This window comes from Aphidius gifuensis, linkage group LG2 (genome assembly GCF_014905175.1).
Source record: "Aphidius gifuensis isolate YNYX2018 linkage group LG2, ASM1490517v1, whole genome shotgun sequence".
Taxonomy (NCBI): domain Eukaryota; kingdom Metazoa; phylum Arthropoda; class Insecta; order Hymenoptera; family Braconidae; genus Aphidius; species Aphidius gifuensis.
The window spans coordinates 7,673,775-7,745,863 of NC_057789.1; the positions used below are offsets into that span (position 1 = coordinate 7,673,775).

At 23.3% G+C, this 72,089-nt stretch overlaps 4 protein-coding genes across 8 annotated transcripts in view; 2 read left to right on the forward strand and 2 right to left on the reverse strand.

Annotated features, from left to right (window-relative positions):
* The first annotated feature begins 1,681 nt into the window (after positions 1-1,681).
* On the forward strand, positions 1,682-40,680 carry LOC122848884 (alkaline phosphatase, tissue-nonspecific isozyme-like). The gene is made up of 9 exons (XM_044147284.1): positions 1,682-3,523; positions 6,963-7,204; positions 29,863-30,037; positions 30,624-30,802; positions 30,873-31,074; positions 31,480-31,620; positions 33,344-33,538; positions 38,076-38,197; positions 39,675-40,680. The coding sequence occupies exons 1-9, from the start codon at positions 3,379-3,381 to the stop codon at positions 40,071-40,073; spliced, it is 1,800 nt and encodes a 599-aa protein (XP_044003219.1). The 5' UTR covers positions 1,682-3,378; the 3' UTR covers positions 40,074-40,680.
* Positions 40,681-45,410: 4,730 nt separating this feature from the next.
* Positions 45,411-62,621, reverse strand: LOC122848885 (calcium-transporting ATPase sarcoplasmic/endoplasmic reticulum type). Of its 5 annotated transcripts, none has more exons than XM_044147287.1 (9): positions 62,254-62,547; positions 58,668-58,873; positions 55,564-55,581; positions 54,315-54,397; positions 52,136-54,237; positions 51,631-52,053; positions 51,440-51,557; positions 51,234-51,351; positions 45,411-46,140 (listed from the first exon to the last, which is right to left on the reverse strand). In XM_044147287.1, the coding sequence occupies exons 2-9, from the start codon at positions 58,783-58,785 to the stop codon at positions 46,112-46,114; spliced, it is 3,009 nt and encodes a 1,002-aa protein (XP_044003222.1). In that variant the 5' UTR covers positions 58,786-58,873; positions 62,254-62,547; the 3' UTR covers positions 45,411-46,111. The 5 variants fall into 5 exon arrangements, with proteins under 5 accessions (XP_044003222.1, XP_044003224.1, XP_044003223.1 ...); XM_044147289.1 differs by having other exon boundaries at positions 45,543-47,072; positions 62,254-62,621; XM_044147288.1 differs by lacking the exon at positions 62,254-62,547 and adding an exon at positions 59,328-61,073 and having other exon boundaries at positions 45,543-47,072.
* A 3,253-nt stretch (positions 62,622-65,874) lies between these two features.
* On the reverse strand, positions 65,875-71,339 carry LOC122848888 (pre-piRNA 3'-exonuclease trimmer-like). Its single transcript, XM_044147294.1, has 10 exons — positions 71,118-71,339; positions 70,822-71,059; positions 70,157-70,745; positions 69,972-70,085; positions 69,803-69,899; positions 69,618-69,717; positions 69,442-69,528; positions 69,255-69,343; positions 67,690-67,788; positions 65,875-67,392 (listed from the first exon to the last, which is right to left on the reverse strand). Exons 1-10 carry the CDS (start codon positions 71,246-71,248, stop codon positions 67,317-67,319), a joined length of 1,620 nt encoding a protein of 539 aa, XP_044003229.1. The 5' UTR covers positions 71,249-71,339; the 3' UTR covers positions 65,875-67,316.
* Positions 71,340-71,350: 11 nt separating this feature from the next.
* LOC122848886 (ATP-dependent RNA helicase DDX24-like) overlaps positions 71,351-72,089 on the forward strand; it is a 2,691-nt gene continuing 1,952 nt past the window's right edge. The window contains exons 1-2 of the mRNA XM_044147290.1: positions 71,351-71,753; positions 71,823-72,089. The exon at positions 71,823-72,089 is cut by the window's right edge and continues 1,952 nt beyond it. Coding sequence (XP_044003225.1) covers positions 71,598-71,753; positions 71,823-72,089 — 423 coding nt within the window. The 5' untranslated portion in view covers positions 71,351-71,597. The remainder of the gene's footprint in view (positions 71,754-71,822) is intronic.

Sequence of the window (72,089 nt, forward strand, 5' to 3'; positions counted from 1 at the left end):
TTTTCTTAATTATATATAGTTTATAAAAATTTTTATAATTTAATCTAACACTTTTTTTAAGTATACATGCAATATTGACATTAAGTATACTGTAACACGACACCTGTCGTGAATATTTAAAAATTAATGAGATTATAAAATATCCTAGTTTCTTAATAAAAAAAAATATAAATAGAATGAAAAGAGGAAAAACATTATGCATATTTTTGATAATAATAATTAGGTTATTAATATAAAATAACAATGTTGATATCATGTATAACTGATGCATGTTTTGTCTGACATGTTTGCCGGTGAAATAAACATGATAAAATGCCCATGGCCATTTAAATTTTACATGCCAATAATTTATCTTTGAATAATAACTAATATATTTTTTTTTTTGTTTTATAAATAAAGTTGATAAATATTTAAAATAATATTTGATTAAATGTAAATCAAAAATTATTATATTAAATATTTAATAAAAAATGAAAAATATAAAATAAAAAGAGGGTAAGAATAAAAATAAAATAAAAAAATGGAATAAATGAATATATAAATTATTAAATTTACATTCACTTGTGGGGGAAGTCACTTGTGTAATCTGGTGTACATTGGGAGAAAAATCTTCAATAATCTCTTGAAATCATACAAAAATGATTACGGAAAAATCTTGTAATCGATGTAATCTAAAGTACTCTTGCTATCATTTGTAATCATCAATAATCTTTAAAAATTTTATGTAATCACCAGTAATCTTACGTCGTATATCTGCAATCTGCAAAAATTTCTTGTAATCTTGATATGCTTACAGAAAATCTCAGTAATCTTCCCTTCTCTGTTTTCAGATCGCGCATGCGCGTGTATACATGCACATGTATAGTATACTAATTTTTTTTTTCTTTATTCGTTTTTCATTAATTTTTTTTTTCTTCTTTGAATTTTAAGTGTAATCATAAAAGATTACAGGGAATCTTTGTGATTACCAAAAAAAAAAGTAATCTTGTGTAATCATTAGGAATATTGCATGATTACAGGTAATCTGTAATCTGGTGTAATCTTCAATAATCTTCAATAATCTCGTGTAATCTTTTTGAAATCTTTGAATTTTAAGTGTAATCATAAATAATTACTGGGATTCTTTGTGATTACAAAAAAAGTAATCTTGTGTAATCAATGGAAAGATTACATGATTACCGGTAATCTGTAATCTGGTGTACACTAAATTTTGGAGTGACTTCCCCCTCGTTTAAAAATAATAAAAATTAATTTATAAAACTTTTTAATATTAATTTATAAATTTAAATGTTTTTTGATAATTTTTACAAACATATATAATGTATCAAAACAAGATGAAATAATTTTTTTTCATATGTAAATAATAATTATAAATTTATAAAATATATTAATTCAAATTTAATATTATTTTATTTATTTATTTTTTTTTTTGACGAATAATATGTATATAATTAAATTGACCTAGTCAAGTATGTACAACCACGTGGTATAGTAACATAAACATAAATTCATACTTTGTCCTTTGAAGGAACCAAACGCTGTTGCGGTTTATATATTGCAGAAAATTTACTGGTGTTACGCGCATACTCGAGTAAACCAACGAGAGAAAGAGAGACAAATATTCGGAAAGTTGCACATCTGGTAGTGGACTCATCATCGTTGAATACTCAAAACAGTACGGGCGTCGGTTCCGTCACAGACACTTCTATAAATTAGTGATATCTATTTAAATTATTCAACTAATTAAATCAACGTCAAATGTCAATAAAAAAAATCCCATTTTTAAAACAAAAAAAAAGCTTCGAAATACTATACAAATTTTAATTTTGCTTGTAGAAATTTTTCGAATGTGTTACTATAGTGTAAATTTATTTTCGTGAATTTTTTTTAATTAAAAAAAAATTGGATTGACATTTTTGAATTTATGCACCTGTAGCTTGATACAATAAACTAGTGAAATTGAATTTTTTTTTTTTTTCACATGCAATGTTTAACAAGGCATTTAATAATTTGAATAAAAATTTAATTGAAAAATTAAATAGTTAAATTAAAAAAAATATAAAATCACTAATCTTGATATTTTAAATACTGTTAATATTTATTTGTTTCGATTATTATTTAAAATTTAATAAACAATTGAAAATTAGTTTAAAAAAACAAATCGAGTTATTAATTTTTTTATATTTTTTTTTCTATTGAATTAATTAGTTTTGTGACTTAGTTCAGGTGGCTCTTGGATCGAAGAATTTTTCATAATTTTTTCAAGAAATTTATCTGTTCAATTAAAAAAAAATAAAGGAGTAAAAAAACTTTAGTAATTTTGAGATTAATGTTCTTTGATGAAAAATAAAAGTTTGTTATAGAAAAGAGCAATCATCGCTTTGACCATAAAAGTGCATCTGGAAATTAACGATGAACTAAAATCATAAGACGTAAAAAAGATAAAAAAAAAAAAAAGTTTATTAGTTAATAAAAAATAATAATAAATATTATATTTTATTAAATTTTATTATTTATTTTTTTAGTGACTATATTGTGTTGTATAAAATACGATAATTTGTTATCGTTAAAATTTTCCATCTATAAAAAAAGCTCTTGATAAATTCTAGTAAAAATAAACAAATAAAAAAAAATAAACTAACAAAACACAAATCTATATGTTTGTGGTGGCTTTGAGGATTTATTTCGATTGAATTCACAGATGAAGTGTGTAAAGTACTAAAAACTACTTCAAGAGAAAAGTCGAGATTATTTTGTAAACTTAAATAACGCTTTTTTTTTTTTAAACAAAAAATACTAATTTTTTTTTTATTTTTTTCAACTATAAAGTTGAGTTTGAACGTGGCTCAAGTAAAAAAAAAAGGCTAGCTCTTTTTAAAAAAGTTAAAAAGGGTCCTGCAAAAAAAAAAAATAAATAAAAAACCAATAAAACTGAAAGAAGTGAAACGAAAGGATGAGCACGTGAAGAAAATAAAAAAGAAATAAAATTATCCAACAAAGTACTCAACTGTGAAAATTAAAAAAATCAAAATTGTCTTTCTGAAAAAAATAGCGTGATGTGAATTCGTCAATTTGTAGAGTGTCAAATAAAATTCAAAAAAAAAAAAAAGCCAATTAAACAATAGTAATAATAAAAAGTGAAAAAAAGCTCAGTGTTCTTGTTGACTTTACAACAGTCCAGTGTACTGTCATGACAAATTAACAAACATAAAAGTACACTTGGTGGTTGTGTTCAGCAAAAATTTCAAGTGTATGTGTTTGTGTATGTGTTTTTGTTAAGCTTGTGAAGTGGTAATGAAGTGGGAAAGTGTCACATAGAATTACATGAAATAGTGAGGGGCCAGGCAAACTGGCCTGAGCCGAATTTAATATTCGGAAATGCGGCAACATTACCACCACCACCATCATCATCGTCATCATCATCGTCATCATCATCGAGATTATTACAGACGTAGTATACTTAGCCCCGCCCTTATACTCCTAACAATTCAGACTTTTGTTCAAGTATTTGCTGGTGACCAAGGTAAATTGAAAAAAAGAGCTTTTTTTCATTAAAATTTTTCTAACGAAAAAAAACGAACAATTCAATTTTTTGCTGCTTCTTTTCAGCAGATTTTTTTTAAAATTTATTTTATGAAAAATGATAAAAATTGTATGGACTATTATTAAAATAATTGTGATGGTTTTGATAAGTTATCTTTTTTTTTTTTTTTTAATAATACGAAGATAAGATGAATTCAATTAATTTTAGTGAAAGGTTTTCTGGGGTTATTAACATTTTGAACATGATCAATGAAAGCTTCGTTCTCGTTTTAATCGATGACAATCACGAATCACTTAACCCTGTTGATTGACCATTCAACGGATCATCGGTTTTCATTATTATGTAATCACTTTGATGCTATCATCAATGATCTTGGTACTATCAATTTAAACCAGGAGTCAAGTGGTCATTATTATTTTTCATTTATTCTGTGTGAGCTTTCAATTTCTTCTTTGATAAATTTAAAAAAAAAAATCATCAGCTTTTTAAATTGACGAGAATAGCATGTTGATATATTTTTTAATCATTTTATTGATTAAACAAAACTTAGTTAAGCTTTTTTTGTTTTAATACTGAAAAATAATTTTAATATTATTTTTAAAATATCGTGCTTTCTTTGAGGCAAATGTCAAGTAGTAAAACAAAATTAAAAAAAAATAAAATAAATAATCTCAATTTATTTAATTAATTTTTTAGATATTTTTATCACAAAAAAAAATACATTGATATATTTTCTGTATTTTAAATATATAAAAGAAAATTTGAAAAAAAAAAAAAATTTTAATATCCATTTTTAAAATGATAATTAAAAAAAAAATTGAAAAATTTTTAGTTTTTTTTTAAAGCTTACACTGAGTCATAATAATTTAAAAACTTTCATGTTTCCCACTTCATAAATTAAAGTGTTTTCACATGAACATTTAAAATATAAAATCGAAAAAAAAAAAAAAAAAAGTAAAAATACAATGAAAATAATACGAAAACAGCTGAAGAACTAAATTCGTTCTGTTGTATAAATATTGATGTTTCTATAAAAGCCTTAAAAATATACACATAATATATATTTGCGTATTAATCGACAGAAATATACACAAGATATGTGTATTTTAGTTTGATAAATAAATACTTCACAAATATCTTTAATAAAAAATATTTTAATATGAAAGATATAAATGGAATTTCACTATTTGATTTAAATAAATATAAAAAATATATTTAAAAAACTTTATGAAATAATTTTTTCCTAGTGTTATTATTATTAAACATCGATTTTCTAAAACAAAAAAAAAGGGCGTTATGCGCGACATAATAGTAGTCGTTTTACTATGTAGAAAAAGTGTGTTAGAAATAAATAAAAAAAAAAAAAAAATAAACGATTATAGTGGTAAATTAAAGGGTCCATATGAATCGGCACAATGACGAGACAGTTATAAAGAATCCTCAATTGTTTTTTTATCCCTCTGAGGGTGCGAGAATGTAGAGGGAAAAAAAAAAAAAAAAAATCTACTTTTGGCAAAGAGTATACGATATATGTAACTAATAACACCGAGGGGAGCCCAAGCATATCACACACCACAAAAAAAAAAAAAATAAATAAAGTTCACAAGGGTCTAGTTTTTTTTATTGTTGTCAGATGAGACCTTTTTCACCCTCTTACATTTGGTTACTTTAGTTATACTACCTTGCGTCCGCAAAAACTACCAAATTTACAACGAAATCAAACGAAATATTATCCTCTTCTGTAAATAATCCTAAAACGTTGCTTATTGAATGGCAACTATATATTTTTTTTTTTTTATATAAGAAAAAACACTTAGATAATATTTTAAGGGATTGAGAAAATGTATCTTTCAATTTACGACACTTCATCTTGTCAATTAAATTTTATAAATGAAAAAAAAAAAAAGATAATGTGTTTTGAAATTTATGATTATTTATTGATTTTAAGTTGGTAATAATTTAGTAATAAATATAAAAATATCTTATAAATATGAAGAGGATATCAAATGATAAATAGCTTTATTTTTTATTTATATTAATTTTCTGCTTGTAAGGGATATGTAATTAATTTTACATGGAGATGTTTGTTGAATTCACTGTGTAATTCTAGTGAATGAATACAAATATTTGATTAATTATTAATTAAACATGGGGATTAAATACTATCATCATTCAAGATTGAAATGTAAAAAAAAAATTTGAATAAATACACTTGGAATAATTATAAACTTTTATTTTAATTATAATATTTTTAGAATATAAATAAATAAAAAAAAATTATATATAATGAAATACTTTTAATGTAAAAATATGAAAAAAATATATTTTTTTATTTAATTACTTTAATGGCTTTAAAAATGGCAAAAAAAATATTTATTTTATGATTTTTTTTAGTTGGTAAAATTGTTAATGAAAAAACATTTTTTTTTTTTTATTTGTACGTAATTAATTAAATTATAAATAAGTAAATTACACTAAATTAATATTTTTTATTTAAACCGGTTATTTTTGTAATTAAAAAATTATTTTTATTATTTTTTTTTTTTACATTAACACTTTGAAAAAGTTGCTCTATTTTGAGTTTAATACTCCCGTTTTACACCACTTTTTTCCTCTCAATATTAAACCTAAACAAAATGCAAAAAACTTGGTTGTTTTTTTAAAAAAAAAAAACGAAAAACAATTCTTATTTTAAATCCAACATTTTGAGTGGAAATTTCAACTTGAATATTTTTTAACTAAATTTTTTCTTTCTTTTTTTTTTCCCCATTGCGATAACAAATAATAAAAAAAATATTCAAACATAAATCTCAAAAGTAAGACAGTTAAAACAATGCCGACAAAATACTACTACAATTTTCATTCTTTATAATTTTTTTTTTTTTCCTTTATATTATTTTTCACAATTTCAATAATAATATTTTCAACAAAATTGGTTTTTCTGTATATTTTAAATTTTTTAATGGAAAAAAAATAACCAAAACAATTAATAATATTTCACTAAATAATAACAACAATAAAAAATAAATATTTTCATAAAAAAAAAACCAAAAAATTAAATGTTGGATATAAAATTGAATTTAAAATAAAAAAAAAAATAAAATATGACAAAAATTTATGTGACAATATCACTCAAAGGAAATGCCCCAGTTTGTTATATATGGAGCTTTGGGTGAGCTAAATCCTGGAGGTTACTGCTTCAAGATTTATGAAGCATGCGAGTATACAAAAAAAAAAAAAAAAATTGCCAGACAATTGTGATCAAAAACCTAAAGCTTCCGGATATTTTCCTTTATGTTATTATTCTTTTTGTCTTTGAATAAAATTTAAGAGAATAAAAAATAATAATAAACCTCTTTTTTTTACTTTGCATTATTCTTTTTACATTAAAATATATTATTATTATTTTTTTTTACAGAAAGAAATGTGTGGTATGATGCAGCGACACGTAATATAGAATCAAGAATACGTTCAGCTGGATCAGGATCAAGTGGAACAACACCAACTGGTGAAGCAAAAGGTGTTATATTATTTGTTGGTGATGGTATGGGAATGAGTACATTGACAGCAGCAAGAATATTAGCTGGTCAAAGACATGGAAAAACTGGCGAAGAAACAGAACTTGCTTGGGATACATTTCCGGCTGTTGCACTTGCTCGAGTAAGTTTTACTTTTTTTCTAATTTAAATATACCTTACCACGAAATAAAATAGTTGAATAAATTTTATGACAGTCTAAAAATATTAACTGTGTAATTTAGCAAAAGATAATATTTAATAAGTGTTATTAGCCAAACATATATATGGGGCATTTTTAGTCAAATCACGGGGTCATCTGCCTGACCCCTCTACGTTTTTGATAAGATGATCTATTTTTGGTTGATTTTAGGCTGAAATTAAGCCTCTAATTTTTTTGGATTTTTTCATCAATTTTTTTAGACTCCATCATCGTAAATATCATTATTTTTGGAATTTCTCAAAAAGGACCATTTTTGACAAAAAAATTTTTTGTTTCCAGAAAAAAAATTTTACGATTTTGATAAGATGAGCTATTTTTGGTTGATTTTAGGCTGAAATTAAGCCTCTAATTTTTTTGGATTTTTTCATCAATTTTTTTAGACTCCATCATCGTAAATATCATTATTTTTGGAATTTCTCAAAAAGGACCATTTTTGACAAAAAAAATTTTTTGTTTCCAGAAATTTTTTATTTTCAAAATGAATATAAGTTTATAACATATAAATTTTTGATTTCAAAAAAATATTACAAAACTAGATTTTCCCTTGGTAAATTTTCTGTTTCTGCATTTTTAGAAATTTTTTTTGCTGAAAATAAAAATTTAAATAAAAAAAAAAATATTTATATTTCTGGAACCAAATTTTTTCTGAGCTTAAAATGCGTGTATTGTGTACCTAATTCTGTGAAAAAAAAAAATCAGAAAAAAAAAAATAGTCTTTTTTGAGAAATTCCAAAAATAATGATATTTACGATGATGGAGTTTAGAAAAATTGATGAAAAAATCCAAAAAAATTAGAGGCTCAATTTCAGCCTAAAATCAACCAAAAATAGCTCATCTTATCAAAATCGTAGAGGGGTCAGGCAGATGACCCCGTGATTTGACTAAGAATGCCCCATATACAAATACAAACATACATGCGTACATGATCCTGATGTCATACAAATGACATGAAAATTTATTGCATAATTTATCGGGAGATAGAAAAAGAGGGAGAGAGAGGCGAGAGTAGAAAAGCATACTCGTGAGAATTATCCAATAAATATATGCATATATTCCTTGAAATACTAAACCACATATATATTATACAAAGTGCATAGGGATAATAATTAATTAGTAAAATCCCGAGATTGACATGTACGAAACTATGAGTAATATATGTACACAACATCTGCAAAACTTCGATTATCCAGCGTCAATGTTTATTTCCCTTGTGCATAAATGACAGCATGCAGGACAACCACAATCGCTCTTCATTTATATAAAAAAAAAAAATAGACAAAATTTAAATAATAAATGGCTACACCAAAAAAAATAACATAAATAATTTAAATACTGAAAATGACATGAGTGATATTTGTAAAACAAAATAAAATTAGTTTTAATAAAATTAATCAATAATAAATAATTTAATATTAATTACATTATTTATTCAATGATAAAATAATTTAATTAAAAATTTTCACCTTGTAAACAGTGAATATATTTAAAATGATATTTCATGTTAATTAATAATTATTTATTGGAATTTTTTGATGTTTTTTTTCTTTTTAATTATTGAATAATTAACAATGCGTGAAAATTTTTTTAATTAATTAGTTTTAATTTGATGTTATGGTATGGTTTAATTGTTATTTGTTTTTTTTTTTTTATTTGATAAGCCGAGTGTGCTTGATGAGACACACAAAGATTGATGTTTATATGATAAAATTGGCTGTTTTAGCCGCTCTTAGACGTTCATCTACCAGCATGATTTATAATTAAAATTACTGACCTGAAAATTAACGGCATCAGATAACATGATATTTATTATATCATATAAAATTATTTGGCTATGTATAATAGTTATTTCATAGAAAAAAAAATAAGGAATTATTATTAAATCGATTTTGTAGTTGACAAAAAATTAATAAGAAATAATTTTACGTAGGTGGGACGCTTCGCGTCACCTATGTATTGGATTTGTCTACCGAAAATTAAAAAACGCTCTCATTTCTTAAGTAATTGTCAGAGACACTTTGTGTTAGACCCAAAAGAAGCGTATTTTCAATCTCTTTAATTTGTATATTTTCGATTTTTTCTCAAATAATTATTAAAGTTGCCAGAGACAAGAATGTTAAAAACCTTTTTTTCTTTTTTTTTTTTAATATTAAATAACTTTTTATCTGTAAGCGTGATCGATTTGCACCGATTAATTAAAAGTTTCCTTTTATTTTGATCTTTAAATCGCCGCTATTTTGAAAACTCACGGAGTTATTAGAATTCTAATAGAAAAATTTGATGTGGCTGTTTTTTTTCCCGATTTACATTGGAACCCAACAAAATCATGTTTTGTGGAGATTCGACGCGCAGTGTTGGCAGCCCTGCTTAGTTCGTCTCACTCACACAGATGAACATATGTTTGTGATAAAATTTCATAGTGTTGTGACTAAACAATATGACATTTTATTTGAAAAAAAAAAATTACACTAACTAATAATTGCACATAACCCACCGGAGTATTGAAAATTTTAATTTTCGTTATATATGATTTTAAAAGTATGTTTGTAATATTGTGATTGTAAATTATTAAGTTACACATTTGTTATTGGCATTTAAATTATTAAGTTCAATATGAAATTTCAATGATAGTTTGCCAAGAGAATAATATTTGTATTGTCCTCTGGCAAACGGTCTATACAATGTACCTGAAAATTTATACAAACACCGAATATCCTCTAACGGTTTATCGCATCGATTGGCAATTTTAAAATACAAATACTCAATTCACTTTTATATTTTATACACAGAATATTTTAAAGCTAGTGTGGCAAATAATTTAATAAATAAAAAAAAAAAAAGGATGAAACTTATAGCTTGCAAGAATTTACAGTTTTATATTTTTTGCCTATTCATTTGTAATAGTCATCATAAAAATAAAAAATACTGTATCATTAAATCTCGCAATCAAAAAACAAGATAAATTTTGTTTTTTTTTTTTTAAATTGTCACTGTGTTAGTTTATTGTTTCATTCATTCAAACAGGATCATCCTTTTTATTTGTTATTTATTTTTATCTATTTTTTGTTTTTTTTTAATATTTATTTTTTAAGCTTCTCACTGATCCTATTTTGATTGAACCAAATACACTCGTATTTCCGCTTGAATTTATTTTATAAAAATAATATTAATTATTTATTTGAAATTTGAATTATCAGTAAATTAAAATCAACTATTGGACAAGTTCCAAATAACCTCTTTAAAAATACTTAAAAATAAATTTATGTATTTTTTCCATTGAAAAGTTTTTATATCTATGAAAAAAATTTCTTAATAATATTTTCATATTATTTAATAAATATGATAATATAACCGAGCTAATTCTCGAAGCTATTACTAAACAAGTTGACTGAGAAGTTGACGTGATACACATAATTTTCAGTGAGAAACTTTACCAAAAGACTTTTCAAAAGTTAAACTGGTAGAAAATATTTTGCATTCATGAATTTAAATCTCGATTACTGTACATCATGAGAATTGTATTTAACGAATTTACCAACTTGATTTGAACATTTTATTTATGATTTAAATTAACTAAATTTATATACAATAATCTTTTCGTTTTATTATGGTAAAAATTCAAATTGTCAAATTTTCAATATAAGCTGTGATTTTAGATAAATAATACCACTTGGGAAAATATATATAAAATATATTTTGAATATTTGAGAAGTTTGAATATTTTGTAACATTTGAATTCCCAATTGAGCCAATCACATGACAATAAAAATCAACGACCAACTGGGACTTGAAGATGAAGTTCCATATGTGTAATTTCAATCTCGATTTCTCATTTTTATTATCTGACATTTTTTTCCCCATTCAAAAAAAAACATAATGATAAAAATGTCAATTAAAATTTTTTTTAATTACTAAAAAAGATATACTGTTATTGGCAAAAAATTCATTTACAAATAACGTTGTAATAAATTAAATTTTCAAGGGTTTCTCTAACAAGAACAATTTACAAACTTTTATAAAAATGACAAAAAAAAATATACAGCATTTAATTTACACATTGAACTGTAAAATGCCTCGAGGAAATTCAGTGAATAAAAGTAGTAGTAAATTTAAAAAGGAAGTAGAATTTTAAAAAAAATAATAATAAAAAAATATTACGTATTTCAATGACTAGTGGTCATTGAGTGCGATTTTTCATCCACTCAATATCCACTTGCTGCTGAGTTTTTTTTTTTGTTCATCTGAAAATTGAATCTCGTGTGTTTATGACACCCTTTCGAACCTTTTTTTTTTTCATTTCATTTTTTATTCAGAATTAATTTGACAGAAAGGATCATTTTCACTGAATCTGTTAGAGACGTGTTTTTAAAAATAAAACAAAAATAAAAACAGATAAACAACATTTTTAATTTAAAAAAAAAAAGGGAATCATTTGATACGAAAAAGAAAATAAATAAATGAAAAATATTGCAAGGAAATTTCGTTGAGTAATATTGAAAAGAAAAAATGAAAATAAAGAAGGATAAATTTTTTTTTAAGTATGAATAATCATACTGATGAAAGTAAAAATAAAGAAAAAAAAAATTTACGACAACTGGCATTATTCCAAGATAATATTTGCCAGCTCAATGCGACCACATAACGTTTCATCATATTTTGGCTTATAAATTGACGCTAGTCGTATACAAAAATTTTTTACGAGCTTAGTGAGTCGAAGGGTGTCATTAAAGCACATCTAAACAAATAAAAATCAAGTTAAACTAATCAAAACTACTGTGTTGATAAAATAAATATATTAAAATCATATATAACGAAAATTAAAATTTTCAATACTCCGGTGGGTTATGTGCAATTATTAGTTAGTGTAATTTTTTTTTTTTTCAAATAAAATGTCATATTGTTTAGTCACAACACTACGAAATTTTATCATAAACATATGTTCATCTGTGTGAGTGAGACGAACTAAGCAGGGCTGCCAACACTGCGCGTCGAATCTCCACAAAACATGATTTTGTTGGGTTCCAATGTAAATCGGGAAAAAAACAGCCACATCAAATTTTTCTATTAGAATTCTAATAACTCCGTGAGTTTTAAAGATATCGTTTTCAAAATAGCGGCGATTTAAAGATCAAAATAAAAGGAAACTTTTAATTAGTCGGTGCAAATCGATCACGCTTACAGATAAAAAGTTATTTAATATTTAAAAAAAAAAAGAAAAAAAGGTTTTTAACATTTTTGGCTCTGGCAACTTTAATAATTATTTGAGAAAAAATCGAAAATATACAAATTAAAGAGATTGAAAATACGCTTCTTTTGGTTCTAACACAAAGTGTCTCTGACAATTACTTAAGAAATGAGAGCGTTTTTTAATTTTCGGTAGACAAATTCAATGGGTAGGTGACGCGAAGCGTCCTACCTACGTAAAATCATATATATAAATATTACATTATTTTTTTATAATCAATAATGACAACATGACATTTAAATTAATATTTAAAATTTAAAAATTAAATGAAAATATAAAAAAAATAATAAAAAAAAAACTTTTAAAAAAGAAATAACTAATTTTATATATTTTACATTCAACTAAATGAATAAAAAAAAAAAGAATTTTTCAAATGAAAAAAACTTTTTAGAAATCTAAAAGATACTGTAATATTTTTTCTCTTTTTTTATATTTTATTATTTTTTTATTCGAAAAAATGAATAATCCTATATAACGTTAAACTTTTATATCACAAGTATTATACTTCAAATGGTTTTCAATTTTTTTTTTTCTGAATAAAAAATAATTCAACATTTATGTATCGAAAGAATTCATGGAAAAAAAATAAAAGTAAATGAATAAAAAATATTTTTCAATTTGAAATAATGAATATTTATTTATATTTTTTTTTGTCATTTAATAAATACTAATTAGTGATGATAATTTTATCTTAATAGTTATTAAAATGATATTAATTAGGGCATAAAAAATTTCATAAAATGATTGTAAAAAAAATAAACAAGATACCAATTAAAAATATAAGAGCTGAGCTTGCGAGCTTAATTTTCTACCTGAGTTGTTGATGACAAATATCAATTAATATTTTTAATGAACGCTTTTCAATCATCTACTCATTCAAATCGTCAGTCATGAGGAGATATTAATGACACAACAGTGAATCATGTATACGACATTTTCAATGTGACATGACTTGACTGAACAAACTTCAAATCGATTCAGTATAATTATTAACTGTATTAAAAATAAATAATTAACACGATAAAATTAACAAATAATATTCCAATATATTCATTAATCTGATATACTTTAAATATTTATTTTTTTTACTAAAATTTAATTGTAAAGTTCATACAATATGACGTCATGATGTCTAGTTTTAATAAACATTTTAATACCCACATTGTTTCAGCAATACAATGTAGTAAGCATGCTTTAAAAATAAAAAAAATTTTGTATTATTTTAATAAAAGAATAGTCAATTGTTTGGTTAAACAATAACTAAATAATAATATTTATTATTCATAATAATTAATAGCCCAAAAAATTCATTTTGAAATTATATATGCAATATTAAATCATTTAAACCTTCATTGAAATTTTTATCCTCATTAAAAATATACATATCGAAAGTTTAATAAATTCGTGACAAAAATAATTTAAATACTATACATAAATTATTTTTTTTTTCTACTCTGTATTTATCAAAGATTAAAAATTTTTTTCTTTCAACAAAATAAAACTACATTTTAGCATAAATGTATGTACAAATAGCTTAAAATATTTTCAACCCTGATTAACTTTTTATCATTAATTTATGCATTTTCACGTCTTATCGTTGTTTTTTTTTTTCTCAAGAAACAAATCCTTAAAAAAAAAAAAAAGTAATTTTGTTAATTAATTTCTTATCAAAGTATTCCATCGAAATAGAGACATTACAGGTTAAATTGCAATTAGTAAATTTAATATATCCTTGTATAATTTTTAAGCTTTAAATTTATGAATGATTCTCCAAATAAAAGAGTAAAATAAATGTGTTTAAATAATGACGAAATAAATTAATGATAATATGACTTTTCAAGTAATTTACAAGCTTTCAAAATGACTCATTATAAGGTTAAATATGTGTGTAAATATCAACAGTCTATTCATCTCAATAAATACAATTTGAAAAATAAAAAATATTATTGTCAAGTTAATGTATATAACAACCATATTGTAGTTTCGAAAACTCATACACAAATATCAAGTATAATTACACCCAAATGACAATACCAAACGTGAGTTTTCCTCAGTGGAAAGGGTCATACTAGCAATAGATATACATAGAATGAGAAATTAATTGGAAGGGCTAAAATCCAAATAGATAGATAGAGAGATGAAATTAAAAAGAGATAAAATGATCAACCGATGTGGTACACACTCGATGAGCTGTGTAAATCGACCCGTCAGCTTTTATCCATTGTTATCAAGTGACTTTAACAAAACCCTTTTAATACTTGACTACCATTTATATACTTAAACTTTATATTTAAATTAATTTTATATACTTAAATTTAAGTCAAAACCAGATAATATTTGTATAAATTTTTTATAACTTTAAATTGATTTAAAATTGAATTTTATTTCATATAAAATTGACTAAAATATGTATATTTATATGAAATATACTTCAACAACTCTTTAACCTCGGAATGGATGAACAATTTTATTCAATTTTTTTGATGCATAGAAAATAAACCAGCCAGATAGATGACAAATATATGGCAACATTGGATAAACTGAATCTTCATGCTTCAATAGGATTCAATATCTCAATTGCAATTGTATATATATCTATGAATCTTTATATATTCATGTCATGAATATGTGTGTATCTCAGTTATTCATGGTCTTATGTATATTATGTATATATATAATATGAACTCATATAACTGGCATGTACACATGTAGATAGTAAATTTACTATTCGATACTATGGTTTGTGAATTGTGATGATGTATATATGTATATCTGTTCGATGTTTCAAATTCAATTGATAATATTTTACAGCAACAAATATTAACATTTGTTTAGTTATTATATAAGATTAGCCAATTGTTTGAGTTGATTTTAATAAATCAATATAGATCATATATTATATCAACAATAGAGTTATATGTATATTATATTCTGGAATAGTATTTATTCCTTATATAAAAAGGACAAACATCATCGGTCTTCCGGACATTTAATTGGTCATTGTTTTTCTCTCACTTACTCTCATATGAATTTCTTTCTGTTTGCCTTTTTCTATTATTTTTTTATTCATTTCGTTAGCAACAAAAAAACAAAAAAAAAAAAAGAGTGAGTGAGACATAGTTTGTTTTTTTGTTGCTAACGAAATAAATCAAATAAACAAAGAGTGATCTTCGAAGGATTAAATCGGTAACATATACGAGCGCTTGATAGACCACGCGACACATAAAATGTTTATTGTTTATTATTGTTATAAACAAATGCATCAGTAGAAATCCACAAAAAATATATTTTACTTCTTCAAAATGTCCTTTATTTAATGGATATTTCAGAAATACTGTGCAACAAATATTTATTGTAAAAAAAATTGTTTAAACTTTTAAAAAATTTTAACTTTATAATTTTCCACTGGTCTTTTTATTTTCAATATTTTTTTTTACAAAAAAAAATCCATTAAATAAATAATCATTAGCATTTGTTTATAACAATAATAAACAATAAACATTTTAGAAATTATGGATACAGGCGCACGTATCACGCCAATGTGCTCTTCTATTATAAAAAGAACAATTGTCATCTATAATTGTGAAAAAGAAATAGATAGAATATGTGTAAGTGTGTTACATTATCTTTTTTTCAAAAAAGATAAAAAGGTGTCCGGTGTTTAAGGCAGATATATATCCTGGCGTAGACTAAGTGCGTAGTTCACATGGTCTATGCTAGATTATATTCGCCCCAAACACCAGAAGACACGACCGTTTAAAACACGTACTGGTTATTACTCGGGCCTCTAAAACAAATGTTACCAATGATGTTTGAACTCGAGACCACAAGTACTGAAGGCAGGGCTCTCGCCGACTTAACCATCAGCTCACTTGATGAACTATAAAAAATAATTATACTTTATGTTGATTAGAAAAAAAATTCAACTTAAATGTAAATTATTCATTATGTCATTGCATTTTCTATTATATTTTTATGATAAATACGAAAAGAAATTTTAATATTATGTATTATTTAAAAAATTTAATCTATCGATGCGTTTTCTCTATGGAGAATTTTTATAGAAATTAAAATCTTAAATCTCAAAATTACGGTTTATATTTTTTTCAATCTTGCAATAAATAATGTTTCAATGGAGAATTTTTTATAATGAGGAAAAAAAATAACAAGAAAATCGAATTTATAATAAGAGAAAAAAAAATAATAACAAATATTTGTATTGAATTGTTTTTATAATAATAAATAAAAATTTATTATAATTTTTTAAATGTTAAAAAAATCATTAATTTATTACTTGTAATGAAATTATGGGTGGGGTGTTGATAGAGTTTGATTTTTATTGATTTTAAAAGTTACTTTTTAGGCAATTTTAGTAATAAAATAATATCAAAATTACTGTTGACTTCAAGTGAGTTAGCATAAATTCAAATATCCTTTAAATTACATCCTTTTTTATTGAATTTTTCAAATTTTATTACTCGAAGTTTCAATTTACGAAAGTAGAACATCTCAAGCTTTAGTCAGACATGAAAGAAGTATTTCAAAATATACAAGAAAAAAAAGTAACCTACTTGAATCTTAAATAATATATAAATTTTAATTATAAATAAATAATTTTGAGCTTTAAATTATATACAACAATATAAACTACATTCTAAAGAAAAAAAAAATAACACAATTTTTAAAAGCTTTATTTTAATACACTAACAAGTAATAAAATCTGTTTAAAAAAAAACAAATATATATAGACACCATAGTTATTGCTAATGTTGATAATAACAGCAACATTGTTACATTTAATCAGACATGCAATATACCAAATTATATATGCATGAACATACTTTGTTCACAATGTAATACGATACACATACAAATAACGAGACAAAGGAGATGTATTCCAACAACACATAAAGCAAATCAAGAATGCAATCGACTATATACTATCCACATAGACAAAAAATAATTCTTTTATATGGCTACTCATTGTGTCTTGAATGAAATTGCAAAATTTAAAGTAAACTATATTTTTTTTTACAGTATGAAACATTAATTTTTAACGTTGCATGTCCCATTTAACTCACACAAGATATACACGCTTTTCTTAAATTACAGTAATGCACTTTATACATATACCAGAATAGTAACAATAAATTGAAAATAAAAATTATGTGCTATATAGTAAATTGGATTGATAAAATAATAATTTTATTAGTCTATAAAAATTATTTTTTATCTTTTTTTTGGCTTTAAAAAGATTCATTATTATTTTTGTTTATTTAGGAAAAGTTATAATTAAATTTTTCATCCAAAAGATTTAAAGAAATGCTAATTAATTATTTGTTTTTATAGCAAATAATAAAAAAATAAATAATAAATTTTTTGATGATATCATTCTTAATTAAGATGGTAGTTGAAGGGCTTTAAAATATTGTTAATTGATTTTTAATTGAAAAATAATAGATATAAAATTAAAAAAAAATACTAATGATAAATTAAATGAATTTGTTTCGCATGAATTCATCAAAAAACAAAAAAACCAGGTCATTTAATTTGAGTTTTTTAAATATACGTATAAATAAGAGGATTTAAATTGAAATTTAATAATAAAAATTGTATAAATCATAAATTTTTTTAAATAATAAAAAGTTGTTGAAAATAAATTTTTAAATTTTTTTTGTAAATGTAACAGTATATAATTTTCCATGAAAAAAAAAAATCTACGACAAATTAAATGTTTTTTGGAAAAAAATAATTTGATAATAACAGAATTTTCAAATGAAAATTAATCACAATATAGAGGAAATTTTACAACCACTCGTCATGATTGACAAAGGATTTTTTTTTTTTTATTTTTCATTCAAAAGCTGCTTCTAATTTTTATTTGCAATTTGGAAATAAAATAAAATTGGATATCAATAAAAATACAAATGTAAAAAGTGTAAAAAAAAATTTCAATATACAATTTTTTTTTTCTATTTTTTTTCATTCATGTGTTCACGAGCCCGTTACACTTTTAATCGTATCGACAAGAGCTTTTGGCTTTCAACACCCCACGATGGACACCGTGTTCATTTCTTTTATTTTTTCCAATTTTTTTCTCTTTTTTTACTCTTTTTTTATTAAGCTAGTATAAAACCTTCAATTTTTTTTTTTTGACTATTCTCATTTCTCTCGATCGAAGCTTGAAATCGAACATATTTAACTCGAAAAAAAAGAGGAAAAATCACCCTCGATCCGAATCGTATTGAGGTCCATTTAAAGCTCTGGTAAATCAAGTGAAACAAATAAAAGGTTTAGCTAAAATAAAGTATTTGAAATAAAATAAAATTACTCAGTTTAATTGAGAAAATATTTACATTCATTATCTGAAAATTTGTTAATCACTCAAACATTTGTTTAATTTTTTTTTTTCCTTCATCAAATTGCTCAAATAAATTCATCTATTAATCGTAAAAAAAAAAAAATAAATATCCTCAAATTTTATTGCATTTATATTGACTAATATTTGACAAACTAAAATTACATATTTTTTTTTCAAAACCACATTTCTATTTTAGAAAAAAAAAGCTAATAGAAAGAGAGAAAAAAAATATTGTCAAACTGTAAAATAGAAGATTGAAAATTTTCTCATCCGCGACTTTGAGTATTTTTTATATTTTTTTTTCATTCACTTTACTAACGCCTGGACGAGTTGCTTTGTGAAATGTCTACTCTTTATACAATATCGTACGTTCCTTCTTGTCCAAGTAGGACAGAGGGTTATATATAAGCGATGATAATACAAACGTGTTTGTTGGTTCGGAAGAATTCGTGTTTACACTGCGACGAACATTAGAACACGACATTGACATTTGTTCACTTAATTTGACGCCTACAACCGTATAAACAATTATGTAAAAAAAAAAACACTAATATATTTCAATAAGCTCTTTAATAACTCAATTTAAATAATTCAATTAAAATTTTTCATACAATAATTTGAATAAATAATTTAATGAAATGCTATAGAAATTTTTCTGTATATATTTTTCTAAAGATTATATTCATTTATGAATTATTTCAATACGTGGTTAAAAAATACCCGATGAAAACAATGGGTCATGTTTCATGCAGAGAATTATATAAAATATAAAAAACAGGATGGAAAAAAAACAACAAACACCATTGCTTCAATAATTAATTAAACGAAATAAATGCAAGTCGAAATAATCAAGTATGATTCTAGAAAAAAATTAGGTGATTGTTATTTCATTTTTTAACATTGTAATTTTGCATTCACGAGAGCATGAGGATTCGTTGAATGAAAAATGCAATTATTCAAATTTTACATACATAACTCGTGAGATGAAAAATATAAAAAAAAAATGCATCAGCTCTATATCAACTTTATCATTTTTTTTATTTTTTAACCTAATATATATTTTTTTTGTAATTTTATTTTTTTTTTAACAGTCTCACTTGCAGGGCGTGACGAGGATATAAATAAAAATCAAATTTTCTTGTTACATTTGTATTTAAAAAAAAAAAATAAATAAGTTTATTTTTTTTATTTGAACAACTTTGAATAAACTATGAATTTTTCTTTGGATAAAAAACAACTTTTTTTACAGACACACAAACACAAACTTTGTTATTTTTTTTTTTAAATAAAAGTTTTTACATATTCAGGAAAAATATATATATTTTTAGTGGAGTTTTTATTTCAAGATACGTATTCATTATTTTTCAGTATTTTGAAAGTATTTTTATTCAAAAAAAAAATTAAAAAAAAGGTTTTTCTTTGTTTTTTTTTTTATTTTTTTTGATGGAAAAAAGGTGAAAAAATAAAACCGGATGAGCGTTTTCGTGATTGGATTATTGACCGTCATTGTGATACGTGACTAAACATAAGTGTCTTTTATGATACACACAAACCGATAACTCAAGTCTCAACCTTCACGTACCTCACAAGAAAATTCTTCATACAAGTGATACTGTCTCAAGTAGAATTTTCAAAATTTAAATTTATTCTGTCAATTTTAATTTTCCTAAGCCTCCTAGTTAAATAAAAATCCTCTTGATTTATAATAAATAAATAAAAATTACAAAATAAAAATAAAAACAATTTTTAAAATTACTGCCTGACTGAATATTGACTTGTACTACTAAAATTTAAAAAACATTTCTATAAAATTAACTTGTCAGCCTAAATATTGACTTACACTACTGATTTTTTTTTATAAAATAAAATATATATACATAAATAAAAATAACTATTCATTTTTCATGAAAATTTCTACTTAAAATTTTCCACATAAAAAATAAATTATTCCAGTCAAGATTTTTTAAAAATCAACAATGCAAAAATCCCCCTTTTAAATTATTCTTTCATGTCACATTATATTTCATTTTTTTTTTCATGTTTTTTATTTTATATTTTTTTTTCAAGCACTTTATCATCTACATTGCTTGTTTTTTTTTTTTCTTTGTCACGTTATTTTGCAAGGCTGACGTAGACCCAGTGAGATGTCGTTAACCGCATCTTTTCCTGGCACTTCACTCGTCGAGAGTACCATTCGCTTTTCCACAAAACATGTATTTTTTCATATAAACCTCACCTTCCTATTTTACAAGAGCCTTCTACTATCCTTATTTTTTTTTAAATTTATTTTATTTCATTTATTTATATATAAATATATATTTGTTTATTTGTTTTTCATCATAATAGCCCTTTTCTCATCTTTCACATTTTTTTATTACATGAACTTGAAATTTTTTTTTCTTCTCACATTTACTTGAACTTTTATTTCAACCTAAACCCCTTGACTTTTATTTTTTTTTATATCTATTTATTTACTTTTAACCCTTTATGTGTGTTATAAATATATTTTCTTGTCTAATGTTAAATTTATAAAAAAAAATCTGTATCATCCACAAGTAGATAAAATACGCCTGACTCAACCCACTGACTACATTTATATACACAATGTTTAAGTACATGTTTCCACTTAAATTAAAGCCCAAGGGTGGTTTACACCCTCAACACATTGTTCATTCACCCTGAATTAGAATAAAGAGAGTTATGATGAAATAATTATTATTATTTTTTCATTTTATGTTTTTTTCTTTTTTTAATTATAATTACTGTTTTTGTAATTTTTTGAGTGGTAAAAACAAGTGAATAATTTAATTAATTATCTTATTTTTTTTTTGTAATTTTATTAAAAAATTATTTATATAGGACATGGGAATTTATTATAGAGTTTTAGCAAATGCAATTTCAATTTTATTTGTTTATTTTTTTTCATATATTCGGTGTCATTTTGATGGAATTCCTATGGGTCTTAATAGTGTGCAATATTATGTGTTAGCTCGAATGTTATTTATCGAAAAATCACTGACCTGTAAATGATCTAGAACCGTAAGCACCTTTTTTTTTTTTTGTTATTATATTTTTCACTATCTGTCTTTCTAATGTATTGTTTTTTAAATTTTATTTCTATTTTTTTAAATATACTTTTTGTCTTTTTTATTAGCTAGTTTTTGACTTGATCAGAAACTTTAATAAATGAACGTATATTTTCACCTCGACAAGCAACGGTAATATATTGAATTATTGTATTTTTTTTTTTATTTTCATTTAGTTTTAAAATTTTTGTAAAATAATTTATTAACTTTTTGGTTTTTAATTAATAAATTTATACGATTGTCAATTTAAAATGATAATAATTTTGTTTTACTTTTTTTTTTTTTAACAATGTACTATTGTACAGATATTTAATATTTAATTTATGAATAATAAATTAAATCGAGTAATTAAAAGATTTGAAAAATAGAGGAAAAAAAATTTTTAAATCTTCGACGGTTATAATTAACTTTTGCGGAATATTTCCTGTTGACTTCGACAAAAAAATTTTTTTTTTCTTTTTAAACTTGCTGTTCACTTTGGGAATTTATTAATCAAGGTGTGATTTAGGTCGATTGAAAAATTGGGGATAAAAAAATAAGAGGAAAGAGTAAGTCTGAGGAAAAAAAAAAAAAGGAGGAAGAAGGACGATTGATGGAGTGCGACACGGCCGATTCAATTACACTGAAATTCACAAACGCAAAAAAAAAAAAAATAATAAAAATTATAATAATAATAAAAATGAGTTTCTCGTAGTTTCATTTAAACTTTATTTTTATTTTTTTTTAATTTAAAAACCTTCATAAATATTGTAAAATTAAAAATATAAAATAATTTAAAATCATGGTATTTATATAAACGAGGACGACCGAGTTCCTTGTTATAAATTACAATTTAATAATACTAATTTTATGGAGGGTTTTGAGTATGATTGTCATTCTTGCTTTTCATCTATTTATTTTATAATAAATTCAATGTAATTCATTGTGCAACCGAAATATATTAATTACACAAAAAAATATTGTTAAAAAAAAATTAGAGAAATGTGATTATATTATTATTTTTTTTGCAATAAATAATCGTTTGACTACGACGTGAATTTTTTTGAAAATTGTTGAAGCCTACCACTAATTGCCTGACAAATTTAAAAAATATCTACCAACTCGTTCTCCGAGGAGAATTTTTATAAGAATAAAATTTCGAAAATTTCGACAAATTAAATCATGAAAATACAGTTAATTTTCTAGATCAAAAAATAATGCTTGGTTCGAGATGAGAATTTTTTTGAGAATACTTTAAGCCTGTCTCTAATTGCCTGACAAATTTTCAAAAAAAATCTACCAATGCATTTTCTCAGGAGAATTTTCACCATCAACTTTTATTTTTACAAATAGAACTTGTTGTTAAAAAATTCTAATGGTGTTAAATTACATAACACTATTATTTTAATAATAAATTTAAAAAAAAAAAAAAAACAACAGCTTGAAAGAACTATTTAAAAATAAAAAAATCATATATAACGAAAATTAAAATTTTCAATACTCCGGTGGGCTATGTGCAATTATTAGTTAGTGTAATTATTTTTTTTCAAATAAAATGTCATATTGTTTAGTCACAACACTATGAAATTTTATCATAAACATATGTTCATCTGTGTGAGTGAGACGAACTAAGCAGGGCTGCCAACACTGCGCGTCGAATCTCCACAAAACATGATTTTGTTGGGTTCCAATGTAAATCGGGAAAAAAACAGCCACATCAAATTTTTCTATTAGAATTCTAATAACTCCGTGAGTTTTAAAGATATCGTTTTCAAAATAACGGCGATTTAAAGATCAAAATAAAAGGAAACTTTTAATTAGTCGGTGCAAATCGATCACGCTTACAGATAAAAAGTTATTTAATATTTAAAAAAAAAAAAAAGAAAAAAAGGTTTTTAACATTTTTGGCTCTGGCAACTTTAATAATTATTTGAGAAAAAATCGAAAATATACAAATTAAAGAGATTGAAAATACGCTTCTTTTGGGTCTAACACAAAGTGTCTCTGACAATTACTTAAGATAAGAGAGCGTTTTTTAATTTTCGGTAGACAAATCCAATACGTAGGTGACGTAAAGCGTCCCACCTACGTAAAATACAAATTCTTAATATATATAAATTTAATCATTGATTTAATTGATAATTAAAAAATTATAAATAATAAAATTAACTGATTTGTTAAATTTTATAAAAAGATTATGTATTTTATAATTAATAAATTAATTTATTGACTTAATAGTTAATGTTATATATATGTTACATATAATGAGTATAACAAACTTGCTTGTTATCAAGTTTGTTGATAACGAGTTACGGAACAACGCCACTGGCTCATTTTTCATATACGAAAAACACTGTGTATAATTCACTTACAACATACTCTTGGTATCCCACGCTTTATATATTAGCTTCTCTTTTCATTCTGCCCATAGCCTCGTATACCTTTGTTACATATGCACAGTGTATGCCAATATTTTCCAAAATACATTATCTATATATCACGACGTTAATATTCATACTTAATACAATTCCGGTATCTATAATTATTAAATTAATGCAGCTATAATAAAAATCATTTTTTTCTTTTTTTTTTTCGTTTAATTTAATAGCTTGTAATGGAAAATTTTTTAATAAATTTTTTATTATTCAGTTTTATTTTTGTGAATAATCAAGTAAATAAAAAAAATTTAATAAAAAAAAAAATTCACTCATTAGCATAAAAATAAATTCAAAAATTCAAAATGTACGTAAAAAAAAAGAAAAGTATTTTATGGCTAAATGTGAGAAGCAGAATATATGCAGGAAAAATATTTGCAAGTTTTATAAACGGACTTGACGATATCTCAATTTACGATCAACTGAAAATCGTAAATATTTTTTTAACATTTATTGGATATTAAAAAAGAGACATATATTTGTAAAAACTTGTATGAATAATAAAAAAATTTAACGATGCTTTTATTTCAGCAAGTATCAAAATAAGTACTATAAATTTAAATAATAAAAATCAATAAATAAAATATTACTGTGTATATTTTAGATAGAAATAAAAATCGAAATTTATTGATTTTTTTTCAAAAACAAAATCAAGTTTAACTGTAAAAAAAATTGAATAAAAATAAATTTGCAATCTCAGTAAATTACCAGGTCAAAAGATATGACTTTTCATATGAAAAAAAAAAAACTGGTCACATTGTCTTTAATAGTAATTTTTTTTCGAGTGAGAAGATAGCAATTGCCTTGGGTCACACACAAGAACATAAATGAAGACTGAAAAAAAATAAAAATTCTTAAACGTTTGTTCTTCGTCTGCACTTTTTTCTAACACAAGTATTTTTCTTTTTTTTTTTTTTTACTATCATGTATTCTTTGATAGAGAAAGTATGTGTACTTTTTTCTGTATTTATTTTCTCATTTGGACTTTGAAAAATTTGTAAAAACATTATCAAACGTATTTACCCAACACTATGATTTTTTTTTTATTTTTTTTTTTCTCCAAACCCCTGAGGAATATTTTTCAAGTACTCAAGCGAATAATGTATTTCATTCCGGCTCTTTGGACATGATCCATTCGAAGAGCCAGTGCAAATTTTATAAAATATTACTTTGCAAAGTTTTTAGAAAATAAAAAGTATAAATATTGAAATTTTGAAATATAATTTTAAAAAATTACTCATGTATTTAGTCTAATTTTTATGTAATGATAAATTAAAATTTAAATGATTTTCTTGTAAAAGTTTTGTCATAAGTTGTTGGACACTTTCCAAAAGAATAAATTTCAAGCACTTATAAATAAATTCTTGGTAAATTTGATTATTCAAATTATAATTCGTTTCAAAGATTACAAAGTTACAATTGGTCTTTTGAAAAATCAATTTAACAAATAATTATCATCATAAAATAAAAAAAAAAAAAACTTGAATTAATGCCAATATAATTTAATCCCCAAAACTCGTATTAAAATTGATAATAAAATATTTACATTATTTTATATTATTTGTAAACGCCATTAATTTTTCAATAAAAACTATAATAAACTTTTTAGCATATTGACAATAGTTAAACAACAAATCAATTTATAAATTATGTCATTAACACAAACATAAAAAATAATAATATTCAAAGAATAATAAAAATAAAATGATAAAAAAGCTGTAAATAATTTATAAAAGTCCAACGAGACTAATTATATATTTAACTTGCAATTAAAATACTGTCAAGTCTTAAAAACATTGTAAACATAATGACTCAAATTAAGATATAAAAAATTATATATATATATGAACATAAAGACACTTAAAACGACAAGATGAAGAGCTTTTTTTAACTAAAAGCTGCAAGACCTAAGTAACCTGTTGTAAAACGATCATACACACAAACTTTTGTGTCAAACAAACGAAAGCATCTAGGCATTTTAAACTCGTGTCTTTGTACTACACACATATATATTTATCTTTAAAATATATGGGGCATTCTTAGTCAAATCACGGGGTCATCTGCCTGACCCCCTACGATTTTGATAATATGAGCTATTTTTGGTTAATTTTAGGCTGAAGTTAGGCCTCTAATTTTTTTAGATTTTTTCATTAATTTTTCTAGACTCCATTATCGTAAATATCATTATTTTTGGAATTTTCCAAAAAGAACCATTTTTGACAAAAAAAATTTTTTGTTTCCAGAAATTTTTTATTTTTAAAATGAATATAAGTTTATAACATATAAATTTTTGATTTCAAAAAAATATTACAAAACTAGATTTTTTTTGGTAAATTTTTTCTATTTCTGTTTTTAAAATTTTTTTTGCTGAAAATAAAAATTTTAAAAATAAAAAAAAAATATTTATATTTCTGGACCCAGATTTTTGCTGTGCTTAAAATGCGTGTATTGTGTACCTGGTTCTGTGAAAAAAAATTCAGAAAAAAAAAATGGTCCTTTTTGAGAAATTGCAAAAATAGTGATATTCAAGATGATGGAGTCTAGAAAAATTAATGAAAAAATCTAAAAAAATTAGAGGCCTAATTTCAGCCTAAAATCAACCAAAAATAGCAAATGACCCCGTGATTTGACTAAGAATGCCCCATATACATGTTTATCTACATAAAAATATAATAATAATAACAGCAATAATAATTATTATTATGAAGCCTTACGGATAACTTGCAGTTCACTGCCCCAAGCATCAGTAGCTTTTTTATTTTATTTATTTTTTTTTTTTACACGAGAGACTCTTATCGGGAAAAAGAAAAAAAAATATATATATATAAAATAAAAAATGAGGTAGTAATAGTAAATAGAAAAAATAAAATTATAATAAAGACTGTAATAATATGCTAGCTATTTTCTCAAACGGATTTTTATTTATTTTTTTTTTTTGTAAAGAGAATTAATGTATAAAAGAATTAATATAAGACACTTGTATTATATAATATAAAATTATATAAGGTATTTTTTTTTTTTTATTATAACAAGTTTTTAACAGTCCGGGGTTTTTTAACGATTGCAAAAAAATAAATTGCAAAATCGTTGAAGCAAGACGAACAAACGAAGTGTACCTGGCAAAGTATCAAAAGAATTTCAACGCACAGTACTGTGATCTCAGTTATTCAAAGTAGAAAATCTTCAAACTATTTTATATACAATTTTTATTTTTTTTTTTTTATTGAAAAAAAAATATATTTCAATGTGTCAAATTTACGATAGATATATATTTATTTTTCATTTTATTTTTCCAATTTTCAAAAGGAAAAATAAATTCGCGAGGAAATAAATTTCCCATTGCAATTTCATATGTTAAATGTAGTGAAGATAAATGTATATATATTTTAAATAGATGTATAAATTTTATGTATAATTAAATTCTCATAAAAAGATTCAGCTAATAAAAGCAAGTAATAAAAATTGAAATTGAAGTTAAATGGCTCAACAAAAATTTGGCTATATAGTTGAGTAATATTTACAACAATTGTAACAATATAAAGATGTATTTATTGTAAATTAAGAGATAGTAATTTTCACATGGTGTATAAATGTAGTAGTGATTTGACGGTTTTAGGTTGACCACATAGTGCAGGTCATTTCCGTAGTTTGGTCAGACGACGAGCCGTGACTATGCAACTGAGTTTCAAGTATCTAAAGTACTTTTGATACTTGGTCATGCATCTCTATGTGTGTATACACTAATCTACTTTTTATATAAACGAGCGCTTGTATCCATAATTTCTAAAATGTTTATTGTTTATTATTGTTATAAAAAAATGCATCAGGAGAAAACCACAGAAAAATATATTTTACTTCTTCAAAATGTTCTTTATTGAATGAATTTTTCAGAAATACTGTGCAACAAATATTTATTGTAAAAAAAAATATTGAAAATAAAAAGACCAGTGGAAAATTATAAAGTTAAAATTTTTTAAAAGTTTAAACAATTTTTTTTACAATAAATATTTGTTGCACAGTATTTCTGAAATATCCATTAAATAAAGGACATTTTGAAGAAGTAAAATATATTTTTTGTGGATTTCTACTGATGCATTTGTTTATAACAATAATAAACAATAAACATTTTATGTGTCGCGTGGTCTATCAAGCGCTCGTATATGTTACCGATTTAATCCTTCGAAGATCACTCTTTGTTTATTTGATTTATTTCGTTAGCAACAAAAAAACAAACTATGTCTCACTCACTCTTTTTTTTTTTTTTGTTTTTTTGTTGCTAACGAAATGAATAAAAAAATAATAGAAAAAGGCAAACAGAAAGAAATTCATATGAGAGTAAGTGAGAAAAAAACAATGACCAATCAAATGTCCGGAAGACCGATGATGTTTGTCCTTTTTATATAAGGAAATACTTTATAATTATAAAATTATTCATAGAAAAATAAAAAACAATTCTAAACCAGCTGAAAGTTAATGCTAGCTTTTGACCTTTAATCCCTGTTTGATGTTGGAAAATGATTGAAAATTTTACGCTTATTTAGATCAAAGCAAAGTTCATTCAAATAGCTACACAAAATTCAACTTTAAATGACGTGAAATTTCGACGATAGAAAATAGTTTAGTCATTTAAAAATTAAAATGAATTTGAAAAATAAACTTACTGCATTACTGGAATTGATGATGGAGGTTTGAATTAATCCCATCAGTTTATTTCATCTGTAATAAATAAAAAAAAAGATTATTATTTACAAAGCTTGGTAGTTATTTTTTTGGCTTGATGTAATTAGCAAAACAAACAATATTGAATGATAACATAAATCAGGTTATATTTGTCATGATATTGGGCTATATATATTTAGTCAATAGTGTGTAAATTGATAAGGTTAAACAATTGATTGGTAAGCACAAGTGCACCCTTACAAATTGACAAGAGAATATTTGACTTTACTTGACCGTAATAATTTACAAGATCGATCAATTGTTTTGGAATAATCAAATTGACAAAAGCTTGTGCACAAGAAAATAAATAGAAAAATAAATATAATAACTATACAAATTTATATTATCAAATAGACAAAACCATCAATCTTTTATTTTTTCAATTTTTTCATTTGATATTATTACGAATTTTATGACCCTCTCATCTCAAAAATGACGATGCAACCATCTGCCACACGATGAAATATCTAAAACGCAAAATCAATTTTTTTTTCTACTTTATTTAATTTATTTTTCTATGAATTCATAATATTATAATACAACGAGTTTAAAAAAAAAAGCAACCTTGCATCACCAAAAGAATAATAGCATAAAGAAAAAAAAAACAAAAAAATTATAATGAAATTTTTCGCATAATTCTTCATCTATTATCGAAATTAAAAATAAAAAAAAAAAAAATTTTAATGTAAAAAATTAAGCGTAATTGCTTTGAATATAAAAAAAAATTAATTAATTTTTTTAAATTTATATTTTTCCAGACATACAATGTAGACGCTCAAGTTGGTGAATCATCAGCATGTGCAACAGCTTTACTGTGTGGTGTTAAAGCAAATTACGAGACAATTGGTGTTGACTCATCAGCAAAATTTGATAATTGTTTATCGAGTAAAAATGCAAGAGTATCATCAATAATAAATTGGGCGCAAAGTCAAGGTAAATTAATATAAATAAAAAATTATTTTAAATATCTTGAATGATATATATAAATTAGTATGAGACACACGAGACTAACCCTACATATACATTTCCGGTCATTAAGATGAATTGCAACGGTTGATTAATTACTTAACATTTGGCACTGACATACTGTTGCAACTTGCTGCCAAGTAACAAAACATTAACCAAGTACAATATAATACAACGTAAATACACAATTTAACCTTAAACAATACAGCACAATTTAAAGTCCCACTACAAAAAGAAACAAAAAAAAAATTATAAAGAAAAAACTAAACAGAATAAAATATAAAAACTTTATTTTCTATTTTATTTTTTTTTAAAACATTTTTCTTACCACCAAAGCCACCAAGTTTACCAATGATCTGTCTAACAATTTATTATAAAATTTAATCCTCTTGGTTCAATATCTAATTTACGATGAGTTTCAAAACAACCACGCCCAACTTGTTCATTTATTTTCAACAAATAATACATGTCAACTGAGATTGGATTACTTTTTTTTTTTTTTATTACTTTTTGTTTATTTTTTAAAAAAAAGTCAATAATATTTTTTTTTTAGGAAAATCAACGGGTTTAGTTACAACAACAAGAGTAACTCATGCAACTCCGGCGGCTTTATATGCTCATGCATCAAGTCGTTATTGGGAGGATGATGGTAAAGTGCCTTCAGCTGCAAGGGTATCTTGTAAAGATATTGCTAGACAACTTCTTGAAGATGAACCTGGTCGTAATATGAATGTAAATATTATATAAATATTTAAAAATAATATGGATTTTTAGATTTTATTGATTAATCATTTTATTAAAGGTCATACTTGGTGGTGGTCGACGTCATTTTGTATCAAAAGTAACATCTGATCCAGAAGAACCACAAAAAGAAGGTAGAAGATTGGATGGTAGAAATCTCATTACTGAATGGACCAAAAGTCGTCCAAATTCATCAGCAAAATATGTTTATTCAAAAGAACAATTTGATGATATTGATCCAGCAAAAGTTAACTATCTTTTAGGTAAATTAATCAATAAATCATTGACCTCAATAAACACACAACTATCGAAAAAGTATTTACCTTAAAACAAAATTTGACCTTATTTTTTTAGAATAGTATAATGTCAAAGTTATAAATATTTCAAATTCAATAAATTTATAAAAAAAAGTGATAAATCATGATAAATTTTCAGCAAATATTTCGAATGATAAATTTCACTTGAACGGAAATTTAGTGTAGACAAAACAACAAACATTTATGTTAAATAATACAGGGGTTGTTAAACTTGTTTCAAGAGATTTTAGAAACAACTGTTTTGTTGTTTATGTATATACTATAATTACCCAAGTTAATTATTTAAAATAAACTTTACAAAGTTGATATTAATATAATAATTTCAATTTGTATTTGGTTTTTTTTTTTCAGGTTTATTTTCTTATTCACATATGGATTTCGAAGTTGATAGAAATACATCTGGTAGTGGTGATCCTTCATTAGCAGAAATGACAATGAAAGCATTAAGAATATTAAAAAAAAATACAAAAGGATATTTTTTATTTGTCGAAGGTATTTATAAATAATAAAAATATATAAATTTAAAAAGTTAAAATTGATTTGTCATTGTTGAAATGTTATATATGTCAAAGAAAATATTAATTGGATTTAAGTTTTAAGTATTTGAGTTATTGTCAAATATATCCTAAACATATAAGTAAAAAATTCTTGGCACGTTTTTTTTGAAGAAGAGTCATGTTGAAGATAGAATGGATATAAACTATAAAATTTATACACCAGAGAATAAATTTTGTATGTGTATTTACTCAAACCAAAAGCAAGAAACATAAATACATTCGCAAAATTTTCAACTTGTGGTGGTGTATACTCTCACCAAGCAATAATGTTAAAACTTTCATGACTGATATAAAAAGAAGAGAAAAAAAAAAAGGAAATCATACTTAAGAGATCCTTCTTCAAACCTGTAATATGACACAACTTTTTCTAGAGCAATGAAAATGAGCCAACGTCTAACCACCAATCGTTAAACTTGCCCATCATAAAACATTTTTTTTTTTTTCACATTTTTTTTCGTCCTTCACATTTTTTTTACTTTCTTTACGATTCAAGCTCTACTAAACTCTTTTTTTCTAGTTGCCATTTTCAAGTTGAAATGATATTCGTAACGGATACTTTTTTTTTTTTTTTATTTTTCACATCCATATTGAAATCATTGAATACTTTATATTTGATATTAAATTTTTTTTATACTACCATCTGTTTCTATCTATTATTTTTATGAAATAAAATATTTGACAAATTTTTTTTTTTATAACTCTTACAGTGGTAATTAACTCGAACAATTTGATCCAAAAAAAAAGCTCAATTTGCGCGCCAAAAAAATATTTTTCCATCAACTTGCTGGAGCTTTAAATGGGAATACTTATTTTACACTTGTTGGTTTATTTTTTTTCCAATTTATATTTTTTCATGACATTAATTTTTCTGGTTACCATTTATGCTGTCATTTCAACATGAATTCCATTTCCTATAAACTGATTAAAATCAAATGAAGAAAAAGAAACGTGACTAGACTCGTCAGGTTAAATCCATTATAAAAAAATTTTTTAAATAACAATAATATTTATTTTTTAAAAGACCTTTATACTATCAAGAAATTGTCCAACCCTACATATGATCTTGATTTTTCTTTTATTTTCATAGCGACAATGGGGCTATTATAAAAAAATTTATCGGAATACCATTTATATTGTATAAACTAAATAAAGAAAAAAAAATATAATACATCTTTTCTAGTGACAAAAAAAAAAAGTGATAAGTCATACAAGTCTGTCTTCGAGTGGAAAAATGGTAACCTCGTAAAACTCATCCATTTTATTTGCAGATATTTTTAAGAGACTTGAAAAGTTTTCATTCTTTTCATTTTCTTTTACAAAAAAAAAAAATATATTTTTTGAACACACTTAATAAAGACAAAATATGGGTTATAATAAAAAGTTATTTTCAAAAAATTCAACGGTTTTTAAAGGTACTACTTTTTAAAAACTCTGAAGTAAACTTTAAAAGACAAAAAAAAAAAAGTAAAATAAACCTTTTACACCGTTTTAAAAAACCCTTACTCAAGTTACACTGCCAAAAACATTTTAAAGTGAATTTAAAATGATAAAAAAAGAGGAACATTTGCGTTGACAAATAACTTTTTGAGATATAATTTATATTTTAATGTTTGAAATATAATTTACCATTGAAAATGTGTATTTATTTGTGATTTAAGGTGGACGTATTGATCACGCACATCATTATAATAATGCTTATCGAGCATTAGATGAAACATTGGCGATGGAAGAGGCTGTTAGAGCTGTTATGAATGAGGTAGATTTAACAGAGACCCTACTTGTTGTCACAGCTGATCATTCTCACGTACTGACTCTTGGTGGTTTAGCAACACTTCGAGGAAATCCAATCTTCGGTCAGTATATATACTTGCCATTTTATCTTTATGTTTTTTTTTTCTATCATTTTTATATTCGGTGAGCCTTAGATATTGGTTTTAATAAAATATATATATACCACGTACAAAATTATACCCACTAAAGTTCAATCCATGCTCAGCCAAATGTTCATCCCTTCTTTCTCATATTGCATAACGACAATGAGCACGAAAGAACCCTAATATCTTTTTAGAAAATCCTACCGAATGATATCTTGTTAAATTATCATGTCACATGGCAGTATACGAAATAATAAGAAAAATATCCAATTGAAATGAATTGTATTTTAAAATTGAAATTTATAAATTTTATCAACAGCAAAAAGTTTGAGGTAAAAAAAACTAAAGCGAAAAATACAACAACTAGTTAAATAAAAAATAAAAAATAACAAAAATCATGTTGGATTATTTATCTTCAGTGGATCAATAAAAAAAAAATGAATAAACTAATATAGATATAACAAATGAAAAGCAAAATAAATAATAAACAATTGTTGAAAATCATATATAACGAAAATTAAAATTTTCAATACTCCGGTGGGTTATGTGCAATTATTAGTTAGTGTAATTTTTTTTTTTTTCAAATAAAATGTCATATTGTTTAGTCACAACACTATGAAATTTTATCATAAACATATGTTCATCTGTGTGAGTGAGACGAACTAAGCAGGGCTGCCAACACTGCGCGTCGAATCTCCACAAAACATGATTTTGTTGGGTTCCAATGTAAATCGGGAAAAAAACAGCCACATCAAATTTTTCTATTAGAATTCTAATAACTCCGTGAGTTTTAAAGATATCGTTTTCAAAATAGCGGCGATTTAAAGATCAAAATAAAAGGAAACTTTTAATTAGTCGGTGCAAATCGATCACGCTTACAGATAAAAAGTTATTTAATATTTAAAAAAAAAAAGAAAAAAAGGTTTTTAACATTTTTGGCTCTGGCAACTTTAATAATTATTTGAGAAAAAATCGAAAATATACAAATTAAAGAGATTGAAAATACGCTTCTTTTGGTTCTAACACGAAGTGTCTCTGACAATTACTTAAGAAATGAGAGCGTTTTTTAATTTTCGGTAGACAAATCCAATACGTAGGTGACGCGACGCGTCCGACCTACGTAAAAATTTTAAAAATAAATATTTAAAAAATCAATTAACAAGGAATGTTTAAATAAAAAAAAAAAAAAAAATGATTTGAACAGATAGCATAATAAATTAACAGTAAAATTTTATAATTTATAAAATTAATTATTAAAATTACTTTGATTAATTAAATCACAAGAGAATTGATATATTATTGTTGACCAAAGTAAATTTTCAAACAATCTAGGATATACACAAGAGAGTTGTTCAAGTACACATTGACTAAAACCAAAGTGAAACAAGATTGAAAGAAGAAAAAAAAAAAAAAACAATTCAGAGAGAGATAATGTAGATAAATATATAGGAAGAATAGAAAGATGGACAAGTTAATTTAGTTGAAGCTGATTTTCGTGTGGAAAAGCATCTAGCTTGTAACAAGTAAGCCAATGGTTGGACTAAAATGTAATTTAGTCAGATGGGTTTACGTTAGAATAGTGACTGAAAGAGATAAAAAGAGCAGGAAGATAGGGTGAGATTGTGGCTTGAAGTTTCAACATATATATCTATTCACAAATACAACAAGAAACTAAACTCATGGGTATCATTGTTGGCTATGAGAGTAGACACAAGGGGAATTTTACTTAAATTTCGAGAGTCCACTTTTCAAAAACTTTATATACAATTTATTTATTTTTTATTTTTTTTTAGTATGAAACATTTTAGTACAAGTTTTATCAAACTGTATACATAAAAAATGCTTTATATTTATTTAGACTTAAGAGTATCGGATATCCACAATAACATACGTATAAAAAAGTTGTTTTGTAAAAAAATTTTCTTTCAAGATTTTCACAGTAAATTATGCCAATTGATATATCTTTTGGGAATTTTATATATTGACAATAGAATAAAAATAAAATATCGTATGTTGAAATAAAATTTCAAGTTGTATTTTTTTATACAATTTTATTTTTCAAACTGATGAAATTTATTTAAATAATATTAAAGCTATAGTGACATTTCGAAATTATATTTTATTTTTAAATAAATTCAGTTGATAAATTGTAATATTCTGTTAGTAATTACAACAAGTAGTAGTACTTTTTAATTTTATTTATTTTTAATTGCACATCACTTAACAACAAGCCCTCGAATTAAAATAAATAAATATAAATTCGAAATATAATTTGTACTTGTTTGTATTACCCAAGCTTTATTAATTTTTATTTACTCAAATTACATGAACCTAGTGGTCTAAATGAAAATCTATTTAATGCTTTTTAAAAGTGTACATAATATTTGATTAAAATCGAGGTAAAAATTAATGTCTATTATCGAAATTAGAAGGGCGTTTAGTAGATCGATAATCAATGCTGATTTCAATTTAAATTTCTACCAGGGAAATTGTATTTTATAATTATCTTTATCTTATGAGCAATCAACTGAATCTACCAATCCTTTTAGCTTGAAAAAAAAAAAACTTCTATATACCTTAGTTATATTTTTTATGGTAATGCTATGCAAATAAATACAACCACCACAATGTTGGTATGCTTTTCTTTAAAAAACGAATTTAAATGTCTTTTCTTATCACTTGTGCTATTTTAAAAAATACGAATTTAAATAGAGCGTTTGAAAAAAGTATTTAAAAATCCGTAACAGACACTCATAAGCTCCCCCTTTCACATTGTCAAACTACACATAAATAAATTCAATGAAAAATATTTTTAATAAATTAAAATGAACAATTAAATTTCATTCAATTAGAGCATTTTGTTGGATTAATTTTAGTACATTATACATTGACACGTGATTAAATAAGAAATTTTTTTTTTTTCATCAATTACTTAAAAATTGAAAGATTTTTTTTATTCACTTTTTATTCAATTGATTTAAATTGGTAAAAATGAATAATTTATTTATCAAACCACTCTAATTTTATAGAGTAAAAAAAAAAAAAATCTCATTTCAATGAAAAGAAAAATTCGTTTCTCATTTTGATTAATTTAAATTTTTAACAAGATAATTTAAAAAAAAAAAAAAATTAATTATTAAATTTGAATATGAGATTTATTATTTGATGAAAATTATTATTTAAAAAATAAAATAAACAATAGAATCAAAAGCAATTTTCTTGAACAATATGTATAGGTGAATAAAAGGTAGAGAAAAAAATTATACGTGGTAAACCACAAAGGTCAGATGAAGGTTATTTAGCAATAATAGCAAAGGAAATAAAGTGAGAAGAATAAATTCGAAGAGGTTTACCACAAACACGGAAATCCGAGGTGAAAATGTGGCTATCCATATACAACGCAGAGAGAAAAGCCACATTGTCCTTTACTCCCTTTTCAACCACTGCGTCACTCTTTCATGTTTGCTCCAAATAAAAAATAATATAAATAACAAAAAAAAAATATATAAACAATGAGCTAAATAATAATTATAATAATACTTAAACAAAAACCACAACAGGTATTATTTTTTTTATCTAGATTAATGATGGAAAAGGACCATTGCATGTGAAACCTTTTAGTAAAAGAGAAAAGTTGAAAAAATAAAAAATTTTTCATCACAAATAACGTTAACGAGAATCAGATAAATTTAATTTTTTTTCATCTGATATTATTTTAACAATGGCTTTTTATTTTTATTATTATTTTTTATATGTACAAAGAAAAAAGATAACTTTGGTTTTTTTAAAAAAAGTATGTTGTACTTTGTCCATTAGAAGTTGTTGTTTTTTTTTTTTTTTTTAGAACAGTAAAATAGTATAAATCGTTAAGATGAGCCATGTATAGCTACTGAGTACTTACAAATGAATGGCAAAATTATGTTTGAATGAAAAAAAAAATAAAATGAAAAAACAAACAGTATAAAAAGTATAACGAATCAGCAGAAATGAAAGAGGAAAAAGTAAAGTGAATAAAAATAAAAATAGAAAAAATTGAAATAGAGTAATGAAATAACGAAAAAAAAAATGAAAAAGAGACACACAATTGTGCTCTGGTGGGTTGATATTTAAAAAAAAAAATTGGATCATAACTAAGAGATGAAAAAATATATGAAAAAAAAAAAAAAGGTAGCATCGTCGACACTTGAATAAAACATTGGCATCTACATTTACTAGCAAAAAATATATGTATTTTTAAAAAATAAAAAAACTTTTCTATTCTTTTTCAATAAATTTATGTTCATATTCAATTTTTATGTATTGCATTTTATTGTCTTATTGATGTTTTTATTTTTTAAAAACACTACATAAACACAGACAATTTTTAATTCGAAATTATTTTTTAATAACTTTATTTCAATACTTTTTTTTTATGAAAAATTAATTATTCAGATGAATGGTTTTGTTGATTTTTATCATTTGAATTGATGTCAATAAAAATTGGATTATGAAAATGATAATATTTTTATATTTACAGGTTCAGACAGTAAAAAATCCGACGTGGATGGAAAACCATATACGACACTTTTATACAGCAATGGACCAGGTCACACGGAGCCACGATCTGTCATGCGAGAGGCTGGCAAAGATTCTATTCAGGTGACTTATTGACTTTTATATATTTTTCAATTTGTAAAAATGAAAAAAATGAAAAATAAAACTATTCTTTTTGAATCGAAATAAAAAAGAGAAATGAAAAATTTATGATGAAAAAATGAATATATTTATTTTTTATTCAACGGGGTATGAAAGATATTTAAATATAATAAAATTTTAATTTAATTAAAGTATCAAGTTTATAAAATAACTTAACATTTTTCATCAAAATTTGAAGATATTTTGACGGACGGAAATTGAGATAATTAAATTTCAACTTTGAACGTAAATTAGTGGTTTTTATAGAAAGTAAAGTTAATCAATAATCCAGATTAATTAAATTATTTTTTTAATTTTGGTTTTTATAGAAATTTTTATGAATTTTAAAAGATAAATTTATTGAAAGTTTTATAAACTTCAAAAACCTTTAAATAAATCCAACAGAAATGAGACAATTTCGAATCGAAAAAATTACAAATTTCAATTCTCTCCCCATTTTTCTACTAATTAATTTTTATTATTTAATTAACCCACTAACAAATTTCTTATACGATAATAATTTATATTTTAAAAATTTATTAAAAGTTTTTTATAAGCTTCAAGGACCTCCATACAAATCCGACAGAAATAAGACAATTTCGAATCGAAAAAATTGCAAATTTCAATTCTCTCCCCATTTTTCTACTAATTAATTTTTATTATTTAATTAACCCACTAACAAATTTCCTATACGATAATAATTTATATTTTAAAAATTTATTAAAAACTTTTTATCAACTTCAAGGACCTCCATACAAATCGAATGCAAATGAGACAATTTCGAATCGAAAAAATTGCAAGTTTTAATTCTTCCCCCATTTTTTTACTAATTCATTTGTATTATTTAATTATTCAACTAACAAATTTCCTTCAATATAATAATTTATCACCAATAAATTTATATTTTTAGAATTTATTAAAAGTTTTTTATAAACTTCAAGGACCTCCATACAAATCCAATCGAAATGAGACAATTTCGATTCGAAAAAATTGCAAGTTTTAATTCTTCCCCCATTTTTTTACTAATTCATTTGTATTATTTAATTATCCCACTAACAAATTTATTATATACGATAATAATTTATATATTTTAAAAAGTTACTAAAAGCTTTTTATCAACTTCAAGGACCTCCATAGAAACCCAACAGAAATGAGACAATTTCGAATCGAAAAAATTGTAAATTTCGATTCTCTCTCCATTCTTCTACTAATTTATTTATATATTTTTTAATTAGCCAATTAACAATAATAATTTATCAAATAAATTTATATTTTATAAGCTTATATAATCATGAAAACACAATCCATATATATTTAATATTGAAAAAATTGAAAACTCCTTTCAAACAAATATAACAATAAATAAATTCCCATTAAAAAAAAATATCTACTTTAGAGATTTTAATTAATGATGATTTTAAATTTATTGATTAAAAAATAGACTGCTGGTGTACCACGTGCCTGGGCAACTCATGGTGGTGAAGATGTACCAGTATTTGCAATTGGACCATTATCAAATGTACTATTTTCTGGTAGTGTTGATCAAAGTTATATACCACATGCAATAGCATATGCTTCATGTATTGGTCATCATGCAAAACGTTGTACACATGATTCATCAATAAATAATAATAATGTTAATATTATTAATGACACAATAATGCCATCAATAAGTTGTCCATCAGCTGAGCCAAATAGTGCAGCAATATCAAGTGATGTCATGAATGATCAAGCTAGAAATCCAACAATTAAATCAAATTCAAATAATTTATATTTAACTATTAATAAACCATATTTTTATCCAATTATCATTCATATTTTACATCATTTTTTTAGATAATGTTTATCAATTTTTAGAAATTAATTTACTTTTTTTTTTTATCTCTACTTGTTGTCGATGAAAATAATATTTGTACAAAAAAAAAATTTCGATTGTGTATATTGTAAAATTAACAAAAAAAAATATATAAAATTATTGAAAATAATTATTTATATTATAGGCAAAATAATTATAATAATAGTGAGTGATTTGTAGATTATTCAAAAGGTAATTTAAATTTTTTTTTTATTTTTTTTTTTATATAAAGGAGATTGTTGTCTATTGGTAATATTTTAAAATAAAAAGAAATAAATTTTTTTCTTTTTTTTATATTAAAATAATAAATGTGAGGGTAAAAATTTAATAAAAAATTTGAAAATCATATCGTGGGTATTATTCATGTGTGATAAATAAAAGAATATTTAAAAAAAAAAAAAATTTATATATGATAGAATTTTAATGAAGAGTGCGCTGAATAATTGAACGTGTTAATTCGAATTATAGTTTTTATTCAGGTTGATGTTTGTAATAGTATTGTTTGGGACTGGGTCCAATATTATAAAATTTTTTAGGAGAAAAATACAATTAAAGTTTAAAAATAAAAATTTTAACTTGAAAAAAATGTATATTTGGGATTAATTGGAAATATGAATGAAAAATTTGATCATTAAAAAAAAAAAAATATACTAAAATCATTCCAACATTTTTCCATTAGTAAATTTATTGTTATTTTATTTATTTTTCATCGAACCATAAACAATGAACAATTTTAAAACAAAAAAAATTTTTAATGTTGAATTTGAAATTTTTTTTTTTTGATATTACAAAAAAAAATAAAAATATATATAGATGAATGATAATAATAATGATGAATTATTATTATTGATGATAAAACAGATTTGAGCTGGTGAAAAAAAAAAAAATTGCCTAAAAAATGGCAACCGTGAGAAAAAAAAAAAATTGTCTAATTGTAAATACAGAATAAATGTGTACGTGAATTATTGAGTTAATAATAAATGAAATGAATTTTTAATAAAATATAAATTAATAATAAAATAAATGTAAATTATTGTTTCATAAAAAATAAATGATGAAAAAAATAATAATAATATTGTTGTTATTTAGTGACTCTACTTAATAGAAGAACCAGAGGAAATAGTTAAGCTCTAATGTATGAAGATTTCCCACTAATTTGCAAGTACATAATCAAAATAAAACAAACTGATACAATAAAATCTTGAGTTTTTTTTTTTCACAACAATTGAATATTTATAATAATTATTCAACAAACACAATACACAATTTTACTAATTATAAATGAGAATAAAAAAAAACAAAACAAAAACAAAAAACGATCAAGCATCAGATTGCTCCAATTTTTAAAACAATGAATTAACTATTAAAAAATTATTAATTATCAGCTTTGATTATATCAATCGATTCGCCATTAGAAACACTACAATTTTAATATAAATTTATAATTATCACTTTAATTTTTTAACAATAAATAATTGCTTAAACCGGAGCAGAAATTTTTTACGTTAAAACTATTTAGCATTCGCGAGCAACTGTTTTTTTTTTTTTTTTCCATGCATATAACATGGCGGCCAAAATTTCGATAGCGCGGAAATTCGAAATACAATTATAGTTTATTTTTCCACCGCTACGAGCACTGATACTTGGAGAAAAAAAAAACACGAAAACAACAATTTAATTTAAAAATTATTTCGAAAAATATAAAGCCTAATAAAATTATCAATTATTTCAATGATTTAAATGATAACAGACAATTTTATATTTGTTAAGAAAATAATGAATATTTATCTTGAAAATGATGAATAAAATGCTGTTAAAATATTATTAAAATACATAAATAAATTGCTGTGAAGTAAGACTGGGGTTGAGTAGGCAGGAGCTTTGCCTACGGTGACAGGAGTGTTGTGTTCGAATCCAATGCCCTACAATTTGTCTTGCGAGTAATAATAAGTTAATGTAATAATGAATTAATTACTTCCTAAAACTACAAATGACGGTGGATTAATTGCTCTTCAATTTGGAGCAGTTATCTTCTGACATAGAAAAAGTTGAGATGAATATAATCTCGCTTATTCTACGCTAGGATATAACTGCCCTGAATTTCGGAAAAGAAAAAAAAAATATATTTATAAATAAATTGCTTTGATTTCTTTTCTTTTTGTTCTATATAGATAATATTGATTGATTTAATTGAATAAAATTTATATCAATAACAAATGAATTCTACATAAACACAAAAAAATTATCTGAATAAACATCAAACAATAAACTACTCAGAATAAAAATAAAAGTTAAATTTCAAGAAATTAATCAAATAAAATAACATTAATTATTTTACAGATAAAGAAAGTAAACAACAATTAAAACAAATTCACTTAAAATCACCAACAAAGTTTCCAAACTTAACACAAACAAATTCATCTAAACTTTTATGTGGCAATTGTTCTTTTGTTGTTTGATTAATATTTATAACAAACTTGGTAAGTAATATCATGAATACTTTGATAACAATAAATTAAATCTTTTTTACTATTAATGAAAAATAAAAATTTAATTATCTATCAATTTTAAATTTACATTTTATCATCAAACATTTTTTAAATTCATTAGTATATATTTTACTTTTAATTAAAAGTCACTAATTTTTAGAAGAAATTTTATTTAAAATATTATTATTTAAATTAATATTTTTAGATTTAAATGGAAGCTTTTTATAATTGATTTGTCAACAAATGAAGTTTAACATTATCAAATAATCATCATAACAAGTGTTCTAATAAAATTAATTAAATTAGTCAATTAGTGTAAACATGTAGTCAATAAATGTCTACATGAAAAATAATATTATTTAAAACAAATATAATATATTTCTCAAATGATTTTTTACATATCAAGTTGCTTGATAATAATCTTGATAAAAATAAAAAAAAAACACCTGACGTGGATAAGTTGTCGCGTATGGCACCACGTCAGGGCATCAAAGCTGATTTATTATTAATATCATGTACTTTTTAAAAAGTTTACCAAACATCACATACACACACAGATAATAACAAGTAACTTGTTGCCCATTGTCAATGCTATAATTGAAAAAAAACTATAGATAATTTTAATAATTCAATTAACTTATCAACAAATGATACAATTTATTTAATTGATCTATCAATAACATCAACAGCTTTCTAAATTGAGCTATTTGTTGCATTTAAATTTTCTTTCATTTAATTTTTAACCTACGTGGGTTTTTCATATAAATTATTTAGACATTTGTCTTGAACTTTTGATGATTAATCAACATGTTAAATTAACACAAAGTTAATTTTAATTTTAGATATTCTTGTTGATTTTTTTATATAAATATTTCTCTTCAATTTTTTTAATAGAAAAATCTTGCAAAAATTTATTAGATAATTGTTGTTTTTTTAATCAATTAATTATTATAAAAAGTTTTGTTTTTTTTTGTTTAAAAAAATATAAAAATTCATCTTTCTGATGATACCCAATGGTTCGTTATCATCTAGTATTTGTATAAATTTTTTGACACAATTTTTAAAACGATATTACAATTATTTTTAATACAATTAAATGGAAAAAAAATATTAAAAAAATTACAGGCAATTCATTTATTGCAAATGAAAAAATTACAAAGGTAATTGGACAAAAATTTAGAGTCATATAAAAAATATATTAATTAAAAATAATTGTTATCGATTAAGCAGATAAAACGCGACACAATGCCATTGTACATTTTTTATTTTTTTATTTCATTTTTAATAATAAAAAAAAAAAAAATACTCAAAGTATTCCTTTTATTTATTTTCATTTATTTTTTAATTATTTAAACTTTTTTAATTTATCAACAAACTACAGGTCATATTGAAAAATCAATAATCAACAATGCCAGAGATTAAATTTATTCTCAATAAAAAAAAACAAAAAATAGATTAAAAAAATTATATAGAATTTTAAAAATACATTATATTATTCAAAGAAAATTGCAAAACTGGAAGTATCATTAAATTCAGTAAAAACAATGGATGAGTCCATGGAGATAAATAAAATTAGTATTCATGTTTAAATAAATAAAAAAAAAAAGAAAAAAAATATTAAAAAAAATAAAAATACATCAACTAGAATAAAAAAATTTCCATATAGAAAAAAAATTCGTATAAATGATACACAGAATATAAATAAAATAAAAAAAAAGATAAATATTTATTTAATTTAAATAATATACGAGATAGTTGTATTTCGAAACGAAATAATTTTAATAAAACTCGTAAATTTAAAATTTCTATTGACAATTATTTCTATCACTAAATTTATGCGAATGTAATAATTAAAATATCAAAAAAATATATCAAATAATTTGCCAGTAAATATACAATATTGTTTATGGAAAAAAAATTTAGATAATTATTTGTAAATTAATGAAATTTGAATATTAATTAATTATAATTAATTGGTATTATTATTCTTATTGGTTATTCATGAAAATAAACATTGATATGACAATGACCACAGGGACTTGACCCTAAAGCCACAAACAAAATATCGAAATGACAATTGAATTTAAAACCGACATATTCATGATAATTTTGTTGATAAATCAAATTTGCCAGGTCATTTTGTCTCTCTTCTATTGTGTTAACATTATGTGTATTATGATATTCATATTATTATATTTATGACAAATAATTCTATCAATTGATTTCTCAATTGAATTTCGCAGGATGATTTCGACAGCTCAAATTTATCCAAACATAAATTTTCTACAATTTTTTTTTTTTTTTTTCGACGTCGAAAAATTTCTTTGTGAATGATAAATATGTAGATATTTATAATATTTTTTTTTATTTTTTTTATTTATTCATATTGTAACTTGAATACTTTTTCATATATTATTTATTTGTTTTTTTTATTGCTCTATTTATTTCAAGAAAAACAAAATAAAATGAAAGATGAAAGACCAATTGATAAGAATTTCGATAAAAGTTTTAAGCCTGATTGACGAAAATCCATGTGTCGAAATTCTAAAATTGATTCTGAAAAATGTCCATTGATGGAGAATGGAAAATAAAATTGATTATATTTTTTATATAACAAAAAATAATCTTGATAAAGTTGAAAAACATCAAATAAATAGTGAAAAAAAAATTTTTAATTATACATACTTTTATTAATTATAATTTTCATTTTACATTTTTATAATTAAATTTTATGAAAAATTAAATGTATTTTCAAAGAAAGACTTGTGTTAATTTAATTAATTAAAAATTTCATAATAATTAGTAAATAGAAATTATTTTAAAATTTAATATATGATTTTTATTTTTTAGTATTTATTATCGATACAAAATTAATACAGTTAATCCATGTTTGAATTGATGATAAGACTCCAGGTGAAATTTGAGTTAACCACAAAGTTTCCAGTAAATATCAAGAGACTAGCAGCAACCCACACTTTGTATTCAATTGATCAATCAACTCTTCATCATCAAAAGACCACCTTTCCATACCCTTTTCCCAAAACAAACTTTTGCAAATTAACCTGCCACTTTGTTTTACGATACTGCTAATTTAAATACTTAAAAAAAAAAAACAAAAAAAATTTTTAAAACAATTGGAAAAAATAAATAACAAAAAAACACTTTGAAAAAAAATTTATACATATTTTAAATATTCATTATTTCAAAAACGAAATACTTATCGAAATTTTTTTTTTTTATTAATTTATACTTTGATGACAATTAATTATTACTATTATTATTATTTGATAGTGTTGTTAACGCATGTTGATTGTTGCTCAGGAAGATGTTTTTATAACTCATCAAATTAAATATTTTTTTATAATTAAAAACATGTTTTATATTTGTTTCGAAAAAAAATAAAATAAACACTTGCTCCACTATTTTACTCGTAAAAAAAAACAAGTTACTTTATGAAATATATTTTTTATCATTTTTTAAATTATGTTTTAAAATTTTTAATAATTTTTTTTTCTTTTCGATTCACTCGAAGTATTATTTAATCCAAGTTTCGAAACCATAAGCTGCAACATAAACACAATAAATTATACAAAATGTATTAGTACATTTCAAAAAAAAAATAAAATAAATATTCGATGTCTTTTAAGTTTTTGTAATTTTCATTTGTAAAATAGTTTTTTTTTTTTTTTGTAACAAGTGTGTAAGTTTATTTAAATTTAATTTCAGCCAATTACTTTTTCTAATTAAAAAAAAAAGAAGAATGAGAACCAGGTGTCATCTGATAAATTATCTAGCACAATCATTCGATCTTTCTTTTATTCAAAAACAAAATGAAAAAAAAAAAAGGTAAATGTATTTTTTGTTGTTGTTGTTGTTGTTGTTGTCTTGCACGTGTTTTGTGTACATTATCGAAAAAAATAATCATCCATAACAACGTAATCGTTCACCAGCATCTGAACATCCCTTTTTTTTTTTTTTATATTTTCTTCGTGTTTGCTTTTTTTATCAATCGATTTCCTTCTTTTTCATGTATTTTATTTTTTTTCTCAATGTCCCCAAAGATTTGTATTTCCAAGACAAACTGTCATCTACTATTTTATTTTCTTCACTAGTTTTTTTTTTTTTTATTTATTTCTATTCTTTCACTCCCACACACTCACACTTTTATTTTATCTATTTAATTTTTTTTTTTTTATTCAATTTATTTTCTTATCTCCTCCAGTTTTTTTTTTTTTAAATCAATTTTTTTTTTTTCTTTGTGGATTTAATTTAAATATATATATATTTATAATTTTAATTTTTTATTTTTTAATTATAGTAATTTTTTTTTTTAAATCTTATGTATAGTAATTTATTTTATTTTATGTTTTTTTTTTTTGGACTTTTTTTTTTAAATTTTTTAAATTTTTAAATCTTGATTTATTTTATGTAGTTTTATTATCGCTGAGACTGCGATGTTTAACAGATGTCTACTTTGCTTTCACTTCAGGTGCAACTGTAATCAAAGGATTAATACACATTAGGATATTGTTAGACACAAATGATTTAAATTTTTTGATAAACATAATTTTTTTAAATAACAATTTTAAAGGGACATGTTTTTTATTTACTTGGGACAGTATATATATTTATGATAAATTTATCACATGAGAATAGAACGATAAAGGGGATCAAGTAATGATCCTTCAGGCAATTTTATTATCATTTTTTTTTTTTTGTTAGTTTATATACAAACCAAGAAAACAAGAAACAATATTTGCAGTGTTAGTATGCATCAGCTGTAAACAAAGCTTATAAACACTTTTAAAAGTAGAGCTTTTATTATACTCTTTTTCCTTTTTTTTTTTAGTGTTGAATTTTCCCTGGGGGAAACATTATTCTTCCTTGAAATGTTTTGAAAAAAAAAAACGAAACAAACTACTTTTCATTGTCTTGAATATTCCCAAAAGACAATATTTTCATCCTTTTATCCAGATTTATTTATTTTTAATGAAATTATGTTCATTTTGGCTGTGAATTTTGGGAAGACGATTTGTGCAGTTGTTTATGAAAAATATTTAATAAAAATATAGATGTAAAACTCACCGAAATCCATTTGAATTTTGTCCAGTGTCTCTTCCAATTGATTGTTGAATTATTTGGATTTCAAGCAGGTTGATTTAATAAATTGTAAAATGGTTTTGTTATTATTTTGGTAAAAAAAAAAGCTGAAACTAATTTTTCACAGTTGGATCATGCATGTTTTTTTTATTTAAATTGAACAAATTTTGATTGCAATTACGGCATTTATTTTGGGGATTTAAAATTTCGAAAAATCAAGGTATCATTATTTAACTAAAGGAATATCCTTAAAAATAAATTCGTAATTGCAAGATAATTTTGACATTAAATTCAAATCAGTTGAATGGTAAATCTGGGTGAATAATTAATAGTTAATTAACTAAGTAAAATAAAAAAAAAAATGTTTAATTTTGATAAACGAGCAGGGTAAAAAATAAATTTGAAATTAAAAAAAAAATATGATATCAAGGTCTAGAGGATTTAGTTTAAAAACAAGCTCATTTAAAACTCGCTAGTGTTATAATTTTTAAAAAATTAATTTTTTAAATATAAAATCCGAGTTTATATGATGTTTTTGTTTGAAAAAAAAATAATTATCTAGCTTAATATGTATTTAAATAAATTGTTTTTTGATAAAATGTGAAATTTAAATGTTAAATTTTTTCATTCTTGATAGTTTTTGAAATAATTAAAATTAAAAAATATTTAAATTAAAATAACTGCTATATTGAAAAAATTCAAATTTCGTTTATCTTAAGATAAATTTATATTTTTTTTTTATTGATAAATAATAAATCAAGTACGTTTCAATATTTAATAAAATGTACAAAAAAAATTCATTTCTATTTTTTAATATTTTTTTTTTTCTACGGGTTTATTTTTATTTTTTATTGTCTGGTTGTGAATAAATGCAAGTCTCAAATGAAATTGTATTTTTAATTTTTAAAATTATATAATTATTGACATGATTTTCACAATCAGACAATTATTATCATCACACACATTTTTCACACCAAAGTAACATGAAAATTATTGTTTAAAATTGTTTGTTTTCTCATAACTTTTGCACTGTATTATCATTAAATATTTATTCATTATATATTTTTTTAAATCTGACTGCAACCAACGTCGAGTTTATTGAGCAAAAACCAATTTATATAATGATTAAAAAAAAATACCCCATTAAACAAACAAACAAAAAAAAAATGATCATAAAACCATTGACAAAACGTTTAAATACATTTTATGTATTACGTGTTTTTCTAATTATTCAAAGGATTTAATTGTTATGAAATTCCCCGACAAATAATATATCAAACATTTCCTCATAATACCAGAATGACAAACAAAATATAATTAAGATTATTCACGTTTTAAATATAATTTAATTTTTAATGAAACCAATTATCCAATTCGAATTTAAAATGCCAAATTTGTTGTCAACGTTTTCATGAATTAAATATAATTTTATTTTAAAATTAATTGAATTTTAATTGATTTATTTAATCAGTCTTTTATATCAATTATATTTAATTTTTGTAAATCAAAAAAATATATGTCAATTTATTACCGGATATTTTAATTTATTTATTTTTAAATTGAAAAATTAAATCAAGTTCAAGTTGATTTTATTTGGTATGGAATTTAAACTCGACGAAGGTTGACAAATAATATTTAATAAAAAAAAAAAATTAATTTTAATTAAATGCGCCAGTTATTATTGATACAAAAAAAAATTATTAAAAACACCCAAATCATACGTATAAATATTGTGAAATTTAAAAACACACAAGGTTAAAAATTGGTCACATAATTTTTATCTTTTTCTTTTGTAAATTAAATTGGGAAAAACACATCAATAGGTTTTTCTTTTTTGTTTTTTTTTTTTTAGGAAGGAAAACACAATCATTTTAAAATTAATTTGTTATTATTATTTTATTTATTTATATTGTTTACCTAATAATTGTCGCACTTGAAAGGTCCTTCTGCACTTACCGATATTTCGATTTGAAATTGTTCTCTCACACCTTGGGACGTACTTTTATTTTTTTTTTTAATTTTTAATTTTTTTGTTCATTATTATAATTAAGAGTAAAAATTTTTTTAAATAATATAATTAGGGTATGTGCGAGGCTGAAGCCACATGCTAAAGCTTTACGCGACAAAATATTTTTCGAGGAAGACAAACTTTTTTGATGAATTAAAAAAGCAAATAATGAAAATTATTGTGAAATTAATGAAAAAGTTTTTTGAGGATTAAACATTCAAGTTAATTAATTACATGTATGATAATTTTTTCAAAAAAAAATTATATAAATTCATTGAAATATTTAACGAAAAATCTGCTCGAAAAAATATTACTATTACCAATTAATTAACACCGATGCATTTTCGAAAATATTATCCATAGAAAAATTAAAATAATTATAATAAATCATCAGCTCAAAGCTAAAAATGTACAGCATTTTTTTTCATTTTTTAATAAATATTTACAATTATTTGTTTATTTTATAAACTCTAAGCGGAAAAAAGAAATATATTTTGTCAAAAATAATTAAATTAAATTCCGTATTAATTGACAAAAAGCATCGGTGTAATTTTTTTTTTAATTATTTTTAATCTAAAATACAGTGCCTTTTTGTTTTAAATTATTATTGAAAATCTATCTATATAACTGTGCAGAATTTTCAATCATCAATTGATAAAGAAAAATAATTTAACTTGAAATTTTTAAATTTATAAAATTGTGTTCATTTCAAGGCACTTGTATCGAATGAATTTATAAATAATACAAATCGACTATCTAATTACAAGTCTGACGAATAAAAGGATCAATCAATAAATTTATTTAAAATTAAAAAAAAAAGCTTTGTTATTTGTCTAATTAATTTATTAAAAAATGGATTCTGAAAAATTGACTTGATCCTTGATGAAGGAAAATGACAAAGAAAATAATAATAATTAAATCAGGAGACAATTACAATGATACAATGTTTCAATGTACTGACAAACACATGCTCGACAGTCAAGGAATGACAAAAAAAAAAAATAATTAAATAAAGAAAACATAAATATAAAAAAAAAAAAAGAAAAATGAAATGTTATTTTTTTTACTTAATAAACATACTTCGTTAATGATTGCGTTTTTTTTGTTAGAGAGAAAGGAGAACGTATATTTTTTTGTATCCTTCTCTTGGCAATTTTTTTTTTTGTAATTCTTTTTTTTTTTTTTTTTTTTCACTCAATTAAATGCAGCTGAAAATCCAAAACTCCTTGATATTTATTTAGCTTGTTTTTTCTATTTTTTTTCTTTCATTCATTTAGAAAAAAAAATGAAAAAAAAAACACATTTGTTCTCATTGTTTGTTTTGTTTTTGTGTGTTTCTTTTTTGGCGATTTTTTTGTGTCGTTTATATTGTTTTTTTTTTTATTTAATAATAAGCTATTATAGTAAATTTTTGCTTCAATAAAAAAAAAAAAAAAAAAGAAAAAAAATAAAAATAAAAAATGCTCTAAATTGGGCAAACTATCAAAAGTCCAAAGAACACAGCCCACATAAGAACAATCCAGTGTACGGTGTAAAAGGGACTCTCACCGTCTGTTATTTTTCTGGCAATGAACTTCAGGGTCTCATCAAGAAGTACAACTGGAATTGAAAATTTCATAACAGTCATCCATTCTTCGACTGTAAGAGGTGTAACCTGGAACACAGACTACAAAAAAAAAAAGCAACAATAATTAAATTAAATTGTTCACATCAAATATTTTATAAAAAAAAAAAATCAATCAATCAATTCTTACCGAAAGAACTTCAATGTGAAGAATGACAAAGTGAAGAGTGAATGAAAGAGCCATTGAGGCAATGAGCCACAAGTTTGACCATGGTGGCATGCTAATGAGTGATTGATTCTCAGACAAACTGTAATAAAAAAAAATACAATAAACATTTATTATAATAATTGTATAAATATTATTGCATATAGATAATTTACCTGTTCATTGCGTTCAACATTTCAATTGTAACAAGAACAGAAAGTGCCATTGTCATTGGATGAGGATCAGTGAAAATTTTGCAGTTGACACCTTTGAATTCATCACCACCTCCAATACAAGCCAAATGATGTGTCAATTGATAGTAGTTAAGTTGAGGTCCATATGGACTGTACAAGAACCACCAAGCAGCTGAACCAACAGTTGCAGCACCAACATAAAAACCAATAGCAAGATAACGGAAGAATAACCATCCAGAAATAAGTGATTCATCAGCTTTACGTGGTGGTTTATTCATAATATCAAGATCTGGTGGATTAAAACCAAGTGCAGTTGCTGGAAGACCATCAGTGACAAGATTAACCCATAATAATTGTACTGGAATAAGTGCCTCAGGAAGACCAAGTGCAGCAGTCAAGAAAATACTAAAAAAAACATAATAATAATGATTATTAATAGCTGTTTAATATTTATAATTAATTAGTATTAATTAATGAATTTATATACCTGACAACTTCACCAATATTGGAAGAAATAAGATAACGAATAAATTGTTTCATGTTATTGTAAATGGCTCTTCCTTCTTCAACAGCAGCAACAATACTTGAAAAGTTATCATCAGCCAATACCATTTCAGATGCACTTTTAGCTACAGCTGTACCAGAACCCATGGCAATACCAATTTCAGCTTTTTTCAATGCTGGTGCATCATTAACACCATCACCAGTCATAGCTGATATTTCATTCATACTTTGTAAAAATTCAATAATTTTGGATTTATGTGATGGTTCAACACGTGAAAATAATCTAGCTCTTGAACATGCAGCTTTTTGTTCAGCCAATGGTAAATCATCGAATTCTCTTCCTGAATAAGATTTACCAGTTGTATCTTCATCCTCAGTAAATACACCAATTCTACGACAAATTGCTTCAGCAGTTGCTTTATTATCACCAGTAATAACAATAACACGTATACCAGCAGCACGACATCTCACAATTGAATCAAATACTTCTTTACGTGGTGGATCCAACATACCAACAACACCAACAAATGTTAAATCTTTTTCATATGTTATAAATTTACTAGCTTCACCAAGATCCATATCTTCTGGTTTCATTGGATGATCAGATGTTGCAAGTGCTAAACATCTTAATGTATCTCTACCAGTACCATATTGTCTTGTTAATTCAAGAATACGATTTTTTAATGTTGATGTTAATGGTACTTTACTACCACCAACACGTGCATGTGTACAACGTTCAAGTACACCTTCAGTTGCACCTTTAACAAATAACTTTGGTCCAGTTCCAAGTTTTGATGATTTTAATGGTACACAATAACTTGACATTGATTTACGATCACGTGAAAATTCAAGTGTAAATTCTTTTTTCCATTTTGTTTCAATATCTTGACGTACAACAATTGCTGTTGTACGACGATCTAAACCATGTTTTGGTACAGCAAATGGATTAATTTTTTCAGCTAAAACAATTAATGCTGTTTCAGTTGCTTCACCAACTTTTTCAAATGCCTGTTTAAATTCATTAAAATCAATTGCTGAATCATTACACATAATACAAATTGTACCCATTTCATGAAGTGTTTCATAATCACTACCTTTAACTTTTTGTCCACCAAGATAAACATCACCAATTGGTTCATATGTTGAACCAGTTATTTCAAATTCATTAAATGATGAATCATTACCTTCAATTTTATCAAATACAAACATACGTGATACAGACATTTGATTTGTTGTTAATGTACCAGTTTTATCTGAACAAATAACAGATGTACAACCAAGTGTTTCAACTGATGGTAATGAACGTACAATTGCATTTTTTTTAGCCATACGACGTGTACCAAGTGCAAGACATGTTGTAATAACTGCTGGTAAACCTTCTGGAATAGCAGCAACAGCTAAAGCAACAGCAATTTTGAAATAATATATTGCACCTTTAATCCATGAACCACCATGAGCTGGATCATTAAAATGACCAATATTAATTGCCCATACAGCAACACAAATAACTGATATTACTTTTGATAATTGTTCACCAAATTCATCAAGTTTTTGTTGTAATGGTGTTTTAATTTCTTCTGTTTCTGACATTTCCGTACGAATTTTACCAATAGCTGTATTTAAACCAGTACCAATAACAATACCACGTGCTTTACCAGCAGCAACATTTGTACCAGAAAATAATATATTTTTTTTATCTTGATTAACAGCACGTGGATCTGGTACTGGATCAGTATGTTTTATAACTGATACTGATTCACCAGTTAAAATTGATTGATCAATTCTCAATGTTGTTGAATAAATTTTAGTTAAACGTATATCAGCTGGTATTTTATCACCAACAGATACTTCAACAATATCACCAGGTACTATTTCTTTAGCACGAAGTCTTTGTACACCTGATTTATCACCACGTACAACTTTACCCATTTCTGGTTCATATTCTTTAAGTGCTTCAATTGCTGATTCAGCATTTCTTTCTTGCCATACACCAACAACAGCATTTGCTATTAAAATAAGCAAAATAACAAATGGCTCAACAAATGCAGTGAATGCATCATCATGTTCTTCAAATAAAGCTAATACCTAAAAATATATTTAAACATTTAGTTTTATTAAAAAATTATTAAAAATACTTGGTTTTTTTTTATTTTAATACTTACGAATGAAATAATAGCAGCTAACAAAAGAATTTTAACTAAAAGATCATCAAATTGTTCCAGTACAAGTTGCCAAATGGATTTTCCTAAATTAAAAACAACAAAAAAACCATGTATAAATAATTTATTATAATATATTCAACAAGTTAAACTATTGTTTTGGTTTTTTTTCTTTTCGAAATATTATAAATATTCTTTGGCCTAGATTACTTGTGATTAATTATCAATATCTGTTTTCTCTGGGCCATGTGTTGGGCCATTCGCCAAGAATATATTCTTTTTTTTTTAAAAATAAAAAAACATTTTTACATTCTTCATTGACCGATAATATTAATCAGCTTTAAAATGCTAAAACTTTTGGACTAGCTAATATCATTTACAAATTTTCTTTCTTGGTTTTTATGAAAAAAAAAAAACATAAATAATTTAATGAAAAATATAACGAGAAAAGTTTTTTATATTTTTTGCTAAAAGAGACAAAGTTCTATGTTACTATCAAAGTGAGTTGCTGGCAAAAGGCCTTGACGCAAAAGTCTTGCGTATGATTGACGTCACAAAACACTCACTATGCAATATGAATACAACAATTTCATTTATTTTATAATCATCAAAAATTAACAAAAACCAAAAGTATCACAGGCTTAATAATCAATTTTTATTTCAAGTTAATTTAAATTATTTCTGTTTAAAAAGTTTACTATTTTTTTTGTCCCATTAACTTGAAAAATTATAAGAAATTTTTTTTCTATCAGAGCAACGTCATGTTGAGGAGTGTCTTTAAAAGTTTCTACAAGTTTTTGTCAAGTATTTATTGTTTAAGCAACAATAAACTTCCAACAAAAGAAAAAATTTATCTTTGAATTTTTCATTTTCAATTTACTGATAATATTTTTCTTTGAAGTCTAGACATTTAATTATGTCAACAAGAATTTGATTATCATTTTAAACCACGAAATATTTAGTATATCTTTACGATAATACTAATTAATGACAATTTTTATAATCTAATTTTTGAATGAATGACAGAAAGAAATTAAATAGTGCCCTCGTTTTATAATATCATCAGTCATGTGAACAAGGAAAACTAATTATATTTGTAACCATCTGGCTTGTCTATAATTAATATTCCATTATTTATTATACTCATATTTTATCAACCATATTCTCACGAAATTAATGTCAATATTATTTATCATTATAAATTATCAAATTACAAGTAAATAATATTTCTTTTTTTTCATAATAAACTCACCATCTTCAGCTGGCAATTCTGAAACACAAATAAAATTAATAATTAATTAGTATAAATTTAATGTACAATTAACAAAAAAAACAAGATTTTAATTTTCCAGAAATACTTAATTGTTATTTTATATTTAATTATATAATTTATATTTTTAATAAATTTCCAATCTCTTTGATTTATTTCGAATGAAAATTTATGATAATTTCGAATAAAAATTCATGATAATATCAATAATTTCCCTCAAAAAACAATGAAAATGCAATTTTCATTTGAAGAAAAAAAACAAGTAATTAATTATAATTAAAAAAAAAAATTATGATTTATTTTTACACACATAACAAGGGTGAGATAAATAAATAAAAATATAATAAAAAATTAACCACGTGCATCATAAGGGGAAAAAAAAAATTAAATTCAATCAATAATGTCAAGGGATGAGCCACTTTGACGTTAACATAATTTATCTTGCAATATAAAAGATAAATAATCAAAAAAAAAACATGTAAATTGAAAAAGAGAAAAAAAAATTATGAAATTTTTACAGAAAAAAAATAAAATTATGGCACAAGACTAGCAGGTGCTTTCAAGGCTCATTGTATCCTTGATCGTTGAAATAAAAAAAAAAATAAATAAACTAATAATATAAATATTAAAATAAAAAAAAAAAAAACACGAGATATCGACAACAATGTGTATGTGACCGATGATGATACACAGGTAACGAATTTGTCACGCGACAGTGAGCGTGAGTGCAAGCAAGGACGGACACTCAAAGTAAATTTTTTTTTTTTTCTTTTTATATCAACGTTAAACAAATTGATGAGTTAAAATTAGATAAACTTTTTATAATAATTAATTGATTAAAAAAACAACAATTATCTAATAAATTTTTGCAAGATTTTTCTATTAAAAAAATTGAAGAGAAATATTTATATAAAAAAATCAACAAGAATATCTAAAATTAAAATTAACTTTGTGTTAATTTAACATGTTGATTAATCATCAAAAGTTCAAGACAAATGTCTAAATAATTTATATGAAAAACCCACGTAGGTTAAAAATTAAATGAAAGAAAATTTAAATGCAACAAATAGCTCAATTTAGAAAGCTGTTGATGTTATTGATAGATCAATTAAATAAATTGTATCATTTGTTGATAAGTTAATTGAATTATTAAAATTATCTATAGTTTTTTTTCAATTATAGCATTGACAATGGGCAACAAGTTACTTGTTATTATCTGTGTGTGTATGTGATGTTTGGTAAACTTTTTAAAAAGTTTATACGACTGCATGATATTAATAATAAATCAGCTTTGATGCCCTGACGTGGTGCCATACGCGACAACTTATCCACGTCAGGTGTTTTTTTTTTTTATTTTTATCAAGATTATTATCAAGCAACTTGATATGTAAAAAATCATTTGAGAAATATATTATATTTGTTTTAAATAATATTATTTTTCATGTAGACATTTATTGACTACATGTTTACACTAATTGACTAATTTAATTAATTTTATTAGAACACTTATTGTGATGATTATTTGATAATGTTTAACTTCATTTGTTGATTGGATATATTTATTTTATCAAAGAGAAAAGAGCAAACTAATTCGTTGTATCAATAAATTTATATTTTTGTTTTGTTTTTCTTTTCTATTTTGAGTTGTTATTTAAAGTACAACGAACTTTATAGACACGCACGTTTTATGAATAAATAGGTGAGACGAAAAATAATTTTTTTTTTTTTTATAGAATATCTGATTATAAATTATTTATCAAGATTATGAAATAAAAAAAAAAACAAATTTCAAGATAAAAAAGACGTGTAAGTATTAAAATTATTTATGATTTCTTTACAATGATAATTGTCAAAATAAATAGATAAAATTAAAATGTAATTAACCAATTTAAATAATCCAAAAATCTACAAATATTATTAAATATAAATCAACAATGTTTAATTAAAAAATTATCAAACAAAAAGCAAATACATTTTTCATTTATTTTTAGATTTTAAAAAATTAGCCTATTTATAAATCATAGAAACAAAAAAAAATTTGAAAAATAAATAAATAAAAATCATGTTAAATGAGGGAGGAGAAAACCACCTACGCTTGTATCTTTTTTTTTAAATTTGAGAAGCTTTTAAAAAAAAAAATTTTACGTAATCGAAACTCCAAAAATACGTGTATATATTTGAAAAATTAAATACAGTAATTATTTTGAGTATTTAAATTTCGAAGATACTAAAATAGCTAAAAAAAAAAAATACGTGTTTCTAATTTAGTAACAAAAAAAAAATTAATAATAATAATGTCTGAACGAGCCATGTTTTTAGTAAAAAAAAAAAAATATTTTTTTTTCTTCAAGTTAAGAAAAAAGTATTAATTAAAAATAATTATATTTATTTTCAATGTATTTTTGTATTTTTTATTTTATTTTTGTATTATACTTTTGGCTTTTTTTTATAGAAATATTGTAATTATTTTTCTAAGGGACACTATTCTCATGATAAATAGGCCACGTCATGTTTTGATGTATGAAATGTTTTTTTTTTTTTTTTTAATTCTGTCACTCTTTTGACTTTGCCAAATACATATTAAATTTTTATTATTTTTATTCTTAATCTTTGAAGTTTGATTGAATGTCTAGAGAGTACATGACAAGACACATGATGTGTATTTTGATGATTCAATTATTAAAATAATAAACATGCAAGTGTCGAAATAAAAAAGAACTAATAATTTAAAATTTACAAAACTAAAAAATTCAACATTTAAATGATTTTTTTTATTTATTTTAAAATATACTAAATCTATTAATGTTGTGAATATTGAGGTTGAGAGATAAAGTCGTATTAAAAAAAAAATCATCAAGTGATAACACAGAGGAAAATTTCAAGAGAATTTAAATTTTATCATCATTTCTTTGTTTGTCATTTTGAATTAACAAAAATTTTTATTGCTGATAAAGCAATTAGGGACACCAAAAGATTAATAATAATTATTTTTAACCTTGCTCAACAAAAAAAAATATTTCTGGAAAATACATGTTTAGTTATTTCTTTGTTTTTCTAATGAATAACTAAATTAATTATCAACTTACCATTAAGACCATATTTTTCCTGATTCCTCCTGACTTGATCTGGTGTTAATCCTTTTTCAGATTCACAATTAAAAAATCCCAACACCTCGTCCACTGTTTTAGCGTGGCCGTCCTCCATGGCTAAATTAATTTAAGCCTTCGATTTATTTATTTATGTTTTCTTGTTGCTATCAATTATTTTGTTATTTCATACACAATGAAAATATCTGTAAACATAAATTAAATAAAATATTTAATATCACATAACATAAATAAACATCAACAAATTAATAAACATCTTTTAGATAAGAAAAATTAATTTTTTAAAAAATAAAAATTAGCTTAGTCATCAAGCAATTTCTATACTCCAAAAAATATCAAATTAATTTTTTTAAAAATTAATAATATTACAAAAAAAACGAGCTAAAAATTATTATTAATAATTATTTAAACAATTTATTATTTTATTTTTTTCATTTACTCCGAAATAAATATAAACAATTTTTGTTTTATTTCAACTTTTTCGACGCCCAAAAATTTTGTTTTTTCGATAACCGAAAACATCATCATCCCTTTAAATAACCACCCTATTTTTTAGTCAAAACCGTTAACGAGAGTATAATATAATTATTAATAATTGTATAATGTGAATAAATTTTTTTTTAATAATTATAAACTCACCGTCGATTAATTAATCGCGGTGAAACGTGTCACAATTGAATTACGGGCCACGAATTATTAAGGTTATGTTTCTTTATCGTCGTTTTTTTTATTTAACAAAAAAAATTAATAAAAAAATAAATGAAAAGATGGGAAAAAAAAAAAAACCCAAAGAGTCACTCCGAAAGCGTCAATGAAAATTTTACTGATGAATCATTGAAAAAAAAAAAATGCCTAGAATTTCTACAAGTAAATTTTCGAAATTATATGAAGAAAAAATATCACAATATTATTTGACTAATTTTCGGATAAAACGTCATTATTACACGTACTTTTTTTTTGATTTTTTTAACTTAAATAATTATTGTTAATGTGTATATGTATATGTTGATGTGTATTTATTAACACATACACATAAAAAATAACACAACCACCACAACGACGACGCAAAGTTGACTGGATTTTCCGCGAGTTTTATTATAAATTTGTTATCAAATGATGAAAAAAAAATATTACATTTTATTGTTGTGTGTCTACTGTCTAGCTGTACACTAGCGACAATGTCAGCATTATATTTTGATTGGTTGAAATATATAAAAGCCGCCATTTTATTTCAAAACTAAGCGCGGTAAATTTAAAATTATGAAAAATATAATTATTGTTTTTTATTGTTTTGACAGGTAATTTATAATTAATTTTTTTGAAAAATATATTTATAATAATAGTTGAGATGTTTATAAATGATTTGAGTAATTTTTGTATTTTTTAATTGTTGATTTTTTGGTTTAAAGTGTGTTAGAATTTAGAAAAGGGGGGTTGATTTTGTTATGAACAAGAGCATGTGGAGGTACGTCATTGGTTAGTGGTTTGAAGGAAAAAAAAATAAATAAAATTGATGACGCACATATGTATCTATGTGTGTATATATTGAATATCTATTTTCAGATGATTTTTTATTTTTTTTCATCATCACGGCCAGGTAAAATTCAACGCAACCAAAATGCGGTTTCCTTGGCGCGTATTTTAAGCATCATCATTTTGCTTTAAAAATTTCGTTTGACATATTGTCATTCTTTTCGTCACTATCCCCACCTTAAACTATTTACATTACATAATAATTTAAAAAAACATTAACAACGTTTTTTATTTTAAAAGAAGAAATTTTTTATTTTTTTTTCTAATATTATTTTTAATCTTTTTTTTTTGTCATTGGTTGTAGCTGCTGTTTTTTTTTTTTGGCTCATGTTGAAGTTCAAACGGTCATTTTTAATGTAACTAAAATTTTTCATCGTGTTGTTGTTATTGTTTATATTTTTTTAAACATTTTTAATGTCTAAATTTTTAAATGCTGTAATTTCGATTCGCAAATTTTTCGTTTTTATTTTATTCCGGAATTTATTTGTCAGAGAAAAAATGAAAAAAAATTATCGAAATCACACGTTTAGACAATCGAAATCGAAATTATTATTGTAGAAAAAACTAGGTACTAGTTAAAAGTCAAAAAAAAAATGAAAAAAAATTATCGAAATCACACATTTAGGCAATCGAAATCGAAATTATTTCTGTAGAAAAAATTAGGTACTAGTTAAAAATCAAAAAAAAATTTTTTAATTAATTTTAAAAGTTTATAATAAACTAGCAAATAATTATTTAAATTAAATTCCTAAAATTATATAAATATATCAAAAACTAATTGATCCAACTATAAAAATCATAATTGAAAAAAAAAAAAAAGTAATTCACCTTAAATTAGAACAAGTAGAAAAAAAAAATTAGTAATTTTTTTATTTTTCGCAATCACCGGCAAGAAATTAAATAAAAATAAAAATAAATTTTTAAAATTATAAAGAAGTATGTTATGTTGTAGAACAGACTCCCGGGAGTCGACTAAAATTTATCGTCTAAATTGCGCGTGCTTGAGCAGACACATTTAGCACATCCCCAAGATGACTTCCTAATTATTTTGGCAGGGGATGCTTTAGCTGCCAAACGATAATCTCATTCGAGATGCAACAATAAAAAATTAAAAATCTATATTCCAAAATTTTATATAACATAAAAATAAATTTATAATTATTATTAAAAATAAATTTATTTGCATACATGATAATAAAAACTTATTAAAGTTTTTTTTTTTTTTTTCTAAATAAAAAGCATATTTATTTTCAGCAAAACACACCAGCTAATGGGAATTTAACGAGCAATATATTCATACAAATTGTATAGCTAAGTGTATAAAGTCTTTGAAGGATGCACACACGTGTTAAAGGGTGGTTAAAGATAGTTTTTTTTAAAGCTTGTATCTCTTGCCAAACATCATGAAAATATACGCAACAGTAAACTCAATTTTAAATATAAAATTAATAACAATAATAATTAAAATTAAATATAAATAAATTACATTATAAAATGTAAAATAATTATTATATTTAAATTAAAAATATAATTTTCTTTTTTTTTCATTTTTAAATATTATTTTTAGCTGAGTTTATTTTCAGATCATTTTAATGATTCTATATATTTTATACATGTTATTTTTTAAATTTATATTTGATGTAACATCGATGACAGATAAAAAAAAAAGCTTTCAAGATTCACTTGGTCATCGAAACTTATACAAGTGACCTTTATATTAAATGGATGAAAAAAAAAAATTTCTAAAAATTCTTGGCTCTGGACAGTGTAGGTCAGAGTTATAATTGTCAAAAAAAAAAATAAATAAGACACAACGGTCTAGGACAACGAAATATAAAAATAAATAATCAAGGATATTAAAGCAAATGAAAAAATTGTTATAAATAAATTTCACTTGGATATATTAAAATTCAAACGAAATATTAAATAAATTTTTTTGTTTTTTTTTTTTTTTTTGGGTATCACAAAGCACTATGTATAAAAAGTCACTTGCTAATCACAATTGCTAATCACTGATCACTATATGACTTACCAATAAAATTCAACAATTCCAATTAAAAAAATAATTAATTTAATAAAATAATATCACTTTATGAAAAAAAATAATTCACTTTAAACAATTTATAAATTTTTTTTTTGTCCTGGCCCACTGTGGCTACTCCCCCTTGGACATTATATCGAAATAAATTTATGATTTTATAATTATTGTTACTGTTAATTATTGTTTAAATTAAAATAATAAAAATGAATGGCAACGCCTGCGCTGCTGAGCGAAACGGGGCGACGGGTAATGTTGAATTTCGTTTAAATAGTCCATCAATGATGCTACCTGGTGGTTAAATTTTGAACAATTATTTATATATATATGAGCTTTTTGTGAGCTTTTGTGAGAGCTTTGGTCTGGCCAGTAGCCAGTCCCGGGCCACTGCAAGATTTTTATTTTTTTTTTTCACACACAAAACCTTCAAGGAATGACGTTAAACATTTAGTTGCCACTTTTTCGACAATTCAATGCTCATCAAACTCTATTTCCGGTTTTCTTGGCCATTTGAGAATCAAAAAAATATTTAATCAATTTATCTTACTCAAAAACTTGCAGTATAAACTTGAATATATAGAAAAAACATTTTAATTTTTGAAATTTTTTCTTTTTTTTTTTTCTTAATAATTTCGATTTTTTTTTTTCGAAATAGATGGATAAAATTAATCAGAGCTTTTTGATATTTTTATTTTTATAATAGGGAGCTTATTTTGCATAATTTTCATCTGAATTTTTATGATTTTAAATCATCTTTTTTACGGAAATAATTTTACGAATTATTTCCGAAGCAATTTCCTGATTATTTTCCAGAATTTCTTGGTTTTTCTTTTAGCAATTTTTTAGATTGCTTATTTATATTATTTACAAATTGAAGATTAATCATTTGAAAATGTATTTTTATGGAAATCAAGGGAAAATGATGGGTGGAATTTTCCAACCACGCGGGAGAGACACATAGTGCAGTCAAATTTACACACTCAAAATAAGCAAGGGTCAATGCACTTTTACTTCCTCGTTCAACGTTCACACTGACATTTTACAGAGAAAAAAAAAAAAACTCGTTTTATTACATAAAAAAAAAATATAAAATTCATGTTTCCTCAATAATAAATCATTTTTTTATTTTTTTTTCTAAATAACAAAGTTACTGTTTAAATGACATTAAAGAAAAAATTATTTAACAAATCATCAAAGGAAATATGCGAGTTAAAAGAAAATTTAAAATACTATTTTTTCGTAACAGGAAAATTTGTATAATTGTTCTATTTCCATTCATTGCAACACACACACAACAAATAAGTGTTTAAAAATTTTTATTATTTTATATATTTTATTATCCAGAGCCTAGTCGTAATTTGAAATATTTTGAAAGACAATTTAAAATAAAAAAACACCATAAAACAGTAATAAAAAAATATATAAATAATATTCCAGGCAATAAAATGACAATAAAAAAAAATAAACTAGAAAAAAAAAAAGATAAAATTAAGTAACAATTAAAGCTAGAATATAATAAAATATTTTTAGAAAAATGCTCAACACTCGAAATAATATATAGAATGAAATTGGAACAAGCACCAATGATTTTCGTAAAGAAAAAAAAAAAATAAAGTCATTAAAAAAAATCTTTTATCAACAAATTTAGTTAGAAATATTTAAACGCATATTAAAAAATAAAAATATCAAAATAATATTTATCTATTGGACCTTGAAAAAATTATAAAAAAAAAGGAAATAAATGAATATTTTTGTTTAACATTTCTAGCATTAATAATAATTAAAAAAAAAATTTCTAAATATATTTTTTAATAATAATTAAATTAATTAAAAATTGGTGTTAATGCGTCGATGTTTTTTTGGCTGACACATTAGAGTTATCATCACTTGTTAAGAAAGACATAAAAATGACAAGGGTCAAAATACCACGTTGACAGACAATCAATTTATAATTACCAATCAAATTGTGTACAATGTTATTTATTAATTAAAAAAAAAAATACTATATATAATACAAATAATTTAATTTAAAAATTTAATCGAGTTTTTAAAATAGATATAATGATTTATTATGATTAATTAAATTTACAAGTAAATTACATCTTTCTTAACGACAATAAGATAAAAAAAAAAACAATTTGATGGAAATGGTACAAGGGATGTGCTGACAGATTTAAAGTGACTTGTGAATCTCGCCAGGATCTTGAGCATCTTGAGCCATTTAATATGACGTCAAATGATTTAAAAAAAATTATATTATATAAATCTATGATCGTAGTAATAATTACATTGTTTAAAATTACTTATAAAAATAGCTTTAAAAAATGTTTTTTTATTTTATATAAATTGTAAATGGAATAGTTGATTTTTTTTTATTTCTATAATCATTTTTTTTGGGGGGAAAAAATAATATTATAATGGTTAACAATGTAGTCATTAAATTGACTAAAAATAATGATATTTTGCCTGGTTTAAAATCATTGGCCAACTGGGCTAGATGTTGCTAGAAATTTACGTTTCCAAATATAGGCTGACATCTAACTATTCAGTTAATAATGACTAATTTGTCACAAGAGCTAAAATTAATCTTTTTTTTTTTTTTAAATAATATATAGATCAAATTGAATTAAAATAATTTTTATTATTTTAAATTAAAACAATTATCTTAAATTATTGTTTGACATATACAAGTGCGTCAATGATTTTTTATATATTCCTAGATTTCTTGAATTTGTTGATTTTTATTTTCTCTTTTTTGGCAAGATTCAGTGATACTTGCCATGACGATAGAAATTACTGTATGAATTAAAGATAAAAAAAATCTGAATATTCACATTCATCATGTTGAAATTGCGTATCACAAAAATAGAGTTGCAAGGATGATACGAGGTCATACTTGGCACGTTTTAGATTATTTTTTTTTATTTCTTTAACATATTTAATTAAATTTTTAAACATTTTTTTTTACAAGTCTTATTATCAATCTAAAAATCAATCAAATAAAATTTAAAAATATATAAAAATTAATTTAAAAAAAAACAAAATTACCTGAGCTTTTTTTTTTTTCGAATGTTATATTAATTTTTTCGAAATAATTTTTCGAAATTTATTGTTTAAAATATTGATGATAATGTAGTTTAAAATTTTAATAAAATAAAAATAATATTTTCATTTTAAAATAATGATTTTTAAAAAATAAAAAAACACTACTTGAACTTATTTTAATAAGCTTCAGTTTCACGTGGATAAGTTGTGCCAAGGATATGTCTATAGTAACATGACCGAAGGTAACAGAAATAGAGGGTATTGTAGAAATTTCTGGTTTGTAGAAAAACCCACACAGTATTTTTGAATAATTCGAGATGATGACCTCGTTAAGTGGGTCGATTCCGGCTCATCCCCAGGAGCTTTTTTAAATCCTCATTAAAAAAAAAATAGAACCCTACAAAAATATACTAAATAGACAAACAACTAAATTAATTACTTGTAAATAATATTTATTTTTCAATAGTTAAATGTAAAATTACTAATATTTATTTGTAAATTAAATGTTGATTTAATAATGTATACAAATTTTTTTATAATGTTATTATTTATTTATTAATTATCCTTGGAATAAGTCTATGTAATTTCTAAACAAGCCTATGTGCTCTAGGCCAGGGGCTAGGCTAGGCTATTTTTTAACTCGTAGCTTATGAACCAAAAATAGTACTAAGTAAAAATACCAGTCTCGTTTTATATTGTCGAGACTTTAAATTGTCATTTTTATCAACTTTAAACAACATCATTATCATAATACTATTTGCTAAATTTTCTACAATCTATTTCTATTTTTTTTTACATATTTTAATTTGCTTAGAAATTTTATCTATTTTATAAATAAAATAACTAAATTTATTTGCAAAAAATCTGTGTTACATTTTGCAACACAGATCAATAAAATATCTTTAAATTTGTGAGATATATTTTTTAATTTTTTTGTTGAAATAATAAACTTAATAAAATTGGCTATTTCTATTAATTCGTTGTAGTCTTTTTGTCGTGGCGAAATGAAAACAGGTGCAAAAATTAAGTTGGGATAGATAATCTCAAGCCAAACATTTTGCCTCTTAACTTCCTCAACATGTTGAATTTTATAGACATTAGTATGTATAATAAATATATTATAACATATATATTTAACACAAGTATTTAAGAATTTTAAAAAAAAATTTAAATCTACGGATTGGTTGAATATTACGAAATATATTTAGTTGTATATGCAAAAATGTTTCTTGCCAGTTGAATATTTAACTGCAGAAAATGATATTTTAAGAGTCACAACGACATGTATGTCTTTCTGCCCGGATTTTATCAATAATTTTTTAATTTTAAACAATACTTTTATTAACTATTTTACATTTAAATAATTATAATTTACAAAATATATTAATTAACAATTTTTTATTTTATTCCTGAGATAATTTGAGGTATATTTTTTGTATTTTTATTTCGTTGAGAATATAAATAAAAAAATCATATTGTCAGACAGGCATTTGTCTGCGACCTTTGGCAAATAATAATATATTTTTTAAATAAAAATCAAACGGTGAAAATTTCACCTGTTGCATTGACCAGATTTGCTCAACCACCCACATTAACTGTCCCAGTTTATTTCTTGGATAACTGGCCTTCAGTTGTGGCCAGATAAAACAAAAAAAATATATATAGTTTTTTTTTTTTTTTTTTAAATTTTTGCTGGACGACGACACAACAAGTCATAAAAATTTTGAATATCAAGTTTAAGTACTTGAACTCAAAAAACAACTTGTTTATTCTATGAAAAAATAATAATAATATATATATTTAAGAAAATAGTTTTGTTTTTTTTTTTTTCTTCTTTTTGTTTTAAATATATTTAAAAATAATTTTAAATATATATTGAAAAAACAACGCCCACGAAAGACATCGATCCAGTGTCGACATTAAAACAGCAACATTTGTTTCTTTGATATTTTTTTATATGTTTTAGTTGAAAAAAAAATATATATATAAAGTGTTGAAAATTCATAATTGAACTATGTAATTGTTGGTTTTTTAACTGTTTGATGAATCAACCAGGTCAGTAGGCTACCGGACAACACCAAACTGCTCCTAAAAAAAAAGTTAAATAAATAATTAATTTGTTCAAGTAAAAACATGAATTATATATATTTTTTTTAAATATTATTTTCGTATTTTAATATAGTATATTTTTGATGATTATTTGGCAAACATTGTAAGGCCTTGTGGCATGCAATTTTGACTGTAATTAGATAATAAAATTTTCAACATAAATACATGCCAAAAATTAAAAAAACAATCAATTAATTTGAAGGAGTTTTAAATTTTGATGACTGATGATCAATAGAATATTATTTGTAACACTTTAATAAATTTTAAATAACTTACCATAGCAATGATCTGATAACTGGTGAATGTTTTAATGGGCTGAATGTTGACACACAATAATTTTTATTTTTTTCGAAATGTTGCAATATTTCTCTGGCTCTGAAAATATATAATATAATTTTTTTTATCATTTAAATATTAAATGATAGACATTTTTTTATTTTTAGAATTTACGTCTTGTTGAAATTATATTTAATTTTCATTTTTTTTTTTACTTAATTAATAAATTTTTATCTGATTTAACGAATAATGTGTGTTTTTTTTTTTTTCATATTTTCTTTTTTTTTTTTATTTTTGGCCTTCAGCTAAAAGTAAATTTTAAACAAGTAAAATATAAAATAATAAACTGAGACATTTATTAATTTATTAATAAAGTTTCTTTGTTCTTCAAAGTCTAGAAGTTGATAAATTTATAAAAGTACAATGTCAAATTTTTAAAATTGGGATTTATGCCAATGTTCATCATCTTGCTGGTTAAATTTTTCATCAATAATATTTTTTAAATATTTAATAATAATTGTTTTTATTTAAATCATTATCAAATGTTTTATATCAACATTGCCAATTGATCCTTAACTTTTCGATACTTATTTTTAAATTTCAAAAGAAAGATAAATAATTACAAAAAAAAAAAAGCCTCATTAATTATTCTTTCTTCCTAAATCACTTTAAAACAATATCAATTTTTTTTCAATAAAGAACCAACAGACATGCATCAACAAATAAAAAATGAAATAAAAAAATTTCGATACTTTATTTATTTCTATTAAAAATTTCGATACTTTATTTATTTCTTTATGATAGTAATAAATTTCGAAAAAAAAAAATTCACTTATGTAATTTTAAAAAATATAAATAGATCAGGTGAATGGCCAAGTGTGTTTTTCGATTCAATGTAAAATTTACTATCAAAATAATTTTCCAGTTAAACATATTAAAAAATAAATTTAATTGCTTCCTGAATAATTGTCAAGCTGAAAAATCATAGTTGATTTAATTCGCAACAATTCATAAAGCAATGATTTATGATTTATTTATTTAGTCGTTTAAAATGTTTCAGTCTAATTTCAAGTTAAAAAAAAAAAAATTCATCGCCTTGCAAAAAAAAATTCTTTGGCTACTTGCCAAAAATAATTTATCGTAATTTTTTTTTTGATCAATATTTTTTATTACTAGGTATTACTTTCACTTGTAAATTCATTTAAATAATTTAATAATTTTTCATATTGATTATTAATTATTTAGAAACAAAAAAAAATCAAAATGAATTTTAAAATTACTAAAATATTAAAAAAAACATTGTGAATATAATTTTAGGTATTTTTTTAACCCAGATGTTGAAGAAATACATGAAATAAAAAATTAAAAAATATGCATGTTTTGCGTCAAATGATGACAAGCAAACGTACAAACGAACGAATGAATAACAATTTATACCATCGCATAACTGATGACAGAAAAACTTTTGAATATTTTATTTTAACGTTGTAATATTTGACTTTTGTGTTACACAACATCAAAGTAATTTTAAAAAAAAATAATAATATTATTCAAAGTGTACTTACGTTCGATAATTTGATGGTGCAATAAGGACACTGGTTTTTGTATAAGGCTGAATGGCAACTGATTCGAAAGAAGAAAGAGCATCAATCACCTGTAAATAAAAATAAAAAGAAAAAGCAGCTATTAAATATCAATATAAATAAACAAAATAAATAATATCTAAACAATATATTTCGATTTTTAAATTACCTGAATCATATTTAGTGATTTTGAGTTTCGAGTTTCAAAGTTTAACCTTGGTGGTCTTGAAGAAATTGGATCTGGACCATCTAATCTCTATAAAAAAAAATAGCAATGACATTGTAATTATTATTGTATTGATCTAATCAATTTTTAATATTTATAAATTCAATTTATCAACTTACCATGTATGGACAATTACCGCGAATTAAATTAACACAATTTTTATAATCTTGAATACTTGCAATAAGCTCAGCATGTGTAAAATCTTTCATTGCAACAACTCTGTAACATACAAATTAATCACATAAAAATATGAATTTATTTTGTCATTTAAATTTGACATTAAAATAAAGTAAATTTTAATTACCCTCCTCGTTTTTTCGATGCATATACATGAGCAATTTTAACAAAACAATAACCAGTGTAAAATGAATCCCATCCAGCATCATGAAATATTTTTTCATCTTGATATAAAAATAATAAAATTATAAAATACATGTTTTGTTATTATTAAAGTTACATTTAATTATACTCACTAATTATTTCTGAATTTTGAAAATGAATTCTTGGTGAATTACCAACTAGAAATCTTCCTTCATCGTCTTTAAAATATGTGTAAAGTCCTTCAAGACTATTTGACTTCCAAGTATCTGCGAACAATTAAATTAATAAAATTAAAACGCCAAATAATTATTATCAATTCAAGACTTAATTAACGTACCTTTTTTTGTAATTTTTTTCATTTCATAACTCAATACTTTTGTGTCATAAACAGTTGGATAAATTTGATTAATTTCTTTTTTAAAATTTGTATATTTTACTGGTAATGGTTCGTAAAATTGTTGATACATAAACATCAAATCCAACAATAAATTATGTCCAACAATTGGCTTTTTTAAGCTTTTTAATAATTTAAATATTTTGGTGAATCCCATACAATAATCCATGAGTTTATTTTCAAGACTATTATTATCTTTTTCTTCAAGTATACTTCTTGTTTCTTGTGTAACTTTAATAACTAAAAATTTATTATCCAATGGTTCTGTCCAAATATTGTTAAATGAATTTCTCAAATATTTTTGTATACAACAAAATTGTATATAATCATTACATTCAATTTCAATTGTATTTTCATTTGATGGTGAATTTTTAATCCATTTTTTAACACGATCAATTGTATTGAAAAAGAAATTTTCTTCATCCAAAGTTATCAAGCAAGCACCATTATCAGCATACTCATTCTTTTTAAGATAATTTTGTAAATTAATTTCATCTTGATTGTTCAAGTATGATATACCATCATAAGATGCCTGATAAACAAAAATAGAAATTTATAGTAAAAATTAATGTCAGGATAATTAATTGATGTATTATTTATTTTCTAACCTTGTTAAAATCAAATTTATGTGTTTTTAAAAATTGTATTGCTGTTACTTGCCAACGAAATTCACGATCAACACCAGTTGGAATTGTTTTTGGTTGTAAATAAAAGCTAAATGGTGTTGCAATATAAACATTTTCATGTTGTAATTTTTTAAATGCTGTTATACCAATTTGAACAGCAATATAAGACTCAATATTTCTTCGTAATTTATCATAATGTTGTTGCATAGAATCAAATAGCCTGTAATAAATAATTTATTAATAATAATATTATTAATGTTGTAATAATAAAATCTTACGTTGCATGTGGAATTGATTGATGATTTATTCCAGTAAATTCACAATCAATTCCGATGAATGATGCTTCTTTTAGCGCCGTTGATATTTTTGGATAAAACTCCTTGAAATTATTGTCTAATATTTCATTCATGGTTTATTTATTTATTATTAAACAATGGTGTTTTTTTTTAATAAATATTTTTGGTTAATTGCTCATAAATTTACACAACAAACAAACGATGTTTCTTACAGTCTAACTGCATTACCGACAGATTAGGTAAGACGTCCGCCATTATTGTTTACATTTTTCAACAAAAAAAAAAATGATTAGAATGATTAGAATGATTAGAATGAAAAGTTTATAATTTCATGTGAAACATGTGGCTTGTCTTTTAATATTTGAGGTTAATATTAATTGTTATTTGTTACTGTAATTATTGTCAGTGCGTTTCGAAAGTGATTGTTTCGAAATATTTAATAAATTATAAAAAAAAAAAACAATGAAAAATAAAGCAAATAAATACAGTGAAGGTAAATGGGAGCCTCTTAAATTAGAAGGTGATTTTTTGTCTGATGGTGGTGTTCAAGGTTTGATAGGAATAGAAGAGTTAACTGATTACAATTGGGAAAAAGAAAATAAAACATCAAAAAGAAAGGTTAGTAAATATATTTTAAAAAATAAAATAACTCAATAAATAAATAATATTTGTTGTATTTAATTTTAGCAGTTGGATGAGGATTTAAAAGAATCAATTGCTGATGAATTGTTGATTAAACAAGTTGAAAAAAAAAAGAAAACAAACAAACAAACTAATCAACAAACTAAAGTTCGAAAACCAAGACTTAACGATGAAGCATTTGTTAAACCAGAGGATATTGTTGAATCAGATGAGGAATCATCAGAACCATCTGATTTTAATAATGCAGCATGGGCCTCACTTGGAGTACCATCAGTAATTATAAAAGCTTTGAAGGATCAAAATTTTACAGCT

Excerpts from the sequence above, each read along its gene's own strand:
- LOC122848885 (XM_044147285.1), bottom strand. The coding sequence starts at position 58,785 with ATGGAGGACGGCCACGCTAAAACAGTGGACGAGGTGTTGGGATTTTTT. Across the intron at positions 54,238-54,314 it reads TAGCTGCTATTATTTCATTC|GTATTAGCTTTATTTGAAGA; the intron begins GTAAGTATTAAA and ends ATATATTTTTAG. Across the intron at positions 51,352-51,439 it reads TTCACATTGAAGTTCTTTCG|TCTGTGTTCCAGGTTACACC; the intron begins GTAAGAATTGAT and ends TTTTTTTTGTAG.
- LOC122848888 (XM_044147294.1), bottom strand. The coding sequence starts at position 71,248 with ATGAATGAAATATTAGACAATAATTTCAAGGAGTTTTATCCAAAAATA. Across the intron at positions 70,086-70,156 it reads GAAAAAAATTACAAAAAAAG|ATACTTGGAAGTCAAATAGT; the intron begins GTACGTTAATTA and ends AATTGTTCGCAG. Across the intron at positions 69,900-69,971 it reads TCAAAATTCAGAAATAATTA|ATGAAAAAATATTTCATGAT; the intron begins GTGAGTATAATT and ends TTTTATATCAAG.
- LOC122848884 (XM_044147284.1), top strand. The coding sequence starts at position 3,379 with ATGCGGCAACATTACCACCACCACCATCATCATCGTCATCATCATCGT. Across the intron at positions 31,075-31,479 it reads AAAAGTTAACTATCTTTTAG|GTTTATTTTCTTATTCACAT; the intron begins GTAAATTAATCA and ends TTTTTTTTTCAG. Across the intron at positions 31,621-33,343 it reads ATATTTTTTATTTGTCGAAG|GTGGACGTATTGATCACGCA; the intron begins GTATTTATAAAT and ends TTGTGATTTAAG.